This window comes from Saccopteryx leptura, chromosome 7 (genome assembly GCF_036850995.1).
Source record: "Saccopteryx leptura isolate mSacLep1 chromosome 7, mSacLep1_pri_phased_curated, whole genome shotgun sequence".
Lineage (NCBI taxonomy): Eukaryota > Metazoa > Chordata > Mammalia > Chiroptera > Emballonuridae > Saccopteryx > Saccopteryx leptura.
The window spans coordinates 13,791,030-13,863,118 of NC_089509.1; the positions used below are offsets into that span (position 1 = coordinate 13,791,030).

At 37.1% G+C, this 72,089-nt stretch overlaps 1 non-coding gene and 1 pseudogene across 1 annotated transcript; both read right to left on the bottom strand.

Moving 5' to 3' along the window:
• Window positions 1–11,446: 11,446 nt before the first annotated feature.
• LOC136378754 (nucleophosmin pseudogene) lies at window positions 11,447–36,196 on the bottom strand (annotated as a pseudogene).
• A 19,454-nt stretch (window positions 36,197–55,650) lies between these two features.
• Window positions 55,651–55,726, bottom strand: TRNAA-AGC (transfer RNA alanine (anticodon AGC)). The gene has a single exon. It is a non-coding gene; the product is annotated as a tRNA-Ala (tRNA).
• Between the last annotated feature and the right edge of the window lie 16,363 nt (window positions 55,727–72,089).

Consider the following 72,089-nt stretch of genomic DNA (forward strand, 5'->3'; position numbering starts at 1 on the left):
ATGAAATAGAGAACAGAAAAACTATAGAAAAAATTAATAGAACAAGGAGCTGGTTCTTTGAAAAGATCAACAAAATTGACAAACCCTTGGCAAGACTTACCAAGGAAAAAAGAGAAGGAACTCATATAAACAAAATCCAAAATGAAAGAGGAGAAATCACCACGGACACCGTAGATATACAAAGAATTATTGTAGAATACTATGAAAAACTTTATGCCACTAAATTCAACAACCTAGAAGAAATGGATAAATTCCTAGAACAATACAACCTTCCTAGACTGAGTCAAGAAGAAGCAGAAAGCCTAAACAGACCTATTAGCAGAGAAGAAATAGAAAAAAACATTAAAAACCTCCCCAAAAATAAAAGTCCAGGCCCTGACAGCTATACCAGCGAATTGTATCAAACATTCAAAGAAGACTTGATTCCTATTCTACTCAAAGTCTTTCAAAAAATTGAAGAAGAAGCAATACTTCCAAACACATTTTATGAGGCCATCATAACCCTCATATCAAAACCAGGCAAGGATGGCACAAAAAAAGAAAACTACAGACCAATATCTCTAATGAATACAGATGCTAAAATACTAAACAAAATACTAGCAAATCGAATACAACAACATATTAAAAACATAATACATCATGATCAAGTGGGATTCATCCCAGAATCTCAAGGATGGTTCAACATATGTAAAACGGTTAACGGAATACACCATATCAACAAAACAAAGAACAAAAACCACATGATCTTATCAATAGACGCAGAAAAGGTTTTTGATAAAATATAACACAATTTTATGTTTAAGACTCTCAACAAATGGGTATAGAAGGAAAATATCTCAACATGATAGAGGACATATATGATAAACCATCAGCTAACATCATATTAAATGGCACTAAACTGAAGGCTTTCCCCCTTAAATCAGGAACAAGACAGGGTTGTCCACTCTCTCCACTCTTATTTAATGTGGTACTAGAGGTTCTAGCCAGAGCAATCAGACAAGACAAAGAAATAAAAGACATCCATATCGGAAAAGAAGAAGTAAAGGTATCACTTTTTGCAGATGATATGATCCTATACATCGAAAACCCCAAAGAATCCACAAAAAGACTACTAGAAAAAATAAGCCAATACAGTAAGGTCGCAGGATATAAAATTAACATACAGAAGTCCATAGCCTTTCTATATGCCAACAATGAAACAAATGAGAACGAACTCAAAAGAATAATCCCCTTCACGATTGCAACAAAAAAAATAAAACACTTAGGAATAAACATAACAAAGAATGTAAAGGACTTATATAATGAAAACTATAAACCATTGTTAAGGGAAATCGAAAAAGATATAATGTGATGGAAGAATATAGCTTGTTCTTGGCTAGGAAGAATAAATATAATCAAGATGGCTATATTACCCAAAGCAATATACAAATTTAATGCAATTCCCATCAAAATTCCAATGACATTTTTTAAAGAAATAGAGCAAAAAATCATCAGATTTATATGAAACTATAAAAACCCCGAATAGCCAAAGCAATCCTAAAGAAAAAGAATGAAGCTGGGGACATTACAATACCTGACTTCAAACTCTATTATAGGGCCACGACAATCAAAACAGCATGGTATTGGCAGAAAAATAGACACTCAGACCAATGGAACAGAATAGAAAGTCCAGAAATAAAACCACATATCTAAAGTCAAATAATTTTTGATAAAGGGGCCAACAACACACAATGGAGAAAAGAAAGCCTCTTCAATAAATGGTGCTGGGAAAACTGGAAAGCCACATGCAAAAAAAGGAAACTGGACTACAGTTTGTCCCCCTGTACAAAAATTAACTCAAAATGGATCAAAGATCTAAACATAAGACCTGAAACAATTAAGTACATAGAAGAAGACATAGGTACTCAACTCATGGACCTGGGTTTTAAAGAGCATTTTATGAATTTGACTCCACAGGCAAGAGAAGTGAAGGCAAAAATTAATGAATGGGACTACATCTGACTAAGAAGTTTTTGCTCAGCAAGAGAAACTGATAACAAAATAAACAGAAAGCCAACTAAATGGGAAATGATATTTTCAAACAACAGCTCAGATAAGGGCCTAATATCCAAAATATACAAAGAACTCATAAAACTCAACAACAAACAAACAACCAATCCAATGAAAAAATGGGAAGAGGATATGAACAGACACTTCTCACAGTAAGAAGTACAAATGGCCAACAGATATATGAAAAGATGCTCATCTTCTTTAGCTATTAGAGAAATGCAAATCAAAACTGCAATGAGATATCACCTCACACCTGTTCGATTAGCTATTATTAGCAAGACAGGTAATAGCAAATGTTGGAGAGGCTGTGGAGAAAAAGGAACCCTCATTCACTGTTGGTGGGAATGTAAAGTAGTACAACCATTATGGAAGAAAGTATGGTGGTTCCTCAAAAAACTGAAAATAGAACTACCTTATGACCCAGCAATCCCTCTACTGGGTATATACCCCCAAAACTCAGAAACATTGATATGTAAAGACACATGCAGCCCCATGTTTATTGCAGCATTGTTCACAGTGGCCAGGACATGGAAACAACCAAAAAGCCCTTCAATAGATGACTAGATAAAGAAGATGTGGCACATATACACTATGGAATACTACTTAGCCATAATAAATGATGACATCGGAACATTTACAGCAAAATGGTGGGATCTTGATAACATGATACAAAGCGAAATAAGTAAATCAGAAAAAAACAGGAACTGCATTATTCCATACGTAGGTGGGACATAAAATTGAAACTAAGAGACATTGATAAGAGTGTGGTGGTTACGGGTGGGGGGGGGGAGGGGGAAAGGGAGAGGGAAAGGGGGAGGGGGAGGGGCACAAAGAAAAGAAGATAGAAGGTGACAGAGGACAATCTGACTTTGGGTGATGGGTATGCAACATAATTGAATGACAAGATAACCTGGACTTGTTATCTTTGAATATACATATCCTGATTTATTGATGTCACCCCATTAAAAAAATAAAATTATTATAAAAAACAAACAAACACAAAAAACCAAGGTAAGATAAAAGAGGAACTGCTTCAAAGATCTTTTTTATTTTACTATTTCTTGGTGTCATGTTATATATCAAGTCACCATGTTGTTATGGAAAAAGACAATGAGAAAATCTGCTCTAGACAATCAGCATGTCTAAAATGTTAACTCAGTAATATTTCTTCCCTTAATAGTTACATATTAATTTACTATGATCATCTATCTATAACATACACAAAGAATTTTCAGAGGAATGGATGATTAGTCAACATACAACTGTTTAGACACCATGGGTCATGCAAATGGTGGATAAACTGGTTCAAAGAACTGAGATGTATTGCTAATTCAATTCTAACTTCTGTTTCTTTTTCATATCCAATTAATTACCAAGTCCCATAGATTTCACCTCAATAATCTTTCAAAGTTTTTCATTCAGCTACATCCCACTACAACTGTTAAGGATCACCACAGTAAATTCCTAACAACTTAGTCCACATTAACTTATTCTAAGCACTATTTGGAAATAAAATTATAATTTTACCACTCCTGTATTTTAAACTACTTTGGAGTATTTATATTTAACTCATGATGAAATCCAAGGCTATCAGAATAATTACGCAGTATCCTCCATGAGCACACTATTCTTATTTTTTTAGCTTTGATTTTTTTTTACTACTTTCCCAAATACTTCATCCAAATTAAACATCATGTAGATCATTCTCTTTCTCTCTTCCTTATTCTTTGTTTATATGTTTCCTGTTGCTAGAATACACTTTCCCTTACCTTTCCTCTGAACCACTCAAATAGTCTATTGAGACTTAGCTCACTGGTCACTTTTTCCATTATGCTTTTTCTTACCTTTTCTTCTCATCTTGATTAGATCCCTTTTCCATGTAAACTCTTAGCTTAGGTACTTATGTCTGATGTTGTATCTATGTGGTTCGGCTATCTTCTATGAAACAGCTGTTAGATCTTTGAAAACAAAGATCATGTTTTATTTGACCTGCACAGAACTTGGCACATTGTTTTTTACACAACAAATAAATATTTGCAAAATAAATATATGAATAAAACTCAAAATGAAGAAGTTATATATTAATTCTATCCTAATTTATAAATGTATTATGCATTTATCCTTCACTGCAAACTTTATCAAATGTGATATTTGGTATCTGATTCTATAGTGTTGATTGCTAACATTTTTAGTTAAATGTTATGTTTCAGTAATTAAATTAAATATATATTTAAATAATGATATTATGCTTCATTAACTGTAAGATTAATTATAAGACACCATAAATTGTAAGTCATGTATGTAGCGATACTAAAATGTGGTGGTGGAGGTGGGGGATATCTGTGTTTTATAGACAGTGAAATAAAATTCCATGTGGTTTTTTGTGCTTGGACTTGTGCTGTGTTTTATTTCAATAATTCTCTTAATTCTCACAATAGTCCTATGAGGAAGGTGCTTTTGTTATCCTTATTTTAAAAATTAATAAGCTAATGTCAGAGAAAGTTATGCAATTTTCCTAACCTTTCCCAAGGTTACATATATTCTAAGAGACAATGCTAATATTTCAGTCTCCATCTTATTCCAAAGAGCATGTTCTACATCTGAAACATTCCTGATATTTCTTTATTTGGGTTCAGACCTCAGAGGAAAACCAAAGAAACTAATATTATTAACCTCCAGTTTAAAATATGCTTTTCTTGGCTCCATCGAACATAGAAGCACATATCAAAATATAAACACTGAGAATTTCATTCTCTTAAAAAATGTTATTTATAAAATTAAATTTAATGAGGTGACATTGATCAATAAGAGTACATAGATTCCAGGCAAACATTTCTATAGCATTTGAACTGTTGATTGCATTGTGTGTCCATCACCCAAAGTCAAATAATTTTCCTAGTAGATATCATTCTTTAAATGTCATCTATTAAACATTAAATTTTGTTTCACATATAAATTATAAAATAGTTACTGAAAAAAAATTGAGACACCTCAGGAATTGTTAAAAACAGGGCTGACCTGAGGAACGAGTATTACCCTGAACTGTTAATGACATCTTGGGAAGAGGCCTGTTAGCTTCATTGAAAGAAAGGCAGATGCCCCTGACATAAATGTCATACCATTACAATATGTTACATAAATATTTTACAGCTGAAGATGCCAAAACAAAATAAGCTTACTCTAATACTGAAGTATAAATAATGCAAACACATTTCTAAATTTTAACTTGCTACAAGATAATTGAACCAATAAAATACGGAAATCAACACAGTGAAATTTGAAACTAATTTAACTCTTCTTCCTTCTTATGAAGGAATTTCGATACGTTCCAGAGCATCTAACACTAAAGAAAAAAACATAACTGAATAATTTTTTACTCCCTAATGCTCATTATTTTCTATTACTCTTTCAACACAGGTGCACATACAAGCACAGGCACATACATACACATTTTCTACACCCAATTATTGTAATCCGCATCTTAGTGTCAGTCTGTCAAAAACTAAAGTAGATGAAGGTAAGTTTTTATCAAATTCACTTCTCTTTTGTCATGTTTCCAAAATGCTCAATGTCACTGTGCTCTACCAGGCCCAACAGGACTTCCTTTTCCCTAATCCTCTCAAAAAGCTTGATGTTTATTCACTCAACATCACCACAAAACTGATCCATCCTGCATCCATTCTCTCAGAGCGCTGATCTCTGCTAATGAGATTGCACAAATCAAACACAGGCAGATAATATTTTATTTAAATTTCCTTTCAGTTACTGTTTTTATTTTAACTAAGGCTAAAGTTGGCCCAAACCAAAATTATAAGGAAAACCTACGTCATCTTAGAAATTTCCAAAGTCCTTGACATGACACTTTATTTCTTGTGCATGGAACCTCCTTTCCTTTCCCCTTAGACATGTAACAGCTTCCTTAGCCTCCTTAGAACTTTTTCAAAACTGTATGTCTTACACACATGCTTTAGTAAACCGACCAGAATAAGCAAAAGTTGAGTTGATGGCTTAAGGTCTTGCAGCAAAATGCTCTGAGTTTAATATACCAGAATACATTCTTGATAGCCCAATACTACCATCCAGGTTTCTGATATAGCTAAAAATATGTAAGAACAAATGTCTTATTATAATTTTATTTCTTTACTTTTATCAATAGTGGGAACTATTAATATAGTATTCTTTATTAAACTCACTCCAGACATGACCGCTAACAAGAAACCTTACCTAATTTTCTTCTCTGACCCAATGTACCTGGTACTCATCTCTACATGAGTCTTGTCTTTCTATATGCTCTTGTCAGTTCACCTGGACTATAGATTTCTCAAACACATAGATGAAAGCTTCTCTATTTCTGTATGCCTGGAATACAAGAGCAGTTCATCCTAGGTCTAACTTTTTCCTCTCAATTTTTATACTAATCTAGTTATTCAGCTTAGTGATTCTCAAGTAGAAGAGAAAACACGTTTCCCCAACACTAAACATCAGAATCCTCTGGAAGATTTTTTCAACCAAGCACAGGCATGGTTTTTTGTCATATCTCCTGCAAGAAAGCAAGGTTTCCTCCACATCTCTTGATTGAATCACTGGTGTCTGAGTCATTGCACAAAGCAGCAAAATGGAACGTGTTATGATCTTCAGGTGCTTCTAGGTAGGAAAGCTAGAGTAGAATCTTTGCTCTGATTCTCTGCAAATTCTCTGCAGCATTGCATCGAGGTCTTTAAATGCGAGTGCCTCTGGGACTTTCCACATGCTGGACCCTACACTTTTCTCTACTTGACTAATTCCTACTAGCCCTTCACATTCTAGATCAAATATTATGCCTTTCAAGATCTTATTTTGCTTATTTTTATAGAGTTGTAGGATTCTCCTAGAGCCCCATGTGAATAGCTATCACAGCCAAACATTATCTGTGCTTACTATGTTTGTCCACTCCATTCTTTGTCCTATCCACTAAATTGAAAGTGTCTTGAATTCAAGAAGTCTTTTTAATACTTCTATCACAAAGCTTTATCATAGTAATACACATATAATATGTAAACAATAAATGATGTCTGATAGATGAACAACAAAATGAGTGAATTAATAGGCAAACTTGTACAGGGTGCAGTAGAAAATAAAATAGAATTACATAACATGCTCTTTTCTTTGAATCTGTGGTGATAGGACACATAAAAACAGAGAGCACCAGAAGATATTATTTGACAAAATGCTAAATTTATCAAGTAAAAAAAAATTTAGATAGAATTAAAATAAAATGTTTCAACTGAAATAAGAAGTTGTAAGAGACTAATGAAAAGACAAGGGAAGAGAGGACATGCTGTGAAGATGGGAGTCTGCATGTTCCGACGCAGAAATGGCCTAGGATGTGTGCTGCAGAAGGCATGCAAAGAAAATGGCAGAAACATCGGACATGGAGCAGCTGGAGAAATAGGGAGCCCTGGCCTCTCATTATCACTATCTGGCGTACGCCTTCTCTGACAAAGATTCTATTTTCTTCAACCGAAATGCCCAGTTCTCAGGGATTCCTGGAGTTGTTAATTTTGCTACCAATTTAAGGTTCTGGGTGGGGGTTCCTGGATTAAACATTTAAATTGAGTTTTATAAGAATGGGAAAAACCCATTATGAAAGAAAGAATTTGTGCCTGACATGTGGTGGCACAGTGGATTAAGCGCTGACCTGGAACACTGAGGTCTCTGGGTCAAAACCCTTGGCTTGCCTGGTCAATGTACATATGGAAGTTGATGCTTCCTGCTCCTCCTCCCTTCTCTTTCTCTGTTCTCTCTAAAATGAATAAAGTCTTTAAAACAAAATAAAAAAATAATTTGCAACGTTGAGGTTCCAATTCAAAGATTTTGACTAAAAAAGAATTCTGCCTTGGGTTTTTCAACAAAGGAGATATACCAAAATAAAACCACCCAAATCAAGTAATCAATTTGGTTTTAAAGTAATTGAATTACAAAAAAAAATATCTAACATGCTTCAAAGATATACCTGTCAATATTTAACCTCTAAGGCAATTACTAGTTTCTGTAACCATACCAAAAAAACACTGCTAAAGAAGTACAACTCTCAGCTAGTTCTTAAAGTTTTCTCAGATGTGGCCAGAAAGAATAATGTTCAGGAGAAATTCCATAGAGGAAACACGGGAAAGCCAGAAAAGATCTGGAAACTATGCAATGGAAGGATCTGAGTCAGCCCATCGCTACTCTTTACTGTCCCTGTTCTCTAGTACACAACATTTCTTTTAACTGGAGACATGTATAGATCTTCCTGATCTCCTTTAAAACATGGGGACTTTAACTGATCTTTTCCTGTTTCCTCACTATCATTGTGTAATAGGTCCCTGAGGAGTAGTTAAATATATAGATTTTTCTTGTATATTGCAAGATAATGAGTGTCAAGTCCATATATTAGTAAAAGAATGCACGTCATAGAGAGAACCTAAACTTAGGATTTGTTGCAATAGTTGAACATGACTGAGTTGTTCACGACTTGGAAGGAAGTGAGTGTATGCATGATGCTTGAATTATATTAGATAGGGACTCTTGGAATGCTGAGAGGGCGATGGTGGGGAGGGTGTTGTATACCGGGCCAATAAGTATTTGACTATAGCAGCTACATTTTTCACCTGCATGTGCCTTCTACCACATAGGTGGGCATGAATCAAGATGTGCTAATTAAAGCCCTTATTACTATCATCTGGAGGGATGAGTCTGTCTAATGTTAAACACATTACCTATGCTGGGTCAATCAGAGATATTACCCTGGTTTTTCTGATGGTGCTAATAAAGTAAATACTTTCTCTTAGAGTCATAAAGACTAAGAATTGAAAGAAATTTAGAGAGAAACAGATAAGAAATAAAGAGGAAGAGCAAATCTTAGGATTATAATATACTGATTTTTAACTCCATATATTTTTTTGTTTGTTTTGGCATTTCTTTTCTTTGATTTTGTGAGGTACCATAGAGTTTTTCAAATAAATTACTGTTTCTTATTTTGATCTGTTAGAATTAATTGTTGCTACTTAAAGAATTCCAACATTTGCATAGCATTTCAATCCTTATAACCCTTTAAAGTAGTTATTATTGTTATCTGTAAAACAGGTAAGAAAATTGGTACTCAGCAGAGTAAGGTAATTTTCCAAAGTCTCCTGGCTCAGAAATTTTAGACCTCAGATGAGAAGTAAGGTTTGAGACTATGTTCATAGTGCATGTTTTTTCCCTGCCTTCTGCAGATAACTGGGAGTGGATGAGGTAGAGAAGGGCCAGGGTGCATTTGTTCTAGGTGAGGAGAGACACATGTTCATATCCTGTTCTGGGAACTGCAAATAGCACTCAAGACGATAAAGTGAACTGAAAGAGCTGCTGCAAGAATGGATGATGAGGACAACTTTAAAGAACATGAGTGAGTGACAAATAGGGTACATTTATTCCTTAGAAAAACAAGTTTGGCAGCACTGGTGATAATGCATTGGAAGATGGCATCAGTGTAAGCAAAAAGACAAGATAGGAGACTCCTATGGTCCTGTATACAAAGAAGGATGGAGTCCAAACTAAGGGGGAGACTGATGGAGGGAACAGAGCCATAGTTAGTAAACCGACTAGTCAGAATCACTCGATATGAGAAGTATAAGAAAAAGGAACAAGTGATAGAAAGAAAAATAAGGAAATTATATTTCCTTAGATCAAATATAAGAAAATACTTCCTTATTTTCTTTGATCAAGTGTGTAGATCAAGGTAACATTCACTAAACATGGGAATATAAGAATACTGGTTGGTGTTGGGTAAAGAAAGGACAATTTAATTTTGCACATTTGATTATAGGATTTCTTTTCCTCTTCTTTTTTTTCTTTTCTTTTTTTTTTACAGGGATAGAGAGAGAGAATCAAAGAGAGGGATAGATAGGAATAGACAGACAGGAATGAAGAGAGATAAGAAGTATCAATCATCAGTTTCTCGTTGTGACACCTTAGTTGTTCATTGATTGCTTTCTTATATGTGCCTTGACCGTGGGCCTTCAGCACACCGAGTGACCCCTTGCTCGAGCCAGCGACCTTGGGTCCAAGCTGGTGAGCTTTTTGCTCAAGCAAGATGAGCCTGCGCTCAAGCTGGCGACCTCAGGGTCTCGAACCTGGATCCTCCGCATCCCGGTCCGACACTCTTTCCACTGCGCCACTGCCTGGTCTGGCTTGATTATAGGATTTCAAATAGGAAACCCTAGTAAGTAGATAGCTAATCTGAAGTTCAGGAGAGTTGTCTCATTGTCAAGACAGAACACTAGGAGCAATTAGTTATAGCCTGAAAAGAGAAGTCTCTTTTGGGATAAAAGTGAATCTTGGGTCTATGCTTTCCCATAGCCAAAAGTTAACTATTTAATTACTGGAAAAACAGTTGCAGGAGAAGTCTAGGGTAGTGGGGACCAGGTGTTGACTCTTGAGATAGCAGTGAAATAAGCAAAGCTATCCCATTCTGGAGAATGGCTTATACCCAAATCTTGGTTTTATCGTGTGAGTTATGAGAGTAAGGAAAGCAACAGGGAGGTAGACAGAAGGCAAAGTGAGGGAATAAGGTCCATGAAGTGAAGAAGAAACCTGGTAAAAAAATAATATTTCAGAATTAAATAGAGGACGAGGAACCAAAGAAAAAGCCTGAGAATAGGCAACCAGAGATTTGGAAGAAGAAAAACTATAGTATCTGAAAAGACAATAATGATCTGTGTGAACACTGCAGAGAATCCGTGTAAAAATCAAAACAAACTATGTTCTCTTGATTCAGCCAGTGGGAAATTCTTGTTGACCCTAGTAGGGATATATTTATAAAGGAGACATTAACAAAATAGCAACGAATTCAAACACAGCCAGACACAGCCACTTCATGTGTTTCTGTGGGTTTCTATATAGGTCGAGTCTGTTCACTTTTACAAACACAGCGTTGAGTATGCTGACAACAGAACAGAAACTAGTAAAAATATACCTCTGCACATGAATCAAGTATGCCAGCACTGGAATCTCATAATAGAAGAGAGGACAGGTCCTCTTTGCAGTCCATTAGTAACAATGATGATCTTTCCTTTGTGAAACAGGTAACTGTGTGAAGCAAACCAAACATCTCCAAAAAAATGGGGTGAACTAGAGAACAAAGGCTCAGGGCCCAGCTGGTGGCACCTGGGCAAGACCAAAGGCTTGCAGGATGTTTGATGTCCCTGAGCACAGTCAAGTCTCTTACCCAATCCAAAACCTTTAACGAGGTACTGAAGAAGGCAGCCGCCCAGCTGTGTCAGCATTGTGAAACCAGCCCAGAGAGAAAGAAAACCTCTCATGTGTTCACCTCATCCTGTCTTACCCTTTTGTCTTGCCTTTGCCTCTGCCTTTTTTATTTCTTTGTGAACCACAGAATCTACTTCTTTCTAACCTTTGAACACCACATGCACATGTCACATTGAGAGCTACGGCGCAGTGGAGGTAGAGTAAAATCAACACCTTTAACATCCATTTCTGGTAAAGTGGTCAGAAGGGGGAAAGGAAATTCCTCAACGTTATCTCTCAATGCAACTGTCATGAAGGCCCACTTGGCTTCCATTGGGCCTGACACAGTGTTACCTGAGAAATGAAACCCATTAAAGCCAACGTAAGCTAGGAATAGCTTAGCAAAATAATATTTCTTACCTAGAACGAATGGCTTACATGGTGCTGGGACAAGGATTCTTCCTGCCCAGGATGACCAGAAGACCCTTGAATCACTAATCACAGGCCACAGGAGCTCGAGCCCTTTCCCTCATGGTATCAAACAAATATAAGTGTTTGTATTTGTGTAATGATGCAGAAATAGTAGCACTGTCACCTCTCATCTAGTCAGTGGATTTGAACATATTCAGAGGGACTTCGGAAAGTAAGGATATCTGTTAGAACCAAGAGAGCAAATATTGAAAGATGGAATGTCAATACTAGAATGGACCCAGGTTCTGGGCTTTTTTGGCCAGAACAGCAGGGGCAGGGAGCCTGTGGCAGGAGAAGAGCCACCCTGTCATCGAGGAGCAGAAGGGTGTCAGTCAGTCAGAGATGAGGTTAGAACTTCTTTCATACTCACTGGGTCTATTCCATTTTTAATTGTGATGCAAGAAGAGCAAAGACAATTTTTAAAAGGACACCTTGTGTAGCAAAGAGTTCACCTCTGGAGGCGGTGGGCCTGATGAGGGTTCTGTTTCCATCCTTCATTAAATAGTTTCATAAAAAAAAGGGATCACTTCTGTGTCTGCCCATTCCTATATTCCTAGTGTTTAGCACAATACAGTAGAAGCTAAATAAGTAGTTGTTGAATAAGTGAAAGAAAGAAATACAAAGGAGAAAATAAGACAGGAATAACTGATTTTACATTGAGTCAGTTGCTTACCAAGCATAATCTCAATTTTCTTATCTGTAAAATGGGGAAAATATTATATATCAGCAAAGATCAAAGGAGAAAGAATGCATGTAGCTGTGCGTATCAACATGGTTAGTCCATAAAACACACCTAGATAGTGAAAATGGTCTTACTATAAGACTGAACAGAGGGAGCATACTGTGTGAATGTGCTTTTCAATTTATAAATTTCGATATCCTGGAAACATATCTCCATCACTGGGAAGATGGTATCATAAGGAAGGCTAAAATGACCCAACTTAAATATCTATGTAGGTTTTTTACTTTAAAAAGTGGTGAAAAGAAAAAAAAAGATAACAAAATGTAAGAAACTATTTGAAAGCCTAATCATCATCGTCATTATCATAATAACCTTGTAATTGCAATTTAGAATTGATTACTGGGTAAATATCTGTAACTGTGGGCTTATGCAAAGTTACAAGAAAATAATGTTTTAGAATTAAATAGTTGATAGTGACTATGACATACTTATCATTAGATTTAAAAGGAAAAAATAAAGGAAAGATTAAGGTGAACTAGAATATCATGAAACCATAGTGTCCCAGGATTCAGTGAGTATTTAAAACCATGTTTTCAAACTCCAGTGGGCACCTGAATCCTGGTAAGATATATGTCAGTCTAAAGTCTGGAAGAATGATTTGGATTTGGTTGATGGAAAAAGAGTTCTGATGGGGTCTTAAGCTTCTGAGGGAAAGAGACAGACAGAAAGAATCAATCTAAGAGTCTTGTTGACTGTTCTAGAATATCCAAGTTATGCCCTCTTGGACATGAGAATAATAGGGCCAAGGGCATGAACCTTAGTTTTCAGCAATCTGCTTAAAATAAAATGGGGCTGGACAACTCATAATGCGCTGTCATCTTTTCTAAGCTCTGCCTCTGTCCATAAACCAGGTCAGGCGCTTGCTAAATGTCCCAGGCTGCCTGCAGTTGGAGATAATGTAAACTTTCCTAAGCCTGCAGTGCTATTTATCTCTTCTTATCATTATAGCAAAATGCCACAGCTCTGTCTCAAAACACAGATTATAACAGGAACATAAAATACAGAAAATTAATTGTTTCTCATGATAACAATGTTGGACAACAAAGAATTAAAAACTATCTTCCCCAAAAGGCTGTCTTCTTCCCAAAGCAGTTTTAAAACTAACAGCAAGTCATGCTCAGCCTACTCTGATCACTATAGGCTTCATAAAAATACTCTTTTGAAGCATGTTTTTTGTTAATGCACAGATAATCCCTTATGTCACATAACAGCCACACAGAGCCTACATTTATCAATGGACATGATTCTTTTAAAGGATCTTTCAGAAATCAGAAATAGTGATAGCAATAATCATCTCTGAACTGGATCTTACTAGGGGATCTAATAAAAAGTACTGTTTTGTTTCTCATATAAACTTATGATTTTATCTGATCCCCATGATATAGATGATAAATGCTATTTTAAGAGTAGAAAGCATAAAGAATCAGAGAAGAAAACTTTGTCATGTCCACAAGAAAATCAAATGGAAAACCATGGGTAAGCCTAACTTATACATTAGGCTCTAATGGACTTTGCTCTAGGTAGTATGATGATGTTTTCCAAAATATGATATTAAAAAAATTCAAAGAAAGCAACATTATTGGTTTATATACTTGAACACAGGAAAAAGACTTTAGAAAAAATGTAGGATTTAAACTGAGACTTGCAGAATGGGTAGGATTGCAATTATTTGAGTAGGAGTGGGATGGGCATTTGGAGACAGAAACAGCTTAGTTCAAAACTAATTATTGTAATCTAAGTATAGAACAATATAAAATATATTTTATAATATAAACAATATGGAGAGAGATTGAGTCCTAGAATCCGAAAACACTGAATAACTTCTCTGTATATAAGAGCACTCTACTATGTAGTAGCCCAAAATTCATCTCTCTGACTACGTTCCTTTAATGTCAGGACCATGTCTTTATCATATCTGCTTCTCTAGGGCCTAACACAATGTCTTTTCTTTAGTTTTAGTTTGATGAACACAGTTCACTAAAGGACCCCAAATGTATAATGGAATAACCTACGTAAATAACCCTAAAGGGATGGACTTAACAGATTTTCAAAAATTAATTTGCTGCTTTTTTTTTCAGAACTATATTCTTTGGTACTTTATATGGTTGCATGCTGTATTTATGGAAAATTATTTCAGTGCACCCATATGACCCCTAAACTACATATTTGCACTACCTTTTAACACACATTTTCTCAATTCTTCATGTATTATAAAAACTGAAGAATACACAATTACTTTTTGATGAAGAAAGGCAAAATCTGGAATTCTTTAAAGTAAGTATTTAGAGAATAAAATTATACTTCTAAGGCAGAATGGACAACATGAAACCAGAGTGATGAGAAAACCCATCATTGCAATTTTCTCTTGAGGATGTTATAACATAGCATCCAAGTTTTTAAAACCAGCTTGTCTGGTTTTGATAGTAAACACACACAGGAGATGAAGAAGTTCAGAGAGACATGGGATAACAGGATCACAAAACCATAAAAACCATGGAATAATGTTACACCACCAGTTTCCCAGAAGGAAAGTCAGTGGCAGTTTTTATTTCTTTTTTATTTTTATTAAAACCCGCATGTTAGCAGGTTTTACATTTATATTCTATTCATAATATCTTTTGCCTGGACACTGATGTTACAGGATTTAGAAGATGTCCTCAAATATACAAACCTCAACAGACAATGCTGTGAAAATATAAAGTATAGATGTTCAAACAGATATATTCTAAATAAGATTTTGCAAATTGATTTCCAACAATTGCATCCTATTTTAAATATCTTAGGAGAGTGTTTTAAAATACCATTTAAAAGAAATGGACTGCAGAATTGTTTCTTATATCCTGTACTTTTTAAACATATTTTAATATGTTGAGCTTACTTCTCTTATGTGTTATCTAAGATGAGGTTCCAGCTCTTAATCCATGAGAGACACTACAATAGAAGAGATTTGCCTACTCAATTCTTTTTTTTTTTTTTTCTGAAGCTAGAAACTGGGAGAGACAGTCAGACAGACTCCCGCATGCGCCCGACCGGGATCCACCCGGTACGCCCACCAGGGGGCGACACTCTACCCACCAGGGGGCGATGCTCTGCCCCTCCGGGGCGTCGCTCTGCCGCGACCAGAGCCACTCTAGCGTCTGGGCAGAGGCCAAGGAGCCATCCCCAGCGCCCGGGCCATCTTTGCTCCAATGGAGCCTCGGCTGCGGGAGGGGAAGAGAGAGACAGAGAGGAAGGAGAGGGGGAGGGGTGGAGAAGCAAATGGGCACTTCTCCTGTGTGCCCTGGCCGGGAATCGAACCCGGGACTTCTACAAGCCAGGTCAACACTCTACCACTGAGCCAACCGGCCAGGGCCTACTCAATTCTTAAAAAAATATTAGGGCTTATATTGGAAATAACATTGCAATGAATATGGGGTGCATATATCTTCTCAAATTAGTGTTTTGAGATTCTTAGCATATATTCCCATGTTCACCAAGATCTAAAACCAGCCTAAGTGTCCATCAGCAGATGAGTGAATAAAAAAGCTGTGGCACATTTATTCAATGAAATGGAATACTATGTGGCCATAAAAAGAAGAAAATCTGACCTTTTGCAACAGCATGGATGGATCTGAAGATTATTGTGCTAAATGAAATAAGCCAGTCAGAGAAGGACAAGTACCATACAATTTTACTTATATGTGGAATCTAATGAACACAATAAACTGATGAACAAAATAGAAACAGAGGCAGGTCACGGGAAGCAGATGGACAGCTGTCAGAGAAGAGAAGGGTGAGGGGATTGGATGAAAGAAGGTGAAGAGATTAGGCAAAAAAACATATGCACGTAACACATAGATACAGATAACAGGATGACAATAGCCAGAGAAAGGGTGGAGGAAATAGGGGAAGAGGGCAAAGGGGAAGGGATGGGGATGAAAAGTAATTTGTTTGGGTGGAGGGCGCACAATGCAATGTGTAGGTGGTGTTATATTGAGTTGTACACTTGAAGCCTGTATAGTCTGGTCAACCATGTCATCCCAATTAATTAAAATAAATAAAAATTTTTAAAAAGTAAAAAAATAAAATAAAAAAGGGTTGCATAATATTGGAATTTGAAGCATTATTATAATCAGCTAGAGATAACTAAGAGTTTATCTTTCTTAAAGATCTATTCTTGCAGATATACTTCCAAAAAATAATATTTGACATATTATCTAAATTCTTCCCATTGTCTTAATCATCACTGGAAGTAGAATTGACAGCTTACTCCTCTTCACTCCCATATGCTCAGAAATAAAATAGACACACACACACAAACACACACATATGCATACATATATCCCTGCATTAACCCAGTGCTAAGTAGTGCTTTCATTACTGATAGAACACCTAGTAATCTATAATCACTAGCTATATGACCTATGATATATTGCAGGGGCTATGTGCCAAATATAGCCAAGCACCAGTTTTTGTAAATAAAGTTTTATGCTTACATATTGTTTATAATGGCTTTCATGCTGTTATAATGGCAGAATTGACTAATAGTTCTGGACTTATGACTCCTAATGTCTAAACTATTTAATATTTATGACCTAGTTCTTTATAAATAAAGTTTGCTGATTCCTGATCTGTAGTCTAACTGCTATAATGCACCAGGAATTCCTAATCACTTATAACTGTCAAAATTGAGTATTTCTTAATCAAAATAATGCAAAAAGATTTATGCTGTAGAAATACAGAGTTTTATTTTTAGTCTAAGTTTGGCAATAGCTTTCCAGAAAATATCCCTTAATATCAGACCATCAATAATATACAGTGTTTGGCCATAGAAAAGCAAATCAAATTCATTAATATTTTAATATATCAAATATTGTAGGTTCTTTTGGGTATATATGTCTTTCGGAACCCATGGCTGGGCCTCTTCCTCTCAACCTAAATAAGACTTGCTTTCTATCTCACTGGGACTGCTTCTTGAATTCTTTCCCGCTCTAGTCAAGAGCCTGGAGGTGCCAGACCTTGCCTAGGCCACACTCTCCAGCTCAGAACTGGTCTACTGACAACACCACTTAGTAAACCCCAGAGGCCCAAATGGTCTATAAAAATTACCTAACAACACACAACTAGTATGTGGGGCAGCTCTGATTTGATTCCAGATTTTTTTTTTTAATCCAGTTTCTTCCTAGAACTGAATAATGCCTTTTTAAAAATTATCATATTTTAGCTCTCGAGGAAGCTAACCGCACACAACATGTAGGTGCCTCCCATCCTGGATTGACTCTCACTCAACAGTCCTCTAACATTTAGTCTAAATAGATACTATAATACAAACAAGAGAGGCCGAAAGAATACCAGTTAGTGCCAATACAATAACAGCATGGCCCTCTGGAAAATAATTCCACAGCCCATTTACAGTTCTTTCTGGAAGTGCTCTCTGCACTGGAAGCCGAGATGCTTCTTCAACATCACAACAGGTCTCAGCTCCGCCTATCTGCATTTCATTCCCTGCTCCAAGCAAATCAAATTCAGAAATCTCATTTGAGGTACTCACAAATAAAATGCTTGAAACAACTGACCTGCATTAAAGTTTCATGAACCACTGGGGTATAATCAGACCTTGTTTGAAAACCACATTCCAACTCTGCATGCAATATTACTACAGCCACTGCCGCTCGGCAAACCTGCACTCTAAACACAGTGAAGGTCTCAAATTGTTTGAGGACACAAATGGATTCCTAATCAGCAACAACCAGCCGAGAATAGGCTTCTTTTAAAGTGATGTGTCTATGTGTATAAGCCAAATAAAAACATAAGGAATTGCCCTTAAAATCACAACTTTTATCCAGCAAGGTAATTTCCCTAGAAATTATATTGATATAATCGTACTGATAAGTTTGAGAGCAAGAGTAGAAAAGAAAAGGGAATTACCATTTTACTATTGTCTAGCCCAAATGAGAGAAAATTTGTTAATAACATTCAATCACTTTTATGCTTGGGCATTTAATAGTTATTAATTTCATCAATATTTACTGAGTTTATTGCCTGTTTGTCATTGTGCTATGCCTGAAGTTTCAAATACGAATACATATATTAGTATTTAAAACTCAAGGGCTTATATGTATTTGAGAACTTTTATATATAATAATTACAGTATAGGAGCAGAAATGAAACAATGACAAGGAGGGGAAGAGAAGGGAAAGGACCATCCGCGGTACGTATGCGGAAGGGCAGGCCCTGGTAAACTAACTCATTTTCAGCTGGTGAAGTACATCAGTGTCTCTTTCAGGTGAATATATATGTCTGAGCTGTCTTAGTGTGGATAGAATGTCTGGGTTATAATTGGAACATAGAACTTTTGTGGGAATATGGGGTTAGAGGGAAAGCAATTTTCAGGGAAAACAAAACAACAATAACAACAACAAAAACACTCAGATGCAAAACTGACCTAATCTGGAAGCAGCCAGACAAACACAAGCTTAAGATATATGCATGGTTTTATCACAAATCAGAAGTTAGTCATCACTGAACTGCCTGCTGGTTTTGAATCTTCATATCTACTAGTTGGAATTAAAAGATACTTTCTCTCATTGTAATTAAGCCATTTGTTTATTTCCCACACTCAGGCATAAGCGTTTAGGAAGCACAATGGTAACTGACTGCACCAAAATCCTAATCAGTACAATCTGATTCATTTATCATGTTATAGTTTGTTGCAAATGTTAAAATAGAGGAAAGAAAACACTCCATATCTTTCATTTTAGGAACTTTTATTTTATAAATTACATGTAAAAATGTTGGTGATGGGGTGTGCTTTTTGCAAAAAAGCTACTTCATCTTCCTCACAAAAATAACCATTCTCATAAAACTCAATCAGGCTACAGTAATTGCAGTGACCATCATATTAAAAATGTTTTCCTTTGTTCTAAAATAAAAATAGATCAATTTTACCATAATATATAACAAATTCACCTAATGAATTATAAATTGTTATTTGCAGTTGATATAGAAACAAACACTCTATTCTTTTAACTATATTGATTTACTAAGAAAACAAACATTACTATCATCATTTAGCAGCTGTTAAATGCAGGCAAATTTTTAATCCTTAATTTTCAATTTCTTCATCTGTAAGTGTAGTAGATAATAAAGTAGTGGCCTGTGAGGACCAAGTGGAGTAATCTATGCATGAAATAACTATCATAACCACCAGCAAAATATAGGAGATTAATGAATGTTGTTATTTTTCCATTAGAGGAAAAGCTTTCAGATCCATTTCAGCCCCCAAATAACAGATCGTCTATTTTCATTACTTTCTTATCCATAAATAAGAATGGGGATATAATGTCATTTTTTTAAAGAAGCCCAAATCCAGGAGGTATAGAAGGACTTGAGCACAAAACAAAGATGTTATCCAAGTGTGCAATAATAATGGTATATTTTTCTTTTTTATTCCACAGTGGTGTTAAAAATGAACAGTCTCGATTAAATAACCATCTTCAATATACAAGATATGGCCTGTGATGAAGTACAAACATTCATCTTTGATCATTAAAAAAAAAGTCAGGCTGAAGAAAGTAGTAGGGACAGATGAGTAGGAGTAAGATAACATGGATCAGTAGGAGCTAAGACTATAGATTCTGGGATCAGACAAAGACGAGTACCAACTCTGGTCCTGCCAATTTAAATTGTGTGACCTTGGGCAAACTACTTTTTCTCTCTGAGCCCCAGTGAAATGTGTATACTAAACAAGGTCATATGTTTGATGTTTAATATGTAGAGTGCTCTGTCTGTGGAAGGTCCCTAATAAATAGTAGTTAAGTATATTTTTTAATTTTATTTAATCATGAGATTATAAAGGGTTAATTAAAAGAGGATGATATAGCCTGACCTGTGGTGGCACAGTGTATAAAGCATCAACCTGGAATGCTGAAGTCACCGGTTCAAAACCCTGGGCTTATCTGGTCAAGGCATACATGGCAGTTGATGCTTCCTGCTCCTCCCTTCTCTCTCTCTCTCTTTCTCTCTTTCTTTCTCTCTCTCCTCTCTAAAATGAATAAAGTCTTTAAAAATAAATAAATAAATAAATAAATAAATAAAGTGACAATATAGTAAAATAAAAAATAAAAAAAAGGATGATACATCCTGTAGTGTCTATAGTATCTAGTCTTATGAGAAAGATATACGTGATTGAAGATTTCTTAATCAAACTTGGGTCCTGATTTTAGCAGCATTAGCAAAATCTGGAATCTTCCGAGAAATGCTGAATCTTAGGTGTCATTTCAATCACATGAATCAGAATCTTAACAGGAATTTTAGCAAGATCCTCAGATAATTAGGATGTAAAGCACTTATGTAGAGACGCTTAATTGTAATTGTTCCATTAGTTATAATGACACTGTGTGTGTGTATGTGTGTGCATTAGTGTATCAGTGCACCAATATTGGATTAGTTGAACTGTAATCCTTTATAACCATATGACTCCATAAAACGGGTAAAGTTGTTTATGTTATGTAGTTTTGTCTCTATCTACAGAAGTAAACACTCTCTTATGAAGATCTGAAAATAAGTATATGATGGTATTAATTGGAAAATGAAAAGTAAAATTTGAGATGAAAAAATTTAGTATTGTCATTCCACAAAATAAGGTTAATCTACCTCTTTTCATACTATCTCTTGTTTAAGAAGATCAGAAAAGTCTCATAACATTCTCGAGGACAATTTATATCTCAATTATATAGGAACTAATAGTAAGTGAAGATAATCAGACACCAAAAATTCTCAAATGTAGTCAATCAGAATTCTTAGGGATTGGAGGTACAGAAGATGGGGAATTTATACTCATATTTTTCCTCTAAAAAGATACTTAAATACTGATGACTGGTTCCTACTCTCAGCAATTCTAATTTAACTTATCTGAGTGGGGCTTGGACAAAAAAAAATGTTATTAAGAGTTTTCAAACATCATAGAATGCTTATGTTTTAATGAGGTAACAGGACATACATTATTTATTCAGTGTAATTTTAATTATATGTATAGAACATTTTTCAAAAGCCCTCCAGGCAATTCCAACATGATGCCAATGTGAGAACATGCATGTGTCTCTATCTGAAAACTCATAGCCACAATCTTAAAGTCATAATATTGGATAGGACTTGCAAAACAAATACTTACTAATCAGCCAATGATTTATCAAATCAATCTTCATTCAAACCTTTCCCCTTCTTACCCCTGACATCTATCTCCCCACATTCATATTGTTATTATAAACATAACAGATGTTTAAAATATAAGTTAACTGGATCAAATTGTGAACCTGCACATTCTGCAAATGATGCAGGATTTCATAAAAGTGATGTTGAAAAATCACATACAAAGCCACTGACAAATGACTTTCTGCCAGAGCTAGGCCAGTTAGCAAGAAGATTTCAGAACACTGACGTGAGGATCATTAAAAGACAGTTCAGGGAGTCTTGGCTGGACGCTCGGTTGGTTAGAGCATTGTCCCTATACAATTCGATCCCTGGTGAAGGCATATACAGAAACAGATTGATGTTTCTGTCTTTCTTTCTCTTTCTCCCTCTAAAACCAATAATTTAAAAAAAATTTTTAAGCACAGTTCAAGAATAATTAGAATTTTAAAAAATTAGAGAGGCCCTAGGGAAAACTGGTTATGTACTGAAAGATTTCTGTAAAAAGTACTCTTTTTATGAAAATGCTACAAAGTCATCCACAGAGTGAAGGGTTATTCTAATTTTGAACTTCAAAAAACATACACTGCTGGGGGAGGGTGGAAAGGGGGATGTTGAGGGGAACACGGGGTGGTGGTGGGGTTTATTCATGGGACACTTGAATCTATGCAAACACAATAAATTAAAATTAATTTAAAAAGTAAAAAAAGAAATATTTGTTTAATAAAAAAATACACTGAAAACTGAATTTATTTTTTATCAGTTTCTAATAATGAAATATAGTTGTAACTATAACAAGTTTATAGCCTATAAAGTTAAATAAATTATTTTCATAATTTTAGTTCCATCTTTTCTAGAAGAAATTTCAATGAGCACACTATTCAATTTGTAGACTCAATTTTTTTTTTCCAAAGGTTAGAAGCGGGGAGGCAGTCAGACAGACTCCCGCATGCGCCCGACCGGGATCCATCCGGTATGCCCACCAGGGGGCGATGCTCTGCCCATCCTGGGCTTTGTTCCATTGCAACCTGAGCCTTTCTAGCACCTGAGGCAGAGGCCATGGAGCCATCCTCAGCGCCTGGGCCAACTTTGCTCTCATGGAGCCTTGGCTGCGGGAAGGGAAGAGAGAGATAGAGAGGAGGAAGGGTGGAGAAGCAGATGGGCACTTCTCCTGTGTGCCCTGACTGGGAATTGAACCTGGGACATCCACATGCCAGGCCTATGCTCTACCACTGAGCCATCTGGCCAGGGCCAATATGTAGACTGAAATTTGATGCTGTATTTTACTAGATCAACTATCCTCCAACTATAAAACTATTTCTACCTTTTCCAACATCACATAGATATTTTGTAACATTAACTTTTTTGTTTAAAAGTAGTGTTTTCAGTAATAATATTAAATGTTTTTTACTTTGCTCTAAGAATTTAACTTCTGGTAAAATAAAATAATTGAAAATGTATTTCTTCATTCGTTGGGCATTGTTAATTGTGGTAAAATGGAAAATCAATAAAAGTGTACAATATTAGGAGTGCTTAAGTGAGTAAGCATAATTAGCTAATGGAATATTTTGAATTCATAAAAATAGTGCTATAAAAATTTTTCAAACACCAGAGAATCCTTACATTTTAACAGTAGGTGAAACAAACAGGATATGTATTATTTATTCAGTATAAGTTTAAGTATATTATAAAAGTATGTATATAAAAAACTACAATAATGTATGCAATATTTTAATAGTAAATAAGTCCAGACTATAAAAGGTATTTCATTCAATTTAAAATTTCCTTCTATACTTTTCATTTTTAACATATTCCACAAAAACCTGCAATTATTAGAAAAATAAGACTTTCAAATTCAAGTTCAAACTGAAGCAAGACACCTTCTGTTATCAATATTGCATTTCTAACTCATTCAAGATACCTTGTTTCTTAACATGTTACTATGGAAAATAACAGATTCAAAACATTCAAGTTTGAGAATTCATATATTGTGGTATGCACATGCAATGAATTCACTAATGAATTTGCTTTCAATGAGCATTTAAATATATGATTTAAATGTGTTATAACTAAATAAGTGTATTTCATAGAAGAGGACATTTTTATATTTATTAAAAGCAATGTGTTTAATATGACACTAGTAAAAGATAATAAAAATGAAAACCAAATCATCAATCACCAAATCTTTCTGTTAAATAAGTGCTGAGTAGCAAATGCGTGGCCTCAGATTTATCCCAGCACAGTCAGTTACCATTATCTATCAATCTAAATCAACCTAAGGATTAGAAACTATTTGCTCACCCTGAAGGTAGGGAAGGGGAACAATTTAAATCAACAACATACTGTCGACGTACTGCACAAGTTAGCACCGACGTAGAGAGGGTATGTACTGTCAGACACAAGAATTGACAAGGCGTAATAAGTCAAGCAAATTAAATAGCACACTGAGAAAAAGAATACTTAACATCTATCTTCTTACTCTCTGTACTAACCTGATGGAATACTTAACTCATAGCATTGAGCTAGTAGTAGCAGATGGCTATTAATTAACTGAACAGCAGGTAATACAATAGAAAGATTTTATTGGAGCTTGGAGGACCCTAGAACACAGAAAAGGGCTGATACCATCCTCCTTGACACATTCTAGTTCCAGGATTAAATGTCATCAAGAAGTAATCTGCATATTGAAGAAAGTGCTTAATATTTTTGTGAGAGTATGGACTGATAGATACTTAACTGAGCATTTAACAACAAGCACTAATAAATTATTTGTGGATAGCTACTATAAATTCCACAAGGTAACATATGCAATTCCGAGAATCAAACAACCTCCCACAAATCCCCATGATAATTTGTGTGTTGTAAGAGGAAGAGTGCAGAAAGTGTAACAAGAAAGGTCAACTGGGAAAAATATAGTTTCCCACTAGCTTACAAATTGAGTCTTCCAGAAAGCAATCAGCATGACATCCTCCCCATTTCCTTGCCTCATATTTCATCCGCTATCTCCTGGAGCTGGGATTGAGCTTGTGATTTTGCATTTTACAAATGGAACATAATCAGAAAGTGCTGACATAAATATATAATCACTTGAGTATCAATGAAAACAATTTACTCATGCAAAAACTAGTTGCCTAATATATCTATCAAATACTTTTTTTTGTAGGAAGAGAAAATTTGTATTGCAGAAAGAAAATATGATAATTATATCACTTATATTAACCATGTTTTTCTTCCAGTGCTTTCTTTTTTGGTGGGGAGTCTGTTTTATTTTTAATGTAACCCACAATGCCAATAAATTAAATATAAAATACATGAATGATATAATTTCTTATAAATGTATTGAAACATCAAGGTATAAATTTAGAAAATAAAAATAAACTTGAATGCTTTTCACTTACCACACACATATAGAAAAAAAATAATGATGTTAGCATGGTAGTCAATTAAAATGTCCTCCTCTTTTATCTCTATGAACAACAATGATTTGGCATTCACTCACAGAAAAAAAGTGCCTTCCTGGGAGTGTGGGGATTCAGGTAAGAGACTGTGAAAACCAGTGCTGTTCAAGATCCAAGAGAGCCATTTTGAGAAGTCCAGCTTGCACCCAGGTGGCTGACTTGCCAATCATATCGCAGCTCTATACCCAGTAACAATTCTATACTCCTGAGAACTTGGCTACAGATCCATTTGGCCTGGTCCCGTCACCAGCCCCATATGTCAAGGGACCTGGTAGAAGTCATACTTATCCATGTGTATTGAGTAATAGGCATTCAAAACTTGGTCCCAGGAACAGACCTTAAAGTGACCTAGGATTCAGCTTCTGCCCCTCTTGACCATAGCTGGGGACTGCCTGGAGTTAAGTCCACTAAACTCAGTCAGATGTAGATTTTAAAAGGACTCTGTCACTGGGCTCCAGCCTGTGCCAGCTCTAGTCTGTGAACAGTCCTATTGGCACAGGTACCTGGGAGGAGACACACCACCTCACCTCTGGAAATCGAAAAAAGGCCCCAGATTCAGCTCTAACTGCCTCATAGCCAAAGTCTGCCAACCCAAAAACCCAGCAGGAGATAATCCCATCTGCAACCCCAAAGATCCTGAGGGGTCCTATAGTCAGTTCAAGCTTCTCTCAGCCACAATTTGTAAGCAGTCTTGCTATCACAGTGACCAGGTAGGAGACACATAGGCCTGTACTTTAGAAGGTCAAGAAATGGTGCTTTACTTAGCTATAGCCTCTCCAGCCAGTTAGGAGGCAGTCCAGACTACCCAGGGACCTGATGGGCAACACACTCATTATGCCTCCACCTTAATTGTAGAAACCAAAATATTTTTGGGCCTCTGTTTCAGCCCCTCTCATCAATGGTCTAGGGCCACACCAACCTAACCAGGGACCCATCCAGTGAATAGGCAGAAACCCTCGTAGGAATATACCAAGAGCTACACCCCTCTGCACACCTGGTATAGGCCCACTGATTAAATACCCAACTGTGCGCCCTGAACTGGAGTCTGAACAGGTTGCTGGAGGCAGTCCCAAGTGCCCAGAGGCCAAATGGAATCCAATCCTGTCTGAAGCCTTGATGACAAGCATGCCAACTATGGACCTCACTGCAAACTCAGCAACAGGCTCAACACAGGCTCCTACTTAGCAGACTGAAGTTCCAGAGTAATTCCATCATCAGCCCAGGGAACCAAGAGGAGGTTTGGACAGGTCTATAAAGAATGGAGGGACTATTTCCTTATGCAAATGCACAGACACCTATGTAAGGCTACATGAATCACAAGGAATCAAGCAGGACAGAAAGCATATATAAGAAAATAATACCTGAGAATTTCCAACTTTTGGGAGAATAATACACATCCAGGTTCAAAAAGCACAAAGACTCCTAACAAGATCAACTCAAAGAAGATTACTCTAAGACACATTATAATCAAAATGTTAAAAGGCAAAGACAGAATTTTAAAAGCAGCAAGAGAAAAATAACTCATCACATACAGAGTCAGTAGATTTCTTTGCTGAAACCTTATAGAACAGGACAGATTTAAACAATATATTCAAAGTGCTAAGAGGAAAAAAGAAAAAAATATCAATTAAGAGTATCATATCTATAAAAATTCTCCTTTAGATAAGAAAGGGAGATAGAGATATTACAAGACAAAACAAAAACAACACCACCACCAACAAAAAACTAAGAGAGCTAATCAGCCTAGACCTGCCTAACAAGAAATGATAAAGGAAGTTCTTCTAGTTGAGATGAAAGGACACTATGTAACAACATGAAAACATATAAAAAATTGACTGTAAACATACAGTCAATTTCAGAATAGTCTATTATTGTAATGGTGATGTGTAAGCCACTTTTATCTCTAATATGACTTAAATATAATGTTAAAATAGCTATAGCTACAAATATTTGATAATGAGTGCATAATATAAAAACTGTAAAGCATGACATCAATAGCATATAATGTAGGAGAAAAAGCAAGTATACAGTTTTTGTGTGTAATTGAAGGTAAGTTATCAGCTTAAAATAAACTGTTATAAGTTGTTTTAGGTAAGCTTCATGGTAACCACAAAGAAAAAAAATCTATAGTAGATTAAGTTTTCATAGGATTAAAACTATGTAGGAAAGTTTTAATACTTTAATACTTTTGGGATGAGAGCAGCTGGTAAATATTTTAACAGAAGCCTCTGAGAGGGAGGCATTTGAGCTAAAATCTAAATAATGCAAAAGAGGCAGTCAGGCAAAGATCTGAGAGAAGTGTTTTAGGCAGGAGGAGAAAATAGTATAAAAGCCGGAGGCAGGACAAAGCTTGGTATCTTCAAAAGAAGAAGATAAGAAGATCCATGTAACTAGAGTGTAGTGTCTAAGGAAGAGTAATAATGGAATCTAAGAGGTGGGCAGGGAACAGATTATACAGAGTTTTGAAGAATTTAGATATTATCCCATCTGTAACAAGAAGCCAAGGAAGGGTTAGAAGAAGGTTGTGATATGATCTGATTTAGTCACTACGAAAAGCTGAGGGGCAAAAACAGAGCTGGTGGATTAGTAGGAAACTACTCCCACAGTCCAGGTGAGATGTGATGGTAGCCAGAATGACTATGGTAGTGGTAAAGGGGGTGACAAGCAGTTGGCTAAAGGATACATTTTGGAAACTGAAACAATAAGGAATTTTTCTGCATTTGATGTGAAGAAGAAAAGCAAAAAAGTAACTAAGAAAATGAGAAAAAGATGTAATTAGGTAGAGAAGAGGAAGAGCAGGAAGTAGAATGTCTGAAGGTGAAATTTTAGAATTATGTATCTGTTACAAGAAAATTAGTTTCAAAGTGTAGTCATTATGTTCTGCAATGAAAATGAAAGTCATTGAAGTGTAGAAGGTCAAACTGAGTGGGTGGGTTCTGTGATGAGGTATCACACAGGATGATAGCATGGGTTCGCATACATAAAACAATAATCTAAAACTAATATTTTTAGTGGTTTGTAGGGAGAGATGCCTGGATAGATGACAGTGAGGAGAGGAGAGTTAACTATGGTTAGGAGGTGATAAAAGCATTAGGTGAATAAAACTTTTTATAAAAAGTTGAAAAATTACTGAGTTGTACATAAGAATGGAGAATGTGTTCTATTCATATTTTCACACAGAGGTATATAGGGCTGAAAAATGAGAAGTTTTAGTGTGAGGAAAGCACAGAGAAAGTAAGTCTGGCCAGAGGTAAGATCACATTGTCAGTGAAGTTGTTGAGACTATAATATTTTCGTTGAATCCATTTGTTTGTTTTTGCCACAACTCCCAGTGGCAAGCAGTGACAACATTAAGAGTGAGAACAATAGGATGTGTTTGGTGGGGAAGTTTAGAGCATGTGGGAACGGGAGCACACAAGTGGACGGATATCCTAGAGATTTTTATTTGCAAAGTGACTGAGGGTAACGGAGATGGTCAGAGTAGTTAGTGAGTTTATTCGGCTATGATCTTTTTCCAAGATAATTTAAAGTCAGTTCTTAGATGATAGTGCTTTTGCAAGAATGAGAGAAGTTGTGAAAGTGAACCAAGATATTTGTTTTTTGTTGTTGTTGTTTTTTTTTAAAAAAAGATATTTGTTTTATTGCAATTATACAAAGAATTAGGGGCATCCAAAGAAAGCCTGGTTCTTAACTTGGGAGCATAGCACCAGCGATTGGGTGGAAAGGTTGCCCTTGAGGGGTGAATTCTGAGGCACAGCTAGCAGAAGAGAGTGATTTGCAATATGAATATGGAAATAAAACATAAGGACATTGAGAAAGAGACCATTGGAAGATAGAAATTTTGTTTTCATAGAGAGGGGATTTTCTAAGAGGGAATGAAAACCAATTTCATTCTAGGGAAGAGAGAAGTTGGTAAGGGAACCCCAAAAAAAGTCAGGTTGACAGACAAAATAGTTACTGGAAAAACAATGGGTTCAGAATCAAATATTCAAATAGCAAAATATGTTATTTAATAAAGGTCCTAATAGGTTAGTAGCACTAACTGTTTCATTTGCAGAAGGGTCAAAGATACCTTATAGAAGTCTGAAAGGACCAATACCTGGACAAACCTCCTAGCTCTGTTCCAGAGAAAGATGGAGGATGCTTGCTTTAGCTGCTGATCCACACTGCATTCTTTACTCTGCTCAATCTGAACAAATGAATTTAGGTGGCATGCATGGTCAACGTAAGGCCAAAAGAAAAGAAATCTGAGACTATAGTATAATGAAATTACTGACATCCCATTGAGTCAGTGATCTGGGGTAGGGCCCAGGCCTTAGTCATTTTTAAGTGTTCATGGTTTTTAAAATTCTAATGAGCAACTATGGTTGGGAACCACTGTTAAAAATCAAGATAAATATTTCCAATTCTTTTTTACAAAATCATAATAGTACCATTAGAAAAACTTAGAAGATATGAGTGAAAAGAAGATTACAAATATTTTCAACTTATAAAATATTAGCAAATCAATTTTAGTAGCATATTAAAAGAACAGTAAAAGGTACCAAGAGGGATACATTCTATGATTATTACTCCCTAAAAATAGTGAGGGGGAAAGAGTATGGAATATTGTAATAAATGTTTAATAAAAAAATTAAAATAATATAAAAACTAGGAACTGATAGATTCTGTATCTTGAGAAAACACATATTAATACATCCCTCAATTTATACATATTCTGTTTATAGGTGAAATCCTAAAAGCCTTTCAAACAAAGTGATTTTTAAAATAAAGATACTGTTTCTTCTTTTATTCTGGAATTGCTCGCCAAGGCTATTAGATTAGAGAAAAAAAGTATTTAATAGACAGTATGTTGAAAACAGCAGCAAAAAATGGAATACCCAGGAGAGACTATTAAAACTGATAACAGAAATATTAAAGAATTTCAAAATAGTGATAAAGGTAAAAACAAATATACAAAATACCTTACCTGTATACTACACAAATAATAGCAGTTCAGAAAATGCAATAAAAAAAATCCCATTCACAATAGCAAGACACAAGAAAATCCTTGAAAATAACTGTACTAAAAATATGTATGATTCATATAAAATATATGAATAAAGTTACAAAAATGATGAAATAGGAAGGTTGAAATAAATGAGAAAGCTATTGTTCTTGGACATAGCGATTCAATTTGCTATCATGTCAGTTCTCTCTAATCAATAAATTTAGCGTATAATCAATGAAAATGTCAATATGTATGTATGTGAGTATGTGGGTCTATCTTTCTGAGTTTCAGATTGCAATGTTTCAAAATGTTTTCAAATTTATCTAGAGAAAAAAACTTAAGAAGACCAGACAAATTTCACACACATACAAACACACACACACACACACTATTGAAGGAGAACTTATCCTAAATAACATTAAAACATATAATAAAACAACCAATATTACAATAGGATGATGTAGGTACAGGACTATAATAAAATAATTCACTGGAAAATAATTTTTAAAAGTCTAAATAAACCCAGGGTACATTGACAATAAGAATATGAGCCCTGGTCAGTTGGCTCAGTGGTAGAGCATCGGCCTGGGTATGGATGTCTTGGGTTCAATTCCTGGTCAGGGCACACAGAAGTAACCATCTGCTTCTCCACCCTTCTCCTTCTACCTTCCCTCTCTCTCTCTCTCTCTCTTCCCCTCCCACAGCCAAGACTCCATTGGAGCAAAGTTGGCCCGGGGCGGTAAGGATGGCTCCCTGGCCTCCACCTCTGGCACTAAAATGGCTCTGGTTGCAATGTAGCAACAGCTCCAGATGGGAAGAACATCGCCCCCTAGTGGGCTTGCCAGGTGGATCCTGGTCAGGTGCATGCAGGAGTCTGTCTCTCCTCCCCCCTGCTTCTCTCATTTAAGAAAAAATAAAATAAAAAATATGAGAAAGCAAGTATTTTAACAGACAAGGGAAAGATAGGTTATCCAGTAAGAGTCATTGGGATAACTTCCAGTCATTTGGTAATAAACAAACCAGTGCTCACTTATCTCAGCAAAATAAACTCTAGACAGATAAAAGATTTAGATATAGATACACATATAAAATATCAGAAAACAGGAGAGTTTGTATGTGTTACATAAATCTTTAAAGAAAATTCTGACAGACTTCATTACATAAAAATTTAAAATGTTGGGATATTAAAAAGCACTATAGAAAAAGTTAAGGAAAAACAAATATTGTGAACATTATTTGGAAGATATTGACAAAAATATATGTTTAAAAAATAATACCCTCCTTACAAGCCAACAAAAACGTGAACAAAAAATATGAAGAGGAAATATAGAAAAATGAAAATAATAAATACATGTGGCAATGATCACACATTAATAATCAATTAATGCAAATTAAATTTTTTCACATATCAAACTTGAAAATATTCTAGAGATGATTGATGAGGTGTTTTTTTTTAATGCAAGATACACTTTTGGGAAATTTATAAATTAGCACAACCTCTTAGGGGAACAATTTAGTCATATCCAGCCAAATTTAAATGGAAAGTCTGACTTGCCTAGCATTTCCACTCCAAGACTTATGCACATATAAATATTTATTATGTAAAAAAATATGTGTGAGCTTGCATATGTAACAGAAAGTGTGCATATAAATATGAATATAAAATAGAAATATAACACATAAATACACACATACAAATATTCTTTCTTGTATTCTTTATAAAAGCAAAAGTAAGAGATTTAGTCTACTTTGACTCATCTGTACAATGGAATATTATATAAAAATAAGAGATAAAATAGACCTCTATGCATTTAATGGAAAAATGTTCATGACATGTTTGTGAGTTTGAACCTCATTCTGCAGGACAGGGTCCACAATGTGATCTTTGTGCTCTCCTTGATACATAGTATGGTTAGGAGCTCTCTGTCTCTCTCTGTCTTTTATGAAGAACATGTATTCTGTAAAATTAGTAAATTACCTACCTAAGTAGGTAATAATGTGTTTCATATTTTCTTTATTAATTTATTTATTCATTTTATTTAGAAATTAAATTTAATGGGGTGACTTTGATCAATAGGAGTACATAGCTTTCCGGTGAATATCTTGTAGCATTTGAATTACTGATTGCATTGTGTGCCCATCAGCCAAAGTCAAATCGTTTTCTGTCACCATATATTTGTCTCTCTTTACTTCTCTCTCCCTGACACCCTCCCTCTGGTAACCACTTCACTTTTATCTATGTCCATGAATCTTAGTTTTATATCCCTCCTATGTGCAATATATATTTGTCCCCCTTTACTTCCCTCCTCCCCAGTTCACTTTTGACTATGCTCATGAGTTTCAGATTTATATCCCATCTATGTGTGAAATCATATAGTTCTTAGCTTTTTCTGATTTACTTATTTCACTTAGTATAATGTCTCAAGGTCCATCCATGCTGTCATAAATGGCAATATGTCGTCATTTCCTATGGCTGAGTAGTATTCCATTGTATATATGTACCAAATCTCCTTTATCCAATCCTCTATTGAGGGACACTTTTATTGTTTCCCTGTCTTGGCCACTGTAAGTAATGCTGTGATAAACATGGGAGTGCATGTGTCTTTGCATACCAATGTTTTCAAGTTTTTTGGGTAGATACCCAGTGGAGGGATTGCTGGGTCGTACAGTATACCTATGTTTAATTTTTTAAGGAACTATCATATTTTCTTTCATAATAGTTGTTTCAGTTTATATTCTTACCAGCAGTAAATGAGAGATCCTTTTTCTCTGCAGCCTCTCCAATACTTTTTATTAACTGCCTTATTAATAACAGCCAATTTAATAGATGTGAGGTGCTATCTCACTGTAGTTTTGATTTGCATTTCTCTAATAGCTAGTGAAGATGAGTATCTTTTCATGTATCATTACCATTTTCAATGCCATTAGTATTTCTTCTTGGGAGGAGTGTCTCTGCAGGTCCTTTCCCGTTTTTCAATTGGTTGTTTACTTGTTTGTTGCTGAGCTTTGTGAGTTAATTTTATATTTTGGATATTAACCCCTTATCAGCTGTTGCTTGTAAATATCTCTCATTTGGCTGGCTTTTTGTTTTGTTGTTGGTTTCTTTTGTTGTGTAGAAGCTTTTTAGTTTGATATAGTTCCCTTCATTTATTGTTGCCTTTACTTCCCTTGTCTTTGGGGTCAAATTCATAAAATCTTCTCTACGCCCAATGTCTATGAGTTCAGTACCTATGCTTTCTTCTATGTAATTTATTGTTTCAGATCTTATATTTAGGTCTGACCCATTTTGAATTAATTTTTGTGCAGGGGGACAAACTGTAGTCAAGTTTTATTCTTTTGCATGTGGCTTTCCAGTTTTCCCAGCACCATTTATTAAAGAGGCTCTTTTTCTCCATTGTGTGTTTTTGGCTCCTTTGTTGGAAATTATTTGTCCATATATATGTGGTTTTATTTCTGGGCTCTTGATTCTGTTCCATTGACCTGTATGTCTGTTTTTCTGCCAATACTATGCTGTTTTGATTATCATGGATCTATAATATAATTTGAAGCAAGGTAGTGTGATACTTCCAGTGTTATTGGGTTTTTTTCCCATCTTTTTTCAAGTGAGAGGAGGGGAGATGGAGAGGCAGGAGATAGAGAGACAGACTCCTGCATGCACCCCAACCGAGATCCACCTGGCAAGCCCATATAGGGGGATGCTCTGCCCATCTGGAGCTGTTCCTCCATTGTTGGTAACCAACTATTTATAGTGCCTGAGGCAGAGGCTCCAGGGAGCCATTCTCAGTGCCCAGGACAATGAGCTTGAACCAATTGAGTCATGACTGTGAGAAGGAAAAGAGAGAGAGAGAAAGGGAGGGGGAGTGGTGGAGAATGGTTGTTGCTTCTCCTATGTGCCCTGACTGGGAATTGAACCCAAGACATCCACACGCCAAGCTGATGCTCTATCACTGAGCCAACCAGCCAGGACCCAGCTTTATTCTTTTTTTCAGGATTGCTATGTCTATTTAGGCTCTTTTATGGTTCCATACAAATCTGGTTGGTTTTGTTCTATTTCTTTGAAAATAGAATCTTTTATATCTATGATTGCATTAAATGTGTATATTGCTTCAGGTAATATGACCATTTTAACTATGTTGAGGGTTCTAACCCATAAACATAGAGTATTTTTCCATTTCATTGTGTCTTTTTCTTTCTTTTAATATGTTTTGTAGTTTTCAGTATATAGGTCCTTCATATCCTTTGTTAAGTTTATTCTCAGGTATTTTATGTTTCTGTTGAAATTGTAAAAGGAATTTCTTTTTAGTTCACTTTCTGAAGTTTCATTGTTGGTGTATAGAAAAGCAGTAGACTTCGTGTATTGATTTTATATCCTGTGACTTACCTGTATTTGTTTATTTTTCCTAATAGTTTTTCAGTGGAATCTTTGAGGTTTTTTTATATACAGAATTATGTCAGCTGCAAAAAGTAATACCTTTACTTCTTTTTTCCCCAATATGCATGCCTTTTATTTCTTTCTCTTGCCTGACTGCTCTGGCTAGGACTTCCCTTACTATGTTGAATAAAAGTGGAGAAAGTGGGCATCTGTGTCTTGTTCCTGATTTTAGAGGAAAAGCTTTCAGTTTTTCAGCATTTAGTGTGATATGGGCTGATGGTCTGTCTTATATGGCCTTTATTATGCTAAGGTACTTTCTTTTTATATCCATTTTATTTCTTCATAAACTTTTTTATTTCTCTTTTCTTTTTTCTTCCTTCAAATATTTATTGCATGCCTATTATAAATAAAGGAGCCATGTGAAATAACCTAGACCTGACTTTAATTTATAAAAATATTGATTTCTTCTGACTTGATCTTACATATTGTAGGCAACCACAATATTTAATCTCCACTATGTTTTTATATGGTAAGAATTATTACCCCCACTTTTATATACACATACATACTCACACTCACCATCAATTAAGTTACTCAAAAGATTTATTTATTGACTTTATTAAAATACTGAGTTTATTTCACATTTTTGTCCCCCCATTATTTCCATTTGTTTGAATGTCACTACTGTCATAACATTAAATACATACTTAAAACCAAACAAAGGGTGGAGTTCAAACTTTAACAAAACTAAACAGTCATTTTGGACAACACAGTCTTGGCAGAAGAACCTGGACCACAGTTACCAGACATGACAGGCAAGTCCCCACTCTGCATTATAATAAGGACAGCCATATATCAACCGTTACAGAAATGAAAATAAAACCATTTAAACGAACTGCTTAAAATACTTTCTTTACCAGACTTTCTCCACAGCCAGAGCTTCAGTAGTCTTCTGGTCAGTCATCCAGAAGCAACACTTCACATAATTGATGAACGTGGCTTCCACTTTATGAAGAGAACTACCTTTTGCTATATTATTCGCTTATACTTTTGTTTTAATTTCTTCTATAGAACTAAGTCTTTGTAGTGTCTTAGAAGTCCATTCTTTCCTATTTTTTGAAGGATTTTTTACTTTTTGATCTTAGTGTTTATGGTTTTGAGTCTTTTTCACTCTGGTTTGATTTTTGTGCATATTTGGTGGGAGTACTGCATATAGATTTCTTTACTGAAGTTTTTCTTCAGCTTTCTCATCATCAAAATTATCCTCATAATTATCTTTAGCAGCATGAAGTTCGACTTTTTTCTGTGGAACGTTGCTACAACTTCTAGGAGCAGATCCCTTTACAGATATATGTAGGAATTTCACATCTTCCTCTTTGTCTTCTGACTCTGCATCTTCCTCCACTGTCCATTATTATACTAAGACCCTGGACCACATTGAACTCTAAGACCACAGGTGATGTTATTCGAAGCCCCCAATGGTAACCACTGGCTTTACAGACATTTGCAGAGCTGCCAGTGTTACGTCTGCCTTAGTAACTAACTAATTGTCCTTGCTCCAATGGTGTGCACTTCATCCTTTACACCAGCTCCAGACTGGTGCTCATTTCATCACTATCTATTTTAAAGTGATAATCTTTGTTATTTTTTGGTTCACACCAGCTTTGCAAGCTGCATGTCCAGGACCAGGGTGTCAGCATGCTGAGGTGAGGGTTCTCTTCCAGGCTGCAGGCTTTTTGTAGCCACACATGGTGGAAAGGGCTTAAACCTCAATGAATGTAAATGCCTTTCATAAGAGCACAACTAGTCAGCTCTAGAGCCCAAATTAGAACTACAAGACTGTTAGACAAATTACAAATACTTTCTCTTCTTTAATGTTGGGTGTTTATTTCATGAGTGGCTTACATTTTCTAAAATTATTACTGCCAAGTGTCACTATATCACATTTTTACCGTTCAGTTATTCATCTACTCACCATTTACAGAATGTTGTCTGGTGGTGTGCCAGTATATGTTTAATAACCTGCTCTCTGTGGAAAAAGCCCTTCCCATGACTACTACATCATAAGGTATAAATAGTTCCACTGTGTCTAGTTTCAAGCAATAACTTGACACAAAACAGCCTGTCCACTTCCTGAAAATCTCACAATTAGCTCTAATAAACTAGCATGAGTCAGACCCAGTACACCATGATTGCCTTCCTTACACCAGGCACTTTGTTAGGCATTTAAAAAAAAATAGAGATAATGATCTTTCTGCCTTTGAAAAATACACAGGCTAGTAAAAAAATAAAATAAAAAAAATAATTTAAGTCTACTTTACTTTCTTATCTTTTAGATAAGTATTTATAATACTGTTCCTAGCTGAAGGTTATTTTAATCCTTCTGAAAACTATAAGTAAATTAAAATTTACCCTAGCCATTAGCCAAAAAAAATTGCAAATTAAATCTACTTTAAAGCCTTTTATTATTTTTATTTCCAGTGAACAAAAATTCATTAATGTTAGTTCATCATGTATATTTTCCCTAATGTGACTTTTACTGCCTTGATAATAAATTAGAACAGAATTAAATGGTAGCAACTACTCGCATCACATGTGATAATTACTATAATCATGCCATCATCATTCTCTGTATTGATATATTTTTCCTTTATCACATCAAGAAAATTATTTACTTCTATGATGATGAATGACTTCCAACAATAATTCAGACAGGCATTATGATGATAAGCAATAGGGTAAACATGATTTTGCCTTGAAACAGAAACACAGCTTGCTCTGTGCATTTCCACATGTGTGCCCTCTTTAGTTAAGAACACTCTAAATTTTGCAGACGTTAAATGTGGGGATCTGGTTAGGAAAATCCTAATGTTGACAAAGGGAGAGGCTTTAGACATATTTTCTCTTTGAAACACACTATATTCTTTAAATCCACTTTTTATCATTTAAAAAAATGACCATTTTTAAAGGAGAAAGATGGTAATATTTCTGTTACCAAAAATGTTTGTTGATGGTTTGAAGGCAGCTTCAATAATAACTCACTAAATAATTTTAAATATGAACTGAATTGTTCTCGTGTAAGCAGTAAGCATTTTATAAATTGATTTGAGGAAATTTTTCTTTATCATGAGTGTCATTAACCAATACTGGATCTGATGATCTGTAATGTGGAAGACATTAAGTTTTGCAGACAGATATAACTCCTTTATTGACTGTCTTCCTCGTCTACCTTACCAAAAGCTTATGCATGGTCCTACACATTTGACTATTACTAGTTTTAAAAAAATGACACTAATGTTATTTGCATATACATTTACTTAAATGAATTGCTGTAATCAGAATAGCTTTTGATACTATTTTTGTCTCAGGTATTGTTCCTAGGAATCAAACTATGACACTTGGGTCTGTGAATTACTTTATATTATAAATTAATCTGAATTTTAAAATGGCAAACATTAAAGATGCTATGTAGGACAGTTATGACAAAAAAGTAGATGTAGACTTCATGTTTCTCCAACAAACATGTCTTGAGCTAATTAATCTGTTTAAAATAACACCAAGCAAATGCGTGGATACAAGAAATGTTAAGACAAGACCTTGTCTTGAGCAGAATCTTACAGAAAACAGAAACAAATAATAATTTATAAGAGAACATATAATCTGTTACATGTACAGGGTGCATGATGAAGACGGGGAAAGAGTACGTAATGACAGGTATGACTTTGAAACTTAAACACAATAAGATTTATTCTATCAGAGAATGTTCAAAGTATCATTCAACAGAAAGAAAAGGGCAGAAAGGCTTTATAGAAGGCTCTGCTTTTCAGTTTGTGGACACAGACAGATTTGTAATTGAACTTCTCTCTGATGGGTTATATTCTTCAGTCCTCTTTATATGTAACTTCATGTGGGTTAAAGTTTTGTATAATCTACTCAATAGTATAAAACTAGATTATTACTTTCTAGTGAACTGTCAAGTTATTTACTGTCACACATGAATAAAGCTACACTTTATAACAAAATACGTTAGTTCAGCCCAAACCAACCATTGGTGGTAGGAATAATGAACAACCAGCAGATTTTAGCTTAGTCGGCTTTTCATGTTTTCTGAATTGGGGTTCAACTTTGAATTGTTTTATCATTCTGTTATTCTTATGATACTCCACAATAGGAAAAATAGTAAATATTTTAAGAACATATATGAAAAACATATTTTTGTGAAAATGAAACTTGAGGAAATTAAATTTGAAACTAGTGAAAGTAAACAATATCTTACACGCCGATAAGATAAATCATTTGCGTGAGTGGCAGTAATTCAGTAGGGTTGGTGGTGATCCATTTGTTCCAGTTTATCTGGGACAGTCCCAATTTACATCTGCTGTCCCAATCAATGTCTTTGGTTTGGCATTTGTCTCAGAATTTTAATTTGCTTAACAATGCTATTTTGTAACAGTTGCATTCAACAACCTGATATGAGCTTGAGTTTTCAAATTTGTACTGTTTCTGCCATGATTTCTCTTAGTATCTGAGAACATATGTTCAGGGGACAGGATTCTTGCTTTAACGGGTCATTAAATTTAAAGACAAGCAGCAGCACCTTACTTCTTTCCCTAATCCTTTTCCCATGCAATATAACTTAGCTCTTTAAAACAGAACATACTGGGCTCTTGCTGATAAAATGAAGAAGACTTAAAAATCCTTCAGGTCTCTTGTGAAGGTGGAAGGGAGATTGGTCAGCTGCTCCTGCTGCTGACCTGTTTGGTATACTATCCACTTTTACCATGGCCATAGCCTGCTTCATGGTCTTGAAAGGCCCAAGACACCAAGATGTTAATTAGCAAGACCAGTGGAAAATGTACAAAGTATTAGAAGGGTGTATATGAAATTGGAGTGAGAAAAGGCCAAGAAGTCATGACTTACTAAATGACAGAGTATTCTGATGTCTGTTCTTACAAGAGCTGTTTCATTGTTTTGATGTAAAATTATAACTCATTTTATTTTTATTTTACAATAAGTCATTTTAAGAACAATAAATTTTAAAAGTACATGTTTAATAAAAAATGAATGATTAGATTTCTATTTCTCAAGAAAGTTGGTGATGTACCTTTCACAAAATATATATCATTCACCATCTACCTTAACAACTAGAGAACACAAGTAAACTGATAAAGCACCTCCATGGGCTTCAAGTATAGTCAATTTAAGATGACTATAGTTGATTTAACAAAGGATTTAATACATGCAGCATCAGAAGATGTGTTTATAAAACATTCTACAAAACTTGACTTTTTATTTAGATCAAATTACTATCATTCTGGGTTTCTCTTGCTCACTTTTGATTCCAAATTTTTATGTGCAAGGAAAAACTATAAAGTGATAGCTGTTGATCTGTTGGCTTAAATAGCAAAGGAACTTTGAGAATGGTTAAATGAGTTCAGTTCTATATTAGTGTTGGTAGACTCATCAAATGGAAAGTAAAGTCCAAAAATAGTTCTAGTTCTTCTTCCCTTCAATTTATGAAATCAAATTGGAGCTTTAAAAAGTTTATTGTATCTGTATTTTTCAGGATTTTTCAGAGAGATAGAGAGATTTAAGAATTTAGCTCACATGATTGTGAAGACTTGGTTAGTCAAGTCAAAACCTAGAGACCCAGGGAAGAGTTGCAGTTTGAGTACAAAGGTAATCTGCTGACAGAATTCCTTCCTTCTTGGAGGAAGCTCAACTTTGTTTTTTTAAGGGCTTCAATGGACTGGATGAGAACCACCCACATTATGAAGGATAGTCTGCTTTACTCAAAGTCCACTGATTTAAATGTTGATCTGATCCTCCCCCTCACTGAAAAAAACCCCCAAAAACACTTTCAAAGAAACATCTAGAACAGGGGTCCCCAAACTTTTTACACAGGGGGCCAGTTCACTGTCCCTCAGACTGCTGGAGGGCCGGACTATAAAAAAAACTATGAACAAATCCCTATGCACACCGCACATATCTTATTTTAAAGTAAAAACAAAACAAAACAAAATGGGAACAAATACAGTATTTAAAATAAAGAACAAGTAAATTTAAATCAACAAACTGACCAGTATTTCAATGGGAACTATGGGCCTGCTTTTGGCTAATGAGATGGTCAATGTCCGGTTCCATATTTGTCACTGCTAGCCGTAACAAGTGATATGACGTGCTTCAGGAGCCGTGACGCGTGCGTCCCGCGTCACTGGAAGTAGTACTGTATGTGAGCAACGCCGCACTTTGCGGTGCCACCACATACAGTACTCCAGGAGCACAGGGTGCGGATGCATCCTGTGCTCCTCTCACTGACCACCAATGAAAGAGGTGGCCCTTCTGGAAGTGCAGCGGAGGGCCGCATGTGGCCCGCGGGCCGTAGTTTGGAGACCCCTGATCTAGAATAATGTGTGATGAAATATCTGGACACCATGGTCCAGACAAATTTACACATAAAATTAGCCATCACAATGTCAAATGTAAAGCACTTTATATTCTGTGAATGATATTATTCTCCATTAAATTTTGAACGTTAAAAATAATATTATACATTAAAATGTTGCTAGAAATAAAAACAATATTTTTACTAAGTTAACAAATTTATGGAGCAGGATATCAGTCATGGTAAATACATCATTCATATTTATGCTTAAACTGCCTGCAATATTTTACCAGACAATGGGGAAGCCATGGATGTTAAAAATTCACCTACAATATTCATAATTTAAAAAGTTGAATGAAAAGTTTCCTTTTACATGAAAGTAGGCATTTTTCTTTGATTTTTGGAGTCTAAAATTTAATTCATTTTAGAAATGTTTGATGCTTTAAAGCAGTACTTTGTAAATTATCTTAAACATTCCACAATGGTACTGATTTCTAATTTGGGAGAAGACAAATTTTTTCCTTTGCATTTTGGTACCAGTCTGTTTGGAATTAGAGAGTTCAAATAAAGTCATTCAACAAATAGAAAAAAACATCAGCCTTTTTATGCTTTAATATATTTCAGTTATTTAAAACAAAGCTTGAAAACAAGATATATTGAAATGTACACTCATAAAAACAAGGAGGAATTATATAAATTAAATATAAACAGCATAAAGAATATACAAGATTTGATTTTAACCTTCTATTTTTAAATTTCTAAATTTATGATCTATACTAAAATGGAATAAAAAATGAGAAGTCTAATAATTTTAAAATATTAGTATTTGAAAAAACAAAAAATATTGTTTTTTTTTCTTTTTTTGACAGAGACAGAGAAAGAGTCAGAAAGAGGGACAGATAGGGACAGAGAGACAGGAAAGGAAAGAGATGAGAAGCATCAGTTCTTCATTGTGCCACTTAGTTGTTCATTGATTGCTTGTTCATTGATTGCTTTCTCACATGTGCCTTGACTAGGAGGCTACAGTAGAGCGAGTGACCCCTTGCTCAAGCCAGTGACCTTGAGTTCAAGCCAGTAACCATGGGGTCATGTCTATGATTCCATGCGCAAGCTGGTGAGCCTACACTCAACCTGGATGGGCCCATACTCAAGCCGCTGACCTCGGGGCTTCAAACTTGGTTCTTCCATGTCCCAGTCCAACACTCTATCCACTGCGCCACTGCCTGGTCAGGCTAAAATAATTATTAATAGAGAAAACTTGTCATAAAAATATTTGCTGAAAAAGCTAAAAGAGAGTCAAAATAAAAGACCAAACTTATTTGGAAGCAGCCCAAGTTCTCTTCAGTAAATAAATGGATAAAACACTATATAGTACATTTACACAATGGAATACTATACAGCCATAAAAAGAAGGAAATCTTACCTTTTGTGACAGCATGGATAAACCTGGAGAGCATTATGCTAAGTAAAATAAGCCAGTCAGAGAAAGACAAGTACCATATGATTTTACTCATATGTGGAAACTAATAAACAAAATGAATTAACAAGCAAAACAGAGACAGACTCTTACATAGAGAGCAGGCTGACAACTGTCAGGGGTCAGGGATTGATTGAAAGGGGTGAAGGGATGGAGCAAAACAGGACCAAAAGAAAAGAGGGGGGAGAGAAAGTGAGCTATGGAGAGAAAGAGACTCATGGACACAGACAGCAGTGTGGTGATTGCTGGAGAGGAGGAGGTACAGGTGTGGGAGAGTATAGGGGTGATGAATGATGATGGACAAATCGTTGGGGGTGAACGTACAACATGGAGCACAGAGATGTGCTATAGAATTGGGAGCCTGAAACCTGTATAATTATGTTAACCAGTGTCACCTCACTACATTCAATAAAAAAACTTAATAAAAAATATTAGGTTGAAATACTTTTAATATAAAAATTAGAATTGAGAATATTTTCTATTTAATAGATATTTTTTCTGAGCTTGAAAAGGAATTCAGCATATGAAAAAAGTATTTTCTCATTAAAATACAATTTATAGAAGAAATTCCCTTGAAGCTGTCAATAATTTCAAATTTATTAATCATAAATTGCAACTTTGAAGATAATATATTTTTAAGGTTTTATTTGTCCAAAAAATAATTTAAAATGCGACTATGTTGTAAATGAATATACATTTTTCAGAACTATACCTGTGATATGACATGAAACTGATACAGCTATACTATATATTTGATTAAAACATGAAAATGTATATCAAGAATACTTAATATGCTTCTGCTATGTTTTTACAATTCATATAATCAATATAAAGAATTTTTGTTTGTTATGTGAAGAACTCTACCTCTAAACTAAAAATAATTAGTGACCAAGTTTGCTAATTGACAAAATAATTTCATTAAAGATGTCCAAATCTTTGGCACCAGGATTGTTAATAATATCCAATGCCTATTGTCCTGCTGCTAATGGAAGAAACACTGGAAATTAAATCTGCAGTAAGCACAAGGACAGAATTAGTGCTTCAACTTGGGTTATAAACCATATCTTTTTTTCTTGATATTCTTATTAATAGTTCCTAATCTTTTGGAAAGATACCATCTGCCAGGGACTTCCAGCGCTTTGCCTACTTTAGCAACCCCAGAAAATATTACTATTTTCATTCCCTGTACAGATAACGAAAAGATGGCATAGAAAGGTTTGGCAACACTTCTGGGTCACAGAAGTGGGAACTTGTGACGCAGCCCAGATTTACATTCTCTCCCATGCTCCTTGGAATCAGCACAACAAACTGAGTACTGAGCACCAAACGGGTAATGGTTCTTTGCCAGCGAGAAACTTACCTATGTTCAGAGGATACAAGTCACAAGTACATATAATCCTTAAATAAGAGAAACTTGTGCCTATTATCATAGGACCAACAGGCTGAACCCTGTCTTCATCACTTTGAGGAAACCTAGATGTACTCGATTTTATTTCATGTGGGGTGGAAAGAATTTTTGAGATGGCTTTGTTTTCATGACCTGGTCTCCTTGGAACTGGAGAGTTAACAAAATTTCTGTGTGAGGAAAAGGAAGTGCATGGCCAACATTCTCTAAGGTAGATTGCTAAATTATTATTGGACCACCTTATAGGCAAAATGTATTTTCTCTCTCCTTCACACCTCAAGAAGTCATGGAATTAAAAACACAAAAGATAAAGATAACCAGTGTATACTTACTGAACATTTTAAAACTTGCAACATTACTTGATAAGAATTTTTGTCCCAGTTCCAGCATGTATGACATCCTCTGGCAAAGCCATCAGGATATTTCAAATTGGTACTTGCTCTGCTTCTACAAGGCACTCCTGATTACATTTCTATTGTGTTCTTATTAGCACTCACATCATTTAGTTCTTTGTAAAAAAAAAAATGCACGTTTCTGTTTGCACACTTCCTTTCTGAAGTCTTATCTCCTCTCTAACCGCATTTACTCAACACGCCTGAGCTCTCTCTGAGCAATAATAGTACACAGAGTGGGATTTTTCAAGCACGAATATTCTACAACAGATTGCAGGGATTCTGTACTTCACTGACTCCATTATCTTTGGAGGCAAATTTCAACATTAACACTGAGTTCTGCTCTTCCTTTGTAGAATTAAGTAGTAAGTTTTGTGTGTGTGTGTGTGTGTGTGTGTGTGTGTGTGTGTGTGTGTGTGTGTGTGTGTGTGTGTGTGTTGTGAGAGAGAGACAGAGAGAGGGACAGAGACAGACAGGAAGGGAGAGAGATGAGAAGCATCAGTTCCTTGTGACACCTTAGTTGTCATTGATTGCTTTCTCATATGTATCTTGACATGGGAGCTGCAGCTGAGTCAGTGACCTCTTGCTCAAGCCAGTGATCTTGGGCTTCAAGCCATTGACTTTGGGCTCAAGCCAGCAACAATGGGGTCATGCCTATGATCCCATGCTCAAGCTGGTGACCTTGTGCTCAGGCTATGAGCCCGAGCTCAAGCTGGATGAAGTTGCCTGGGGTTTTGAACCTGGGTCTTCATTATCCCAGGCTGACACTCTATCCACTGTGCCATCAGCTGGTCAGGCCTAAGTAATAATATTAAAACTCCATATTGTAAGGGAAAATAATTTTTAATGGGGAATTAGCCCTATAGGCTCAAAGCATACTTGATTTATTTGCATTTCCCCTATACCCAAATTCTTAAAGCATGTTGCAAGGGGAGGTCTATATCAAGTTATATCAACAAGATAAATGCCAACAAGGCAAAGAGAGAATGAATTCATGAATGGCTTTTTAATTTACAGATGAGGCCAAGACTATAGACTGTGGCATAGATGGACATAAGAATCAGATTTTATTCACCTTTTTTCATAGTTTATAACACAATACTTGGTACACAACGTTTGTTTAATAAATAAACACTTGTTAAAGGAGTGAAGCACAGTGGTTTAATTGTGGCCACTGGACCAAATCTGGACATCCTTTATTTTACACAGCTCATGAACACACTCATGCTCATAAACTGATGGAATGTCTATGAGCTACTTTAATGCTACAAAGGCAGGGAATGAGATTTTGTGGCCTCTAAAGCAGAAACAAAGCACTCTCTGACCCTTGATAGAAAATGTTTCCTAAATCTTGCAAAAAAGAATGCTTGCAAACAGAAGAAATAAAAAGTGATTAGTCATCCTTTTCATAAGCATAAAACCTTATGCACTTACAATCAAAGCATATATAAAATTCAGAATTTTATTTTTTATTTACTATCCCATATGTCTTTGCCAGTGAGGAGCCTCAGTCTTCCTACTTACTTTAATAGTTGCAACAGTATTTCGCTGTGTAAAAATGTTGTGTGACTGCCCTCTCTGACCCCAGTGTTTAAGCTTGGGAGATAAGAGTTATTCATGTGGATAAACGTGAGGCGCTTCCATCCAACGCTGACCCTGTCCAGTTCTGTCTCCCCATGCTCCCAACACCTTGTCACCAACATTTCTTTACATACATGCGACTTTAGAGTTTGCAAACATGCTCACTTATTTCAGTTTAACATATTTGAGGACATTTGAGAGACCATGTTCTAAATTCTCCTGCTATAGTCAAAAATAGAAAACTCTGGGTCTTTTTGTTGAACACTCATCACATGGCTCCTACTGGTAGGTTCATTCATGTTTTTATTCTTGAAAGGAATGAGCTGCTGTTCAGTTCTGCTAAAAGGAGAAAGCGTCACATTTTCTTCCCTTAGGTGTTCTTTTTCCTAAAAGCCAATTATGTCAATTTCAAAAGTGAAATATAACAAAAATCACAATGTTTGGTTTTCCTTACTTTTTACATTTTTAATCTCCTCACTAAAATGAGTCTATCACTAGAACAGTAATTTTATATCCATGTATTCATTTTATCTACTCAAAAAAATAGCTAAATGCCTGATATGTGTGTGTAGCACAGAGCTACGTATTAGGGATACAAACACAAGCAAGATAGATATTAGACTTTGATAAAGTGCTTACTAAGAAAAATTCTAAATCCTGAACATAACAGAAAAGTCCCACAAACCAGGTTCTGATTTACTGGTAACCCCATCCCAGATTTAACACCAGCAACTTATCTGTAAGCATATTGAAGTGTGAGATGGACTTCTCATTCATGCTTGCTAGGCTATGTCATTTGCGTGTTAAGATATAATATTTTCAAGTTCAGGGATTTATGGAGTCTCTGATGGCCAGAATCATGAGTTTAGGCTGTGCTATTTAGGCTCCAAAAACAAAAAATACTCCCCTAGACTCTTTTACCCCCAAATTTAAAAAATACATTACTGTATGAATACACTTCATTACTTGCTGTGAATGAGGCCATTTGGGACACAGTGCTCCTCCGTACATCAGTCTGCCTGATTCACTTCGGTCAGAACAATCACATTTCACATTTTCTTGGGACCACCTGGTGTCACAGGACTTGTGTTTCTAGGACTTGCAGCTCACAATAAATATGCCAGTGTCCCTACTATTTAGACTACTTCCAAAACAATTCCCCTACTCAGGCTACTGGAAAGATTTTCTGTCAATTCTTTCTTATGCAAGTTTAGTCCTGTCATGCAGAGCGGTAGCTGCCCTTCTTCCTTTGACAGAAGTGAAGTCGGGTCATGGCCAGCCAGGCTCAGAAGCAAGGCAGACACAGCAGCTTGGCATCCAGAAAGGCTTGTGTTATCTCTGCAGCAGGCATGGGCAGTGTCGCGGCAAAGGCGTGATAAGGAAGAGAAAGGGTGTAGAAAATGAACAAATGCATTTCCCTTTTGGCTGAGATGACGTGCAGGTGAGGAGACAGCTGGGTAGGCATGAGGAGAGCCTGCACTTGGCCAGGCTATTGGGCAGGTGTTTCATGAATGACACACTTATCTCAAACAGCAGGACAATGATCTTTCTAACTTTGTGCTTGTTTCTCTGGTTACTGGAGTCTACTCACAGGCTAGGAGGCCACATTCAAATACACTTTTCAACATACATTTTTCCTTAACCACTCTGTCATGATATAAAGTACTTATGAATTTATCGGAGACCCATGTTCTTTCTGGGGACTCCAGACCCCCTCTGCAGCACCCGTGCCATCTTTGTCTGCCCCATGCTACTGTTCCTCTCTATCCTCTGATTGTGGCTAGGGCTACAATGCTGCCAGTGAGGTGGCCATTGCCTACTCAACTGTACTCCTGAGTTTCTCAAATTTGTTATGACCCTTCTGCTAGCTTTACATTTATCCACATGCTTCTTCAGTGAGAAGAAAGAAAAGGAGTTTATAATTTAACTTCCATGTGCTTCCTGAACTCTGAAAGAGCAAGCTAGAAGTGCACAAATATCGAGACTCAAAATTCAATTTAATATGCCCTTGGTTGGCCAACCAGAGCTAAAATTTCAAACTTGCTACCCAACATTTGAAATATTCAAGCTGCAGGACTCAACTGTAGAATTGTATATAATTGCTCCCTGGGATGTTTGTAGATGATGCACACTTATGTTCCTTCCCCACAATTGCTTCTTTAGTTGCCCATCTTTAAACTCTCATTAATAATAGCAGCTATGATTTATCAAGTGCTTATTATGTTAAGAGTGCTGTTTGAAGTGCTTTACATGTATTTCCTCAGTCCTCAGAGGAAGGTCCTCTTATCATTCCCATTCTGATTTTTTATGACATGCAATCTACAGAGATTAAATAAATTGCTCAAAGTCATGCAGCTAGTAAGTGACAGAGCTGAGTAAATCCAGGTAGGGTGGCTCTAGAGAGCCCAGGTTCTTAATGCTTAAGCTCCTTTGTTAACCCCTGGGCTCATTATTCAGCAGGAATCTTCATTATTGAGTCATTATTTCATTGAGGAGGAGATGTTTGCATAGTGTTGCTGAAACACACCTAGCAAAAATCTTGCCACTATGCAATTCACATAGAGTACCAAGCAGACGCTTTTGGATGTCCAAATGCCAAGGATTCTATAGTGGGTTAGAAATGCCCTTGTGTCTCTCTCATACTTCTGTTGTATGATGAGTCAAAGATTGATTTGTACTAGATTTAGGGCAGCTGAATAAAATACATACAGAAAGGAAACAAGGAGTGCTGAGTTATTTACCTAATGAATATTTACCTAATGAATGAGGGTAAGGTAGGGTGTGAGAAGATGACATTAATACATGTATCCCAACCTGTGGAGTAAATGTCATGTAGATTACTGACACATATTATGCTATCTCAAGCAAAGTCAAATTTGTTGTGGGCAATTTATGTTTCATTTACCCTGAATCTGCCTCCAACATACGACTCAGCATAGCAAGTGATCTGAAGACAAAAGCAAAAAACACACATCCCCAAGTTCTTTCTAGACTCTCCAATTGTTAATCACATTCTGATACAATTTGCTGGAGAATTTACAAATGCTAAATCAAGCATGATTGGGCGTCAAAGATTATAAACCTTTGGGGGAAATCCATATTAATATGGAAGAGTGGAAGCTGTTCGTGTCATGTTAGCATTCTGGAGCACTCACCTGACTTAAAGAAATTTTTTGTTGTTCTTTGAAAGGAAAGATGAAAGGGCATATATCACTTTGAGCAGAATTCTGCAGAAACTATAATCTACAACTACTGCACTTATCCAAAACTCTGTACTTTATTTTAAAGGTCATGGCTGTATAATTCTGACTTCAGCAAGCAGGAATATTTTCTTTAAATGTAGCCTAATTTTATTGTTCATCTTTAAATATTCATTTCATATTTGATGGGCTAAAAATTTGAAATTCAAATTATTTCTTTTCCTTATTTTCTTAGCAAAATTTTACTACGAGTAATGTTGCAGCTCATTTATAATGAAATATAAATAAAATAAACTTCATAATTCAACAAGAACTGATTAAAATTATTTGAAAGCCTGTACTTACAGGTGAGTAAACTTTAAATTTCAGTTGCATAACTCAGAATCTGTAGAAGTTATTTTAAGGAAATTATTCATCTACTGAGTCATTGAATCTGAAAGCTGAAAAGGAGATTAAAGTTCACTTCCTACAAAACTCACATTACTGATGAGGTCTAGAGAGATTTCTTCACAAGTGCAAGGTCACTTTTTAATAGTTACAAAGTTAAGGATCAAATTAAGGTATACTGTTTCCGAGTCCATTGACCTTTCTAAGAAATTTTTTTGGTATCTTATATTCAAGATTTAGCCAGGGTAACTTTCCTTAAGCCCCAAACCAGGGGTTTCAAGTGACATTGAGTCTCCTGTGAGGTCACTGATTTTCACTAGGGCACAATATTTTCATGGGTATCCCTTTCCAGAAGATGTAAGCAGGGGTCAATGTGAAAGAGCCTAACTTTTCTAGAAAACAGTATCATCACTTTCTTCTGCTGATACTGCATTCAGGCTGTTAATATTAAGCATATTTGAAATGAAATATCAACATGAATGTCCATTTATTAGAGACAGTGGTCAGAGAGAAAACATGGACAGATTATCCATTTCTTTCTTCATGTCTGTGCTTCAAAATCAGATTCTTAGGGCTATTGTAGCAAAGTAGCCCAAACTGGATGGTTTAAAACAAGAGAAGTGTGTCCCCTCACAATTCTGGAGAACTGAAGTCTAAAATCAAGGTATCGGTATGCCCCAGCTCCCTCTGATGACTCTGAGGGAAGACCTCTATGCTTCTTTTCTAGTCCTGGTGGTTTTTGGCAACACTCAGTGTACCTTGGCTCATAGATGAATCACTCCAGATGCTCCCTCTATTTTCGTATAGCCTTTTCCCTCTATGCATGTGTGCCTGTGTGGCTCAAAACTTCCTTCTCATTAGAAGGACACCAGCCACTGGGTTTAGGGCCCACCTTGATCTTAACTAAGTTACATCTGAAAAAATTCCTAAAGACGATTATATTCAGAGGTATTGGAGGTTAAGATTTCCACATGTCTTTTGGGGGTCAAAATGTAAACCAACGTATCTCCCAAATAGATTTTTTTTTCAGAAACAGAGAGAGAGTCAGAGAGAGGGATATATAGGGACAGACAGACAGGAATGGAGAGAGATGAGAAGCATCAATCATCAGTTTTTCATTGTGGCACTTCAGTTGTTCATTGATTGCTCTCTCATATGAGCCTTGACCGTGGGGCTACAGTAGACCGAGTAACCCCTTGCTCAAGCCAGCAACTCTGGGTCCAAGCTGGTGAGCTTTGCTCAAACCAGATGAGCCTGCGCCAAGCTGGAGACCTTGGGGTCTCAAACCTGGGTCCTCTGCATCCCAGCCCAACGCTCTATCCACTGCACCACCGCCTGGTCAGACAGATTATGTTTTAATAAAGGGAAAATTGTTTCAGAAAACCATGCATAATTGTTTCTAGACTAATTTAAATGCTTGACCAACTCAGAAAAAAATAAAAATAGAATAGATGGTTCTGATACCAAACCCCATTGCCAAGCTTGGTGTGGGGACTTTTTAAAAGTCAGAGGTGAGACCCATTTTTAACATGTCAGGCAATGTGTGGCCAGTGCAGAGATAGAGCAATAGTTCCTGTGGAGTGGAGCTTTTTATCATCTCCATTATAATTTCTTGGAACATGTACTTTTGAATTTTGTGTTTTATTACATACTAGAAATTTCAAACTATGCATAGTCTCTTCTCACATCTGATTAGCTTGCCAGCACTCTCAGACCCCCTTGCTGCACTTACTTCCCCTGGCCCATTCAAGATGGCTAACACCATCAGTTCCTGCTCACTTTACAGAAGGTATCATAATTCCACTCACTAGTAGGTACCTACACAGGGTACACATGGCACAGGCTAGGGGATACATCTGGAAAGTGATGCTCAATTATCTCCTTATACCTGTTATAAACATCTACTTGTATTTTTCCACAAGGTGTCAAATGTGTGTGTGTGTGTGTGTGAGTGTACATTTGTAAACATATATTTGTATATATAAATATATGATAGATTGTAATTTCTTTAAGGGGAAGTTGGAACCAGATTTAACTTGAGAAGGTTTATATTAGTTAGTATAATGTCTTATGTATTACAGAGATCTGAGGAATATTTTCAGAGTAAACAGATTCATGGTTTTTAAGCCAAAACTGGTTTTAGATGAACAAAATTGTACTTGAATTTAATAAAATACCAACAAAGTAAACCAAATTTTTTCATGCTAATGCACCTGTCCAAGCCACTGCTTTTAATGAGTTGTTCTCATATCATGCACAAAGAAATTTTATGATAATTAGAAACATGTTATTTGGCAAAAATAAATATGTTGAATAATAATTATACCTTCCCTTCTCACAATGAGTTATTTTAAAACAAAATTATTTTTACTTTATGATTTTTACATTATAGAGAAAAGAAAAACACTGAAAATAATTAGTATATTCTGTATTTTCCCATGTATAAGATGCATGTTAATTGAGGCCCAAAATTTGAAAAAATAAATTTATTACATAAAGTTATTGAATATAAGTTTTATTCATCATAAAATTCATACACTCCTCATCACTGTCAAAAGTCCCATCCATTAGCTTGTCCTCATCTGTGTCTGATGACGAATCACTGTCTTCATATATTGCCTTGTTCTCACTTTCATCTATGGCATTTGAGATGCCACACTTCTTAAATGACTTGACAACAATCTCAATCTTGATATTATCCCAGGATCTTTTCAGGCATCTTTTGGGCAAGTCTGATGCATATACGCATGCTTAGTCCATTCTGTTTCATTGAACCTGAAGCACCAATTGTGTCCTCTTTTGAAATCAGTAACTTCTTTTTCATCAGCAATTCTTGCCTCATGCTGAGCCATCTTTGTGGACACAGGAATTCCAATTGCCCTTTGCTCTTCATCCATATCTTCCATTCCCTCTCTAAATCAGGCCATTTTGCTGACTTACTTCTCATGGCCTTCTTCTGCTGTGGCATTTTCAGTAGGATTTCTTCTTCCTGTAGCCAGTCTCAGATTGAGTTCTCAGTTGAAGGAGGACCAAACTTACGTTCAGCACCACACTTTTCATTCACTTTTGTAAACTGGATCATTTTTAACTTGAATTCAGCACTGTACAAAAATATTTTCTGAGCCATTTCTGGACAGAACACGGCAAAACATAACCTACCATAATATACTGGTAACAAGTGTGAAACAATAAGTACAAAGACAAGTGCAAAAAAGTGGGAAATGCAAGTAAAAAAATCTACGAGTGCAAAAACAAAAAAAAGAGCAAAAAAAGCAGGATATGCAAGTTCAAAAATTTATAACCACTGTATAAGACGCACCAGTTTTTAGACCCCAAAATTTTCAAAAAGGGTGCAACCTATACCTGGGGAAATACAATAGATCTGAGAAGCTGGATTTATTTAAACAGGTATATAATATTTAAATAACAACTAATGATTACTATGTCAACATTTTAACTTACCAAGCTAAGTTATGATGAGTTAGAAAAGGGTACATTGAATTGTTGCAATTACAACATAATTTGAAGAAAAATGCTTGTTTCTGGTCACTCAAGGTGGAGTTTAAGGTTTACAAAAATTCATTTCTCTTTAAGTGATTGTTGATCACAAGAAAAAAAATGAAAGCACATAAAATTAAAATAAAATTGGTTAATTACAATTTTTTAAATAAATGTTTTATCATATCTTTTCAATTTTAAAGTGTGCAGGTCTAGATGTTTGAAAAATGCCAGGAAATTGACCCTGCACATCAATCTTCTAGTTTGGGAGCATGGCAGAGCACCAGTATTCTGGGCTCTTCACACCTGGCCGCCCAGTGTTTTGTTTTTATATGTAAGATGCTGTTTCTTAGCTTTCCCACAAAGATTTAAAGCAAAAATTTTAAAAAGTGCTTATATCAGTGTTATCTTTTTTACTTCATTTTTCCCCCTCTTAATTTGGTTGACCATTTAGGCTGAATGACAGTTCGCAAGTAAAAATTATTAATCTTTAGAGGAATTTCAAAGACATACAAATAGTAAATTGAATTGCAACACAACTAATTATTTATTCAAAGGAATCATGCCTCTACCCATGCTCCTTTGTAAAGATGTCATAAAACCAGAAGATTGTGTCTTTAAATATAATAATCAGTGCTAAAAAATTTCACTGAAAGGTATGTGTTTCCGACCACCAAATTTTAACAAGCTTCTCTCCCTGACAGAATTATGTCCCATTCTCAACAGAGTCAGAAATATTGGACTTGCTCATTAAAAATAATGAGATGCCTTTGTAAAGAGTGCTGATTTATAGCTTCTCTGTGAAATATCTTCTTTTCAAAGGAAAAAATAATAATTAGATCTTATGGAGGTCCTCACCTTAAGATATAAAAGATAACCACAAAACCACACTTAATTACGTAAACTAAACACTTTATGAACAATCTTACAGGGAAAAAAAGTCCAGATTGAGTAGGATAAAAAGTTATACTTGAGCCTGACCTGTGGTGGCGCAGTGGATAAAGCGTTGACCTGGAAATGCTGAGGTCGCCCGTTCGAAACCCTGGGCTTACCTGGTCAAGGCACATATGGGAGTTGATGCTTCCAGCTCCTCCCCCCTGTCTCTCTCTCCTCTCTCTCTCTCTGACTCTCTCTCTCTCCTCTCTAAAATGAATAAATAATAAAAAAATAAAAAATTAAAAAAATTAAAAAAAAAAAAAAGTTATACTTGATAACGAAATGGACCTGGAAGAGAAAGACAAACAGAAAATAAACAAGAGGACTCTGTCATTATTTTGCTTCCATGACCCATTGTAACTTTTTTCCCTAAAGAATTTATTTAGATAGAAAAAAGAGCACTAGTTAGTCAAGGGTTAATTTTATTTCTTAATCCATCAGGCGCCTGCACTCTTCAAACTTCTAAATACACTTTCTTGCTTTCCCTTGACTCTTTTCTGCAGTAAAAATGGAACATAATCTTTTACTGAAGCTATGCAAAAGTTTAGTATAAATTTCTTTTTTCTTTCTATTTTTTTTTTATTAAGTGAGAAGCGGGGAGGCAGACAGACAGGCTCCCATATGCTCCCTGACCAGGATCCACCTGGCAAGTCCCCTACCAGGCAATGCTCTGCACATCAGGGGCTGTTGCTTTGTTGCTCAGCAACTGAGCTATTTTAGCACCTGAGGCAGGGCTATAAAGCCATTTTCAGTGCCCAGGCCAACTTGCTGGAAACATTTGAGCCACAGCTGCAGGAGAAGAAAAAGAGAGGAGGAGAGGTGGAGAAGCAGATGGTCACTTCTCCTATGTGCCCTCACTGGGAATCAAACCTGGGACTTCCAAATGCCAGGCTGATACTCTACTATTGAGCCAGCTAGCCAGGGCCATAAGCAATTTCATTAAAAACCATACATTCCCCCTCCCAAGGGCTAATGTAGTATAGCAGTAACTAACTCTCCTATTATTTCCAATCCTACCAGTTATCTAAGTCACTCAGTATCTTGTTTTTTTGCTTGAACCCTCCATTTCCAGACATTAATCACAAGTCATATCATTTTGTTAATAATTGCAATCATAATAGCCACTATGTATGTGCTTATTATGTTCTAATCATTACACTATGCACTTGTGTTGTTTTACAAAAACCCTATGAAGTAGGTATTATAATTTTTGCCATTTTGTGTAGTATGACGCACTAGAGATTCAGACATATTAAGTAACTTATCTAAGATCTAATACTAAATTAGTGACTAGAGTATGGCCAGAGAGCAGGGGAGCTAGAAAAAAGGAATCAAACTTATCATTAATTTTAGAACTTCACATCTATTTATTAAAAAATAGAATTCATGCTAGTATCTCTCGCCTTTAACATGTGATGCTTTAATTCATGAACTTATTCAATGTCTTTTTTTAGTCATCCCCCTCCAAATGCTCCTTTCTCTTTTAATTATAGTATATTTGGTGTCACTGTGACTGCCAGGTAAACTACAGAATAGGCCTCTGCCAGATAGTCCAACTCTTTTCTTTTTTTTTTTTTCTTTTTTTTTCATTTTTCTGAAACTGGAAACAGGGAGAGACAGTCAGACAGACTCCTGCATGTGCCCGACCGGGATCCACCTGGCACGCCCACCAGGGGCGACGCTCTGCCCACCAGGGGGCGATGCTCTGCCCCTCCTGGGCGTCGCCATGTTGCGACCAGAGCCACTCTAGCGCCTGAGGCAGAGGCCACAGAGCCATCCCCAGCGCCCGGGCCATCTTTGCTCCAATGGAGCCTTGGCTGCGGGAGGGGAAGAGAGAGACAGAGAGGAAAGCGTGGCGGAGGGGTGGAGAAGCAAATGGGCACTTCTCCTGTGTGCCCTGGCCGGGAATCGAACCCGGGTCCTCCGCATGCTAGGCCGATGCTCTACCACTGAGCCAACCGGCCAGGGCCCAACTCTTTTCAAGAGAAACATTCTTACTCTTATTTGAAACATACCACTTTTAAAACATTGGTTTGATTTTTCAAAAGCACATACAAACAAGTCTGGCCTGGCCGAGAGGTTTCCCAATGACATACTGTGTTTTAAATCCTGCCACAAACTTGAGGACTGCAGGACTTCTCCATTGTCGTCCCTGTAATCTGGGCTCCTGGTGTCTGCGGGCTAAATTCCTCCAGTTTCCTGCTCTTAGCTTCTCTCTCCACTTTTAACTTTTACAAGTCATTCGCAATAGCTGGCAGAGTCCCCTTCTTTTCAATACTTAGCACTGAACACTCAAGACAACAAGAGGAGCCAAGTGTTATATAGTTGAGTGAGTCATTTTAATTAAGGTAGCTCAACTAAATATAATCTAGTTAGGCTGTTCACCTGCCTGGTAAACCAGGTAGGTGCAAAAACATCTACTGCCTTGTATCCGGCCCAGTCTACTTGTAAGTCAAGAAGGGGTGGGTTTTTGTTGGAATGGTAATGAGATAGTAAAGGAAGGGAAGGAAAAAATGAGCAGCCATCGGAATTATTTTTTATTTTAATTAATTCCTGAATAATGTTTGAGAGATAAAAACTAATGATTCCACAGTGAGACTGAACATCAAGGAGAAGATGTGCTATTTTAAAACTAATAACATCAACCAGACTGGGAAATAGACCCAGAGGGCAGTGGATTCCCCCAGGAAATCCCATACCTTTCTAGCTGCCTGTAGAGTGAGAGAAAAATAACTGTACTCACTACCCAGAGGGGCTGGTGCACAGGGATTCCCACAGAACATGTTCTTTTAAGTCTCAAGCATTTTTAGTCCGCAGAGGTCTGTTTTAACCTGAAGACTTCTGCTGCAGCTCTATACGCAAACACATAAATACCCACTTACCCACCCACAGAGAATTCCCTTCGCTTCAGGCTTTATCACAGTCTTCAGATTCAAGGTTAGGCTCTGCCTCGGTGAAGGACTATTGACAGCCTCTGGTTGGCAGAAGTCTTCTTTGGAAGACACAGCCAATGCATGGAAATAAGTGTAAACAGAATGGCCTGAGGAGGGTCTTGGACTTCATTTCTCTTTCTCTTCTTCCACCGCAACCCCAACCCCACCCCTACTCCAGGTGATTGGGTAATGGCTTAGTTTTCTAGCACTCCCATAACAAGTCACCACAGACTGGGTAAAAACAGTTGAGCATAACTCTGGACATGAGAAGTCCAAAAATCAAGGCGTCTGCAAGTCCAGCTTCCCTCAGAGGCTCTGGGGAGAGTGTTCCTGGCGCCTCCCAATGTTTGGTGGCTCCAGGCATTCCCTGGCTTGTGACTCATCACTCCCACCTCCGTAGTATATTCACCTACCCTTCCCCTGTGTCCTCTTCTCTCTGGCTCTGAGAAGCATACCCAGCACTGAATTTTGGACCCACTTGCATAATTTAAAGATTCTTAAATTGTTAGATTACATCAAGAAAGACCTCTTTTTATAAATAAGATCATATTCACCATTTCCAAGATGTAGAAATATCTTTTTTTGGAGGGGTGGGGGATCACAATTCAAACCACTACAAGTAGAGCGCGCGTATATACGCGCGCACGCGTGCACACATGCACACACACACACACACACACACACATTCTTCGATGAGAAAGAGAGAGCGAGAGAGAAGATCTGTAAAGAAGAATTTGCCTCCCTGCATGTATATATTACTTCCAGGTCTGATGTTTGGGTACAATGGACTTTGTCTGAGTCTGAGAACTCTAATTTCCCATCCCACTCTGAACATGAGCTCTAAAAATCTGTGAGAAAGTGGGTCCTGCCTAAAATCTTGAAAGAATTAAATTTCTTTCAGATGTTCATTTTAGAGAAATAGATCACAGAAGAATATACTTGGGGAAAATGTACTTAGCACTTTCAGAGCATAAAATCCAACCAGCATCATCAATTAGACATCTACTCTGATGCACCCTCAGATAGATGTTTTGCAAATACAAGTCAACCTGACTAAGAAAGCTAAAATATATGCAGGGCGTGTGGTTAAACAACAAATGACTCTGATATACCTGCTGCTTACACTATCTCTGCTCATCAACTTGGTCTCCAAATACATTCTAAATTCTATAGGATTAATTTAATGCCAACTACAGGGAATATAGTGAAATCCTTTTTTTCCCCCAATAGAAATTACTTTCTTAACTAAGGCAACTAAGAAGATGGAGAAAGCTCATGAGCTTTAATGAAATTTCTCTGGGGCTCTGTTAAGATGCACCTCTGAAAGGTACATTTACCTTTTTTGCCCACATGCCTGCCTCTCAATTAGGTAGAAATTACATACTTAATCTGGGCCAGTCTTGTCAAGATTGTATGCTTTCTCCAAAAATTCACTTAGCATCTTAAACCAATGGTTTTCAACGTGTTTTCTGCACTATGCAACCTCCCAGCTCTCCCTCTTCCTTCCTGCTTTTGAATTTCTAAAGTTTTGTTGGATGTGGGTCCTCCAGCCATGTTTCACTTTCCTGGTTCCATCTACCCATCTGCCTTTCTCATCTGTTGCTTGCCTTAACCCTGTTTCTTCCTGGATGTCTGAACTCTTTGCTAAGCAGTTGGCTTACTGATATAACCACCAGAAGTGTGCTAAACCAACAGAGCACCATAAACACATCCCAGATTTAACACTAGCAACTTAACTGTAAGCACAATGAAGTGTGAGAAGGACTTCTAACTCATGCTTCTTAGGTTATAGCATTGGCTTTGACCTGGCCTCCAGGCAGGCATGCTTTCTTACTCAAGATTTCAGTTTTTCAGTAGAATGCTGGATTTCAACCCTGGCTTCACTTTAAAATCACCTGAGCACTTGTGGTTGTTGATATAGATATTTTTTTATTAGAAAAGCCCAACCCTCTGAGATCTTAATTTAATTTGTCAGGTATAGAGCCAAGCACTTTTTTTAAAACTCTCCCCAGGAAATTGTCATCTGCACTCACATTTGAAAACACTGCCATAGCAGAGTGGTGTGTATATGTGACTCCTAAGTTGTCACCATCAGCATCGCCCTACCTTGTTAGAAATGTAAATTCTTTGGCTCCATCCTGGGTTTTCTTAATCAGAAACCCTGGGGATATGCCCAGCAAGTGCCATTTTAACAAACCTTCAAAGGGATTTTGACTATGGATGAAGTTTGAGAAACAATGCCATTGCGTACCTCTTGTGACTCACTACGATTCTAAGGAAGGCACACAAATAAATACAACTGTGCTCCTCACACAGGAATAACAAAAATGTACTTGGTGGAAACACTACAAACATACAGACAAACCCAAGCATGACTCATATGTTCAGACCCCTGTAATTCTACTCAGAATAAACACAAGCAAAGTGCATAAAGTACATGTGAGTGAATTGAAAAAAAATCTTGAGTGGAAGAATTTCTGTTTAAAGAGAAAATTTATGAGGGTGATATAAGCATAAATAATAGGAGGGAAGAGGGCATTTAGATAACAAGGGCGGTTTATTAAAAGATAGAACAAAATTAAAAATGGGTGGTAGTCAAACTATAAAGAATCTTAAATGTCACTCTAAACCATTTTGTAGAATATTTCTAAAAAACACTCTGCAAGGCCAGTAGCTGCTGCCATCATCACAGCCGCTTGGCCAATGCAGGTTCACATTTAATCCGGACAGATCATAAAGAAACAGTGGAGCCAAAAACTGGTGGACCATTTCCCTTTATTCTAGACTCATACCTTCCAAGTAATAAACAAACACACGGGGCGCCAAAACCCACTCACACATTTCTCCGGTTCCACAACCTGGACAATCTTTCCGGTTTCCCTAGAATCAAAGGCCCCACCAGTCTTATTCAACTCTGTTCCCCATCTCCTTCTCTGCGCAACTGGCTTCTCCTTTAGCATTCTGCCATTTTGGCTGGCTCCTCTCCTCCACATGGCCTCTCTGCCTTGCTACAATGTTGGCTCCTCCTCTCTTTATAAGAACATGGTCACTCTCTCCTAAAATAGCCTCCTAGCTCCTCCTTTTAAAACCTTTTGGTGCAAAAGCCCTCCCCCCCCCCAACACACATTAGCATAACCAAGCCCCTTCCCAAGCATGAAAGGCAATTAGCTATATCATGTAAGAGCATCACCATGTGAGAGCAGCAGCCATCTTTTTATTTATTTTTAATTTTACTAGGGTGACATCAATAAATCAGGGTACATATGTTCAAAGATAACAACTCCAGGTTATCTTGTCAATCAATTATGTTGCTTACTATCATCCAACATCAGATTGTCCTCTGTCACCTTCTATCTAGTTTTCTTTGTGCCCCTCCCCCTTTCCCTCTCCATTTACCCCCACCCCTCCCAATCACCACACTCTTATCAATGTCTCTTAGTCTCGCTTTTATATCCCACCTATGTATGGAATAATGCAGTTCCTGATTTTTTATGATTTACTTATTTCACTTTGTATAATGTTATCAAGATCCCACCATTTTGCTGTAAATGATCCGATGTCACCATTTCTTATGGCTGAGTAGTATTCCATAGTGTATATGTGCCACATCTTCTTTATCCAGTCATCTATTGAAGGGCTTTTTGGTTGTTTCCATGTCCTGGCCACTGTGAACAATGCTGCAATAAACATGGAGCTGCATGTGTCTTTATGTATCAATGTTTCTGAGTTTGGGGGGTATATACCCAGTAGAGGGATTGCTGGGTCATAAGGTAGTTCTATTTTCAGTTTTTTGAGGAACCACCATACTTTCTTCCATAATGGTTGTACTACTTTACATTCCCACCAACAGTGTATGAGGGTTCCTTTTTCTCCACAGCCTCTCCAACATTTGCTATTACCTGTCTTGTTAATAATAGCTAATCTAACAGGTGTGAGGTGGTATCTCATTGCAGTTTTGATTTGCATTTCTCTAATAACTAAAGAAGATGAGCATCTTTTCATATATCTGTTGGCCATTTGTATTTCTTCCTGGGAGAAGTGTCTGTTCATGTCCTCTTCCCATTTTTTTATTGGATTATTTGTTTGTTTGTTGTTGAGTTTTATGAGTTCTTTGTATATTTTGGATATTAGGCCCTTATCTGAGCTGTTGTTTGAAAATATAATTTCCCATTTAGTTGGCTGTCTGTTTATTTTGTTATCAGTTTCTCTTGCTGAGCAAAAACTTCTTATTCTGATGTAGTCTCATTCATTAATTTTTGCCTTCACTTCTCTCAGCAGCCATATTTAACAGGATAAGCATAAAATAACTTATCTGCCCAACATACTCCAAACAAAACAGAACAAAACAAAACAAAAAACTTAATATATGAGTTACAGCTAACTAGATAAAAGAAAGGAAGAGGACAGAGAAATTTCCAGGCACAGAAAAGAGCATGTGCAAAGGCCCTGGGTCACAGTTTCTTCAGTAGAGTCCTGAACCAGAGATCTAGGAAGCACTCATTTAGGTGCAGGGTCTGATTGCTCATCTGTAAGGGTGATGTGAAGTTGATTTTACAGAAGACAGACCTTGAAATTTTAATATAATTCTGAGAGACTCTTTCCTGATTACACTTGATAGCATTCTCCCAATATTCATATCCATATTTCTCTCATGCCGCCATTATTCTGATGTCATCTCCTTATCCACATTTCTAATACCCTCTTCTAACATAAACCAACGGAATGCTATGGAACAACTTTAAAAAATGAGAATAGAAAGATTCTATAATACAACACAATCCTGAAGTTTGCCACAATGATGCACAGTTGAAGAACAAATTTAATTATGGATGTGCTGTGCTCCTCATTTGTAACTATAGCTTCCTTCTGAGAAGACTACCATTTAGAATCACATCCTGGGCTGATTCCCAGTGCCACAGAAATCATAAAACAAAACATGGTGAGCATTTGGTGGTTTTAATGCTCCACAGCCATTTCTGCCCTTTGAAGTAGATTTACCAGTTTTTCAGGAGATTTACTGGGTTTTCCTGGTGTTTAAAATAGGAAAGGATGTCACTCTTTAAAAACTTTGTAAATAACAATGAATTTTATTAACTTGTTAACAGTGGCTTTATAATACTAATGCTTTTACTAGTTGTGCTTTTCCACCTTTACAACTTGTCAGAAGGATCCTAACTGCTGGGCCATAGAGGAGTCAGAGAAAGGATTGTAGAGAATTCAACAGATTGATCCTCTAAAAGTAGCCAGAGTAGTCATCTATTTGGATGGACAGTTCCTTCGTCGTCATCAAAACTAGGTCACTTCATGTGATGTGCGTGCTGTGCTCTTTTCACTAATTCTCCACATCACTTAGCACTTGGTGTATCTGATGCCAGCGCCCTACCTCAGATATTTTGGACTTGAAGAATCATTTCTCCTTCCTTGCCCTAAAGATGATGCAATTCTTACCCTGAGCATGGCAGAACTTCTGAATTTTCTATCACAAGCTCCAGGCTGTCACTATCAAAAAATTAGAATTAGCATATAAGTTGAAATACACCTACAGGAATTTTCTATTTCATAGTAACTATAGAGAGGAAGCCACATATGGAGGGGTAATCAGTGGAAAGGAGTACCAGGAATATGGGCTGAATTCTGAAACAGGTGAGTGATGCTGGCATGAAGATGGTGCAGTAGAAATTAATAATCTAGATCTAAGGCTGAAACTCCAGAAAGAAGTCAGTAGTTAAGAACTGTGAGAATCTGGTATTTACAGGTTAGCCTGCTAGTTTCATAGATATTCAAGGAATACACAAGGCTCCTGGATCAGAGACAAAGGGGTCTATTACTGAGAACATAAGAAGTACCTTCAGCCCTGGCCGGTTGCTCAGTGGTAGAGCGTTGGCCTGGCGTGTGGAAGTCCCAGGTTCGATTCCCAACCAGGGCACACAGGAGAAGCACCCATCTGCTTCTCCACCCCTCCCCCTCTCCTTCCTCTCTGTCTCTCTCTTCCCCTCCCACAGCCAAGGCTCTATTGGAGCAAAGATGGCCCGGGCGCTGAGGATGGCTTCATGGCCTCTGCCTCAGGCACTAGACTGGCTCTGGTCACAACAGAGTGACGCCCCAGATGGGCAGAGCATTGCCCCCTGGTGGGCGTGCCAGGTGGATCCCGGTAGGGCGCATGTGGGAGTCTGCCTCCCGTTTCCAGCTTCAGAAAAATGCAAAAAAAAAAAAGAAGTACCTTCAACCTTGCATCTCATCAGCTGCCTGTGTTCTTCAGGTAGGAGGTGGGTTGGTGAGGTGGGCCCAGGAGGATGCTGCACACACATCAAGTTTGTGCTACAGTTAAGGTTTCAATCTATGAAGGGGGCTGCAAGTAGACCTGTTCAACTATTGCCCTGATGGAGGCATTATCATTATATTGCCCTCTGCCTTGGAGAATGGGAATACCACTGTCTTCCAGGGATGTTGTCATTCTTAGAAAGATAGTCCAAGGCTGTGCAGAAATACCATGCTATATTAGCCCAGCAGGAACAAGGGAAGAGTAGACAGAAGCCCGGGAAGCAACAGAAATAAGACCAAAAGGCAAAAAAAATTAATCACAGTAAATAAAATTAGCAACCTTCAGCATAATCCCAGTTTTTCAAGACAGATGATGGGTTTCTAGTTACATGAACACTGTGAGAAGCTAGGATTTCATGGGAATTTTCTCTACTCTGTTAATGTAATGTCCATATCCTACAATCAAATTCAGGTCTCTGAGGGTAAAACCAAAGTTAAGGAATTACTCAGGATGCCACATTCTTATGTGCTGCATGGGAAATTTAATGGATTTCTTTCCCATATATACTCTTATTATCCTTTTCATTATGTATTTTATTATAGATGTATAACTCACTAAGAATATAGCCAAAGGACACCATTATTATCTGATGCCTTCAACTCTAATTAAAGTAGTCACATTAAGAATGCTTAATCCATCAGTGAAATTCTCTGACACTAAATAGCTCTGGCATTTTTAGCAGCCTTGGTTAGTTCAGCTTTGCACAGAGAACAGCTGGAGAGGTAAGGGTACAAAGATGTGCTGATTGCAAGTCAAGGGACTTGAAGAAAATCTAAATTGAACACTTTCAATTTTGTTCACCCCGTGGGAAAGCCAATGGGAAATAGGCCCCCTGAGACAGAGAGAGCGATAGCAAGGGAAAGCAGGGGGACAGACACCTGCAGCCATCCCATAAGCTTCCCTTGAACTTCCTTCTTAGTCACAGTAGCAACTTGCTGATTTGAAAATATGTTCAGCTTGCTTTCCTCAGGATGCTATTGAATGTGTCAGGAGGGAATGACCACTGCTAATTGGAAGATGATGTCATGACAAGCAACCCAGTGTAGCAGAAAGTGAACTGGGCCCGGAGTCCAGTGTGTGGACTACAACTAGCCAGCCGTGTGAACTTAGGTGAGGCGAGGCCCTCCTCTGCTTTGAATTTCTGTGTCCTCCTCAGTAAAATAAGGAGGCATGTACTAGGTCTGATGAATTTCAAATATCTATCTGGGAAGTGACACTTATCCAAGAAGAATCTTTAAGAGCCATTTGGTGGAGGGTAGGGAAACAGGTTGAAGAGAAAGATGAAAAAGCCAGACCTCATCTGTTCTTTAACCGGCTCAGATAGTATCTACTTTACATTTTTTATATACTTATAAGATAAACTTTTAGTTAAGGTTCTCTGTCAAAATGATTTTAATGAACACTGAAATAAAAATATCTGTAGTCCTTTCTACCACTAACATTAAATTAGTTTTTTCAGCCCTGGATGGATAGCTTGGTTGGTTAGAATGTTGTACGGAAGCACAGAGGTTGCTGGTTTGATCCCTGGTCAGGGCACATGCAGGGGCCAATGTTCCTGTCTCTCTCTCTCTCTCTCCCTTCCCCTCTCTTCGCTAAGATCAATGAATAAATAATTATAAAACTTTCAGTGAAAACCAACAATAATTATATACATACACAAAGTGAGGTGGAGTTTAATTTGATATAATAAAGCAAAACTCCCTAGAGGACCCAATTAGATTCATTCAGAGATTCAGAAACAGAATCTCTGAGATGGAGTCCACCCAAAGTATGCTGGGAAATGACATATATAATCTTTAATTAGAAATAAATAGATTTTAGTGCTGTCTCCTTTTTCATTTATCTCTTATGAAAGGAAGCTTAGGGACAGATAATATAGAGATAGCACCATGTCTGGGGCAGACCCATTAGATTAATCTGTTCTTGGATAGTTCTCCTGAATTACAGGAGCAAGGAGCTTATTAATGGAGACAGACAAGAGTGTGCAGGAACAAAAACGCTTCCAGACTCAAACATACCATCTGCCTTTAGGAACCTTACCACTAAGGCAAAACAGGTGAAATGTTGTGCTCACTGATATACCCCTGCCATTGTAGCCTCCTCTTCTGTTTTAAAGTTTCATTTTAGTTAAAAGAGTTCTCCATTCAAGTTGTCTCATGCATATGCAAAAGGAAGGGAAGATGGAAAATATCTGCTATGACAGAGGGCTCTGTGCCGCTAAGGACTGGCTCGACCCTCCCCGCCCACGCACGGGTGCGAACGGATGCAAAGGCCGTGTTCATCTTTCTGTAACTCTTCTCCTTCAGCTTTTCTAAGAAAGCTTGGCTTTGGAATTAAGAAGATATTTTTATTTGTTTCACAGATGTGGTAAAAGCTAGAAATAGGGATATGGAAGGAAAAACCTTCCATATGAAGAACTCTGTCCTGGTGAACTTTAGTCTAGTGGGAAGACCAGTATGTAAACAGGAAGGATTGTGCAGGATCTGCTGGGCACATAAACACGGTAGAGCCTTCTGTTCCTCAAGCCACAGACTGGTGAGGATATATAAATATAATTCAGACACAAAAGGTTAGAACATCGTGTACAAAATCTCAAAGACACAATCAACCTGTTAACTCTCAACTGGCTTATACAGAGAGAAAAATTTGAGCCAGAATATGCCATACATCCTATAAGAGAGTACGGCATGCTATCAGTTTCTCATGCTATAACTGGTATGTGGACCACAGATAGAAGGAAATCTCAAGAAATAGATTTCCATGAAAAAATTTCTCAAAAACCCATACTCTGTCACCTCAAATTGTCCTCAACTGTCTTGACCTGTTGATTGGCCCAATATATTTTTAGTAGGGTCTAACTCAGGACACTTAATTTAGCTGTAAAAATAATAAATAGATTGCAAATAAAAAAGTATACCATATATGGAAAAATGACCAGGCTTGGGGTTTGTAAGAGGTTTTTCACCAAAAGCACTTTGAAATAATTCACTTGGAAGGAAAGAAGAAAGCATTCTGGCACATTCAAAGCCAGATTAGTAGACTCGTTAAAGTGATGCCCTAGAATTCTCCTTTATGTCATTCATCACTTAAAAAAATTTGCTAAATATCTTAATTTGGCAAGATAGGGTCTGTGTCTCATTTTGACTACTTTACTCCAAAAGTTTGTCCAGCATATATTAAGGCCTTAATTTGCATTTCTGAAGACTGGATATCCCCAAGGAAGTGAAGTGGGAGGCCAGCTGTATGTCCCTGTCTGCCTATACCTAGAGAATCAGTAAAATGGCAACTAAAAGAGTTACCCTGTCTTTCTATCCACGGAGTCAATAAGATCTAAAATAAGGGTTAGCAGCATGAGCACTACCCTCAGAGCTGCTACTGTCACTGCACATTAGGCAGGGCACTTAATCTGAATTGCTTCATTGAATAATTATTGCCAATGACTATTATTGACTGAAGAAGAAAGGCAATTTTCTAAGCACAGCATTTTTTGAGTCAAAGCAACAGGCTTTTCCAGAAGGCTAAAAATGTTAACCTGGCTTCACGTTAAAATCACCCTTACATCTTTTAGGAAATACTGAGTTTGGAGCCCTGTATCCAGAGACTCTGTGGCCTAGACACAGTGGTTCGCATATTTCAACCTATCAGCAATGAGAACTGATCACCAGCACTATTTCAGAAAACTTGAGATTCTAATTTATGAGCTGTTAGCAAGCAGGAGAGGAGTTTTTATAGGGAGATAAAATATTTAAAAGGCTCACAACTCATGGGAAATCGCATACATATATAACATATGATTAAAAACTATATTTAGGCATGATTATGCAATATATATGCTGGGGAAAATTCTGATATAAGTAGATGTAGTACATCCTATATGAATGAGCTTAGAAGTACTGCTTTTGGTTAGTAAAATATAAGCAAGATAGTGAAAAGAAGGGCAAAGACTATGGATCTTTCAAAAGAGAAATAAGCCAGAACCCAGATGAAAGTTAACCAAGAACAAAGAACATACCTATTATTCAGCAGTCCAGAAACCAAGACTGGTTGTCCTGACTGCAGTGACAGCTCCTACTCAAATTAATATTATCTGATAAAAGTCACAGGCAGATGGAGGAAACAGCCGTCAGGGAAGGAGTGAATTTCACCTAGAGGAGAGCTGATGATGGAGCTTTGGAAGGCTTAAGCAGAAGATAAAGTATAAGCACACATGGCCTAAACCGTGGGTTATCAGCATCCTGCATGCTTGAGGGAGCCTTAGGAACAGTAGCATCTGTCCTGTCTTCCGCTATCCGAGTTAGTATCAAAGTGAATAAACTAAGTGTGGAACTATATTGCTGTAATTGTTCTACCAGGTGACATTGATTTACAGGAGAGGATAAGGGCTTTTGTTTGTTGGGGACTATGTCAGCTTGCTTCTAGGATTGCCTTCTCGGTTCTCTCTGAAAGTGACTAGGAAGTGAGAACAGTGACAGCAGCAGGGCTGGTGCACTATGGTAGACAGCAGGGAAGGGCGGTCTCTCCTTCCAGAGGTTTCACAGGTTCGAGAAGCAAGGTTTTTGAGGTCATACTAGAGGTTCTGTCTTCACAAACTCATTCCTTATGCGAATGGTTATACGATCTCATGTGAGCCCCCCTCTGACCAGTCTGCAGACTGACAGCACTGAAAGTGAGATACGAACAAGCAGGTCCATGAAAACAGGGTTAGCTCAGTGCAGTTATTTCCATGGGTGATCTAGCAGGTACTCTGCTCGGACTCAAGAGATCTGGGTTCTGTTTCCAGCTTCACACATGCAATTTCTGGTCCCTACCACAGCAACAGTTCCGATCTGTGTTGAGAAAACGTTTGATTAAGAAGTGCACTGGGCCCTGGCCAGTTGGCTCAGCGGTAGAGCATTGGCCTGGCGTGTGGAAGTCCCAGATTCAATTCCCGGTCAGGGCACACAGGAGAAGCACCCATCTGCTTCTTCATCCTTCCCCCCTCTCCTTCCTCTCTGTCTCTCTCTTCTTCTCTGGCAGCCAAGGCTCCAGTGGAGCGATGTTGACTCAGGTGCTGAGGATGGCTCCATGGTCTCCGCCTCAGGCTCTGGAATGGCTTCGGCCCCAATGGAGCAACGCCCCAGATGGGCAGAGCATCACCCCCTGGTGGGCATGCTGGATGGATCCCGGTGGGGCGCATGCAGGAGTCTGTCTGACTGCCTTCCTGCTTCTCACTTCAGAAAAATATACAGCGTGTCCGTAAAGTCATGGTGCACTTTTGACCCGTCACAGGAAAGCAACAAAAGATGATAGAAATGTGAAATCTGCACCAAATAAAAGGAAAACTCTCCTAGTTTCATACCTATTCAGTGCAATTTGATGTGGGTTCACGCACAGATTTTTTAGGGCTCCTTAGGTAGCTATCCTGTATAGCCTCTGCAGACTCATCCCTGACTGATGGCCTATGAGAACGGGGTTTCTCCACCAAACTGCCGGTTTCCTTCAACTGCTTATCCCACCAAGTAATGTTATTCCTATGTGGTGGCACTTCATTATAAACGTGCCAATATTCACGTTGCACTTTGGTCATGGATTCGAATTTAGTGAGCCACAGGACACACTGAACTTTCCTCTGTGCCATCCACATCTCAACTGGCATGGCCGTGGGCTCCTCCACTGTATACATGGTGTTATATCATCATCTGTGCATGCGCACATGCTGCCACATCATCCTACAGAAACTGGGAGGGTTTTCCTTTTATTTTGTGCAGATTTCACATTTTTTTAAAATTTTTTACAGAGACAGAGAGTAAGTCAGAGAGAGGGATAGACAAGGACAGACAGACAGGAACGGAGAGAGATGAGAAGCATCAATTATTAGTTTTTCATTGTGCGTTGCAACACCTTAGTTGTTCATTGATTGCTTTCTCATATGTGCCTTGACCATGGCGGGCCTTCAGCAGACCGAGTAGCCCCTTGCTGGAGTCAGCGACCTTGGGTTCAAGCTGGTGGGCTTTTGCTCAAACCAGATGAGCCCACGCTCAAGCTGGCGACCTCGGAGTCTCAAACCTGGGTCCTCTGTATCCCAGTCCGATGCTTTATCCGCTGCACCACCGCCTGGTCAGGCAGATTTTACATTTCTATCATCTTTTGTTGCTTTCCTGTGACTGGTCAAAAGTGCACCATGACTTTACAGACACACTGTACAATAAATAGATAAATAAATAAATAAATAAATAAATAAATAAATAAGTAAAATTTTTAAAAAAGAAATGACCTGAAAGTGAGAGAGGGATTTTCCCAGCCTGGCTGGAATTCCTGAAGGTGGGGTTTTCACACTCTCATGTGCTTCCATGATAATTTGTTCCTGCTGCTCTCATGACATCGATTTATTTCACTGTGATTACCATAGCTACCAACATGCCTCCAGCCCAAGGGTATCTGCAGTATCTTACTCTCCTGTCTGCGCAGTGCCTGCTGGAGTGATGCGGGCACCTCATGGCTGCTTCATGATGTATAAAGGATGTGTTTGAAATATAATCCTACTAGAGTCTAGTTTAATTTTGCTTTGTTTAATTCAACTCAGTCTAGATAAAAGATTATAGGCTTTAAAGTTAACCCATATGGATTCAAATCTCAGTTCACTCAAAATCTTTAGTTGAGGAACTTGAGAAAGTCACTTAACTTCTTTGATCCTGAATGCCCTTTGTTGTAAAATGGGAACGATACCATCTCCACTAACTTCCTTTTACAACTGCATAGTGGTAAAAAGAGGTCTTGCTGATTAAGAAATTCAGTAAACTAAGGAGAACTCAGAATATTTTTATCTCATTTAATAAATATGATTATATCTTATATATTCAAATTTTTTTCCTTATTGAAGAATATAGCAGGATTCTTAATTACAAAAATGTGTCCCTTCTGGCTACAGGCAAGGCAAAGGCTGAAAATTATCCTGAATCAAAAGAGTAGCTACATTTAATGATCTTTGAAAAATAAATATTAAAGAGTAATTCAATGAGTGATTTCTTCTTTAAAAAAAAGGTAAAAAAATAAAACCCACTTACTAAAAAGCTAAGAAAACATGTCCACATTATCTGCCATACCTGATGAGTGATGCGGCCAGTTTTGGGCTTTTGAGTCATGACAATTTAATGATGACCTATAAACAGCACCAAAAAATAAAAAATACAAAATATAATTTTATCCATTTAAGTCTTGATTTGTTTATCTACTCCTTTTTGTGTGTGTGTGTATGTGTGTGTGTGTGACAGAGACAGAGAGAGGAACAGACAGACTGGAAGGGAGAGAGATGAGAAGCATCAGTTCTTTGTTGCAGCTCCTTAGTTTCTCAGTGATTGTTTTCTCATGTGTGCCTTGATTGGGGGGGGGGGGGGGGCTACAGCCAACTGAGTATCTCCTTGAGCAAGCCAGTGACCTTGGGTTTAAGCTGGTGAGCCTTGCTCAAACCAAATGAGCCCATGCTCAAGCTGGCAACCTTGGGGTTTCGAACCTGGGTCTTTTGCGTCCCAGTCCGATGCTCTATCCACTGTGCCACCGCCTGGTCAGGCAATCTACTCCTTTTCTAATCACTTGCTTCATTGAATGTTTAAATGGTTAATTCACTGATTTATTCTAACCCCTGTATTGTGGGCTTTTATTGAGACTTTATAAGTTCCTCATTACAGAATACTAATCAGTTTAAAATAGACTTTAGCAGTGGCCAGAGATCCTTACAAAGCAGCTAAATGGCATTGCATTCAAGTTAAAAAGCAAGAGTTTAAGATCATTTTATAATTTAGAATGCTATTTTCTAAAATACTTTTAAGCAGTGTCCACTTTGGCAGCATTCACCAGGTCATTTCATCTGCTATTAACGTAAGTGTGGATCCTTTGGAGCTGGCCTCCTTACATAGTGCCATTCACGACTTCTCTACTGAGAAATCCCATAAGAAAAAGCTCTTCATTGCCTCACACAGCTGGGAAGAACATTGCTGATCATGAATATGGGAAGCAGTGCCAAGAACAAAGTGACCTATAGAGAAAAAAAGGAAGTCTGGTTGAACATGATTGAGAATGTGGAGAATATAGTAAACTGGAAAATAATATGATAAGGAGAGAAGAATGCAAATAAAATTTGTATTTAGCTTTCTACTAGAAATGAGATCTAGTATAATTGCTGACCTTCTCTGAGCCACAACTTTTTTATTATTAAATAGGGATAATAGCAACTATCTTCCAGGGTTGTTGTGAGCATTAAATGAGCTGGTTTATATAAAATGTAGCAGATGCTTACATGTTTAACCTCTTCTAGCCTTTTGCTTCTCAAGACAGACAGAAAATTAAAATCAGGGGATGAAAGAATTCTGATAGAGATGTAGAAAATGCCAGAAATATCCTGCCAATTGAGGCTCCATAATGCTTGACTCTTCTGGAGTATATAGGGCAGAGAGGCATCTCCCATTCATTTCAAGACCTAGTTGGCTTAACTCTTTTCAGTGGTACACCAAGAAGGGAAGTTAAGGTGAGGAAAAGAGAGATCTTGTCCATGAAGCCAAGGGACTACCAAAGATATAGCTCTTTCCCTTATTTTCAATACGATTGACTGGTAGGACTACCTACAAGGCTGGGGTTACCATAGGTGTCCACAATGCAGAAGAAGAAGAGGTTCCCTGAAGGTGAAAGGAGAGGGGGAGCTGCGAGCCAGTGTAGCTAGTAATTCCAGGTCCTGAGTGGGAATGGCGTGGAATTAAGAAAATAGGCTTAGAGAAAAAGGGTGGTCTCTGGAGGGCTCTGCAATGCTGATGGCAAGAACAGAGCACGCTCAACAACTGCTTCCTGCTTTATTTATAGGGCAAAGTGAGGCCATTAGCAAATCAAAGATATCTCTGATCACAATTCTTTACTATTTTAAGGCAACCCAAGACTTCTACCAAGTGCAGAAAACCCCCACCATACATAACATCTTAACTTTACAAGACAAAGGATAAAAGAAACTTGCCTCCAGTCTTTCTGAGGGACAAGGTGGGTAGGATGAGTATAAACAATCCAGCACCATAGCAAAATAGCCTTGAGCAACTTCACAGAACAAGTGAGGTGGG